This window comes from Macaca nemestrina, chromosome 17 (assembly GCF_043159975.1).
Source record: "Macaca nemestrina isolate mMacNem1 chromosome 17, mMacNem.hap1, whole genome shotgun sequence".
Lineage (NCBI taxonomy): Eukaryota > Metazoa > Chordata > Mammalia > Primates > Cercopithecidae > Macaca > Macaca nemestrina.
Genome location: NC_092141.1, coordinates 20,748,761 through 20,816,704, shown reverse-complemented (window position 1 = coordinate 20,816,704; position 67,944 = coordinate 20,748,761). Strand labels below are relative to the sequence as shown.

Below are 67,944 nucleotides of genomic sequence, written 5' to 3'. Positions count from 1 at the left end.
GGCCAAGTTTGGCCTTGACAGATGCTGTCCCTACTCCTGGGTTAGGAGGCAGCTACTCAGCTCCCCTCCCTGTCTTGCCTAGGGCTTTTGGGGTTACCTTCCATAGGCAGTTTAAGTTTATCATGAGACAATTATGACATTAACAGGAAGTAAGAAAATCAGAGAAACAACCCATCTCTGGCCCACTGTGTGGCAGAGCAGCAGGCACACTGGGAAGAACTGGTGTTGGGGATGTGACATTGTATGAACTTGGGCAGATTGTCTGATTTGCCTGGCCCAGATCTCCTCATCTGTAAAGTGGGGTTAATGACCGCCCCCCGTCCCATGGAATGCCGGATCTCACACGCCTGACGTGATGCCTGGCACACAGTGCTCGCTCAGTCCAGGCTGTTGTGGTGGTGAGGAGGATGCTGGTGTCCATAGGATCCCTTCCAGCCTGTGTCTGTGGACTTCTGCATCGTGTGGTGCATGTAACGATTGGGTCAAATGTATTAAGGGAGGGGACCACCCCTCATACTGTCTTATGCCCAATTTCTGCCTCCAAAGAAAGAAGAAGTAAAAACTAAAAGGCAGAAGTGAAATCCACAAGCAGACAGCCCAGCTCCGTGCCCTGGGCCTGGTAGTTAAAGATTGACTCCTGACCTAATTGGTTATTTGCATTAAAAAGCACTGTGAAAATCCCTGTCCTGTTCTGCTCCTTTCTAATTACTGGTGCATGCATCCCCCAGTCACATACCCCCTGCTCAATTGATCATGCCCCTCTCACACGCACCCCCTTAGAGTTGTGAGCCCTTAAAAGGGACAGGAGTTGCTCACTCCAGGAGCTCGGCTCTTGAGACAGGAGTCTTGCTGATGCTCCCAGCCAAATAAGCCCCTTCCTTCTTTAACTCAGTGTCTGAGGGGTTTTGTCTGCAGCTCTTCCTGCTATAGTATGATTCATGTTACCATGTGCCAGATTGCCCTAAATTCTGTTTTTTGTTTGTTTTTTGGAGGCAGAGTCCCACTTTGTGGCCTAGGCTGGAGTGCAGTGGTGTGATTTTGGGTCACTGCAACCTCTGCCTCCAGGTTCAAGCTGTTCTCCTGCCTCAGCCTCCCAAGTAGCTGGGACTACAGGGGCATGCCACCACACCTGGCTAATTTATTAATTTTTATTTTTATAGAGATGGATTTTGCCATCTTGCTCAGGCTGGTCTCAAACTCCTGGACTCAAGTGATCCACCGGCCTCAGTCTCCCAAAGTGCTGGGATTATAGGCGTGAGCCACCACACCTGGCCTACCCTAAATTCTTTACTGTTTGTAACTTATTTAATCTTTATAACAGCCCCATAATGTGCATATTGTCATTACCTCATGTTACAAATTAGGAAACTGAGGCAGCAACTTGCTCAAAGTCATATGCCTGTAAGCACTGCAGACAGAATTGGAACCTAGGCCGTCTGGTCCCAGACCCAGGCTCTTTTTTTTTTTTTTTTTTTTTTTTGAGACTAAGTCTTGCTCTATCACCCAGGCTGGGGTGCAGCGGTGCAATTTTGAGACTAAGTCTCACTCTGTTGCCCAGGCAGGAGTGCAGTGGTGCAGTCTTGGCTCACTGCAACCTCTGCTTCCTGGGTTTAAACTACTCTCGTGCCTCAGCCTCCTGAATAGCTGGGATTACAGATGTGCACCACCATGCTTGGCTAATTTTTGTATTTTTAGTAGAGATGGGGTTTCGCCATGTTGGCTGGGCTAGTCTCGAACTCCTGACCTTAAGTGATCCGCCCTCCTCAGCCTCCTGAAGGCATTAGCCTGTAATAATTACTACAGGGCCTGAAGCCATATCCAGCCACTTTCTGACTTTAATTGTAACACAGGGTGCTTTACTTTGCCCCCTTACAGGCATGTATTCCTAGCTATTTTAGAAATTATATCTTCCGTGCTTTCTTTTGTACGGAGGAGAATTCTAATAGTCAAACTATTTCAACACGCCCTCATGTGCTAGGGCCTTTCATGGAGTCAGTATGCAAGGTTCTCTCATTAAGTAAAGATGAATTAGGAGCAAAACAACCAAATGCTGAAGATGAATGAGACTGAGACAAGGACTGTGGCCAAAGCCACATTCCACTGACTTCAGGACGTGATCTCCTGCATTCTGTGGGGACAACACCCTCGGATGCTTGTATCCACTGTGACCTTGGGGAGGTGATCTGAGTTCCCAGAGGTTCCATTTACCTGTTCATAAGAATGGGATGAAAGCACACACCTCACAGGATTATGGCAAGGGTCACATGAGATCATTTGTGGAAAAGTCCTTTAAAACCTACAAAGAGGCAGCGTGGTGGGTCACACCTGTAATCCATACACTTTGGGAGGCCGAGGCAGGCGGATCACCTGAGGTCAGGAGTTCGAGACCAGCCTGACTAAAATGGGGAAACTCTGTCTCTACTGAAAATACAAAAATTAGCGGGGTGTAGTGGCGCACGCCTGTAGTTCCAACTACTTGGAAGGCTGAGGCAGGAGAATCGCCTGAACCTGGGAGGCAGAGGTTTCAGTGAGCTGAGATCGCGTCATTGCACTCCAGCCTGGGCAACAAGAGGGAAACTCAGTCTTGGAAAAAACAACAACAAGAAAAACCTACCAAGAGTCATGCGCATGGATGGTAATGCTATTTTTCTTCTCTACTCTTTTTTTCTTCTTCTTAGTGGAAAATATTACCCAACATGATATATGGCAATCTCTGCTTTGGCAATTTGGAGGAATTAATGCAAAATAAATAATCTATTAAGACATTTGTGGGCTGGGCGCAGTGGCTCACGCCTGTAATCTCAGCACTTTGGGAGGCCGAGGTGGGTGGATCACGAGGTCGAGTTCAAGACCATCCTGGCCAACATGGTGAAACCCTGTCTCTACTAAAAATACAAAAATTAGCCAGGTGTGGTGGTGCACACCTGTAATCCCAGCTACTCAGGAGGCTGAGGCAGGAGAATCGCTTGAACCCAGGAGGCAGAGCTTGCAGTGAGCGGAAATTGCACCACTGCACTCCAGCCTGGGTGACAGAGTGAGACTCCATTGCAAAAAAAAAAAAAAAAAAAAAAATTTGTGTCATCAGCACCACTGTTAAGAAAACTTATCCAAAGTTTGAAAATAAGGTAAACTGATTTTTAATGTCCTGCTAGACATTACAGCATTGAGGGATATGCCTCTGCCTAGCCTACCATTTACTCCTGATTAGAACCCAGACATTTACAACTCTCTTTTTTTTTTATTTTTTTTTGAGACGGAGTCTAGCTGTGTCGCCCAGGCTGGAGTGCAGTCGCTGGATCTCAGCTCACTGCAAGCTCCGCCTCCCAGGTTTATGCCATTCTCCTGCCTCAGCCTCTTGAGTAGCTGGGACTACAGGCGCCCGCCACCTCGCCCGGCTAGTTTTTTGTATTTTTAGTAGTGACGGGGTTTCACCCGTGTTAGCCAGGATGGTCTCGATCTCCTGACCTCGTGATCTGCCCATCTCGGCCTCCCAAAGTGCTGGGATTACAGGCTTGAGCCACCGCGCCCGGCCCCATACAACTCTCTAAACTTAAAGATTAATGAGCAGACAACCAATAAAGTGTGGTGATTTTCCTTTGTCACCAGCCGAAGAGCCTACTCCAGACCTTTTGGTTGCATTTCCCCGGAGAGTATGATTCTCAGAGTGTGGTGCTTCGCCAGCAGCAGCGCCTGGGAATGTGGATTCTCAGGCCCCGCTCTGGACCTACAAAATCACAAACTCAGGGTGCAGCCAGGCACCCCAAGCTTCTTCTGTTGTGTGCCCTAGTTTGAGAAGGATCGCGGTAGAGCATTAACATTTTCCAGCTGATGAGCAAATATTATCTCAGTATTCCCTCTCCCACCACTGACTATAAAATTCCCTTTTCCCCATATCATCTTTTGTCTTGTCTATGTCTTCCTGCTGGTTCCACCAATGAGTTAAACACAATTTTCACGTGTGCTCACTACTCTGAGAATTATGTTTTTAACATTTTGAAAATTAGACTCTGACACCAACACTAAGGGAAATGCACTGAGTTTCTGTTTCTGGTTGTGCTTCCTGGTGGGTGCCGACGGGGCCTCTGTCACACTCCTGTGGCTTCCCCGCACCTTGTGAGCAGCCACCCTGTGTTTGGGGAACGTTCCACATGAAGGGTCTCACATCTTCAGGATGGGAATGCCAGAAATTCACTTTCACAGACTCCATTTCCTCAAGGGTGCATCACATGCTCAGGATCCACCACACGGGCGTGCCTGGGAGGGACTGCAGGAGACAGTGCAAACATGCTTCCCAGGCCTGTTTTCCGGTGGAGGTAACTGGAGGGGTTCTCGCTCTCTGGCCTCTTAGAATTCTGGTGGTCTCGTTTTCTTTTCATTTATTTATTTTAGAGATGAGGTCTTTTTTTTTTTTTTTTTTTTTTGAGACGGAGTCTGGCTCTGTTGCCCAGGCTGGAGTGCAGTGGCCGGATCTCAGCTCACTGCAAGCTCCGCCTCCCGGGTTTACGCCATTCTCCTGCCTCAGCCTCCCGAGTAGCTGGGACTACAGGCGCCCGCCGCCTCGCCCGGCTAGTTTTTTGTATTTTTTTTAGTAGAGACGGGGTTTCACCGTGTTCGCCAGGATGGTCTCGATCTCCTGACCTCGTGATCCGCCCATCTCGGCCTCCCAAAGTGCTGGGATTACAGGCTTGAGCCACCGCGCCCGGCCGAGATGAGGTCTTGTTGTGTTGCCCAGGCTGGTCTCAAACTCCTGACCTCAAATGATCCTCCTGCCTCGGCCTCCCAAAGTGTCGTTGATGGCAGTGGGGGCCATCCGGCGTGGCCACTGCCATCATGCCAGCTGCAGCAGGGAGGTGCAGGCAGTGGTGGCAGGAGGCAGGAGTGGCTGCAGAAGCAGCAGTGGCAGTGGAGGGTCCTCTGTGCCCCATCTCAGAGGCAGCCCACAGCATCATCCCCACCCTTACATAGCCAGGCAGGACCCTCTCCCAGGCCCGGAGCCTCTGCTGTGGCTTCAACCTCACTCTCCACCACATCCCAGGAGCCCATGAGCACCGAGGTGAAGGCACAGCTGGGGCTTCCAGGGCCAGCCCACAGAGCATCAGGTTCATTTGTGCAGGGTTGGCCAGGGCCACCATGCCACCTGCACCTCACCTGCCACCGCTGCAGGGAAAACACAGAGAGGAGGTGGGCAGTCCCTGGAGCACCCCTCCGGCAGCCCTTCAGAGCCTGTCACCCTGGGAGCCGCCGTGATAGGGCCAGGTTGAGTTGCCTGCCAGTGGGGGAGCAGTGTGGTCAAGCATGGAGGGATGGGCAGAAAGGGGCTCCTAGGCAGAGTTGGACCGGGGGCAGTGCCATGATCCATGGAGCTGGCAGGAGCCAGAAGCAGGCAGGAGCCCCACCCTCCCAAGCACGGCTGCAGCAGCCCAAGTCACAGCTGGGGACCCTGGCCTCCCTGTACTCTTGGGGGCTGGAAGCAGGCAGGAGCCCTGCCCTTCTGGGGGCAGCTGCAGCTGCCCAAGCTGTGGCTGTGGACCCAGGCATCTCTGCACTCTTGTGGGCCATGATGGCCCCCGTTCCCCCCATAGGCTTGGAGTGTCTCCTCCCACTGTCTGGCCTCTCCCTGCTCCTGGCACCCACTACAATCTTGGAGCAAGGTTGGGGCTGAGCCTGGGCACTGTCGCAGACCAGCCAGGTGTGCGCACACTCAGTCCCCTGCCGCCTCAGCCCCTTCTGGACTTGGGCACTGATGAGCATGGGAAGGAGGCTGAGAGTGGGCTGAGGGCAGGCTGAGGGCAGCTTGGTGCTGGCCAGCAGGCACCCTCTAGCATGAACATCCTAGGCTTCATGAACAGCAGCAGGAGGCATATAGGCCCCAGGGCAGAAGGTGACGTGTCCCCAGTGAAGCCCCAACTTCAAGCCAGGGACTGGGCTGCCAGTGCTGTGGACTGGAGTGGGAACTTGTGGTGCTTTTTCTGGGCCCACCCATGGCTGCCCATGGAACAATTGGCATGCACTTCCTCCCTTCTGAGGCCCATAAAAACCCTGGACTCAGCCAGAGCAGAAGAGACATTGGAACTGCCAGCTGCAAAGAGGAGCTACCCACTCTAGGGTCTCCTCTCTGCTGAGAGCAGGGAGACGACAGGACGACCTTCTCTGCAGAGGAGCTACCCTCTCTGCTGACAGCTGAATACTCATTGGGACGACCTGCCTGGCAGAGAGGAGCTACCCTCTCCATTAAGGGCTGAACACTCGTTGGGACACCCTGGCTACGGAGAGGAGCTACTCACTGTGGCTCTCCTCTGAGCTGTTCCATTGCTCAAGAAAGCTCCTCTTCGTCTTGCTCAAACCCTTCACTTGTCTGAGTACTTCATTCTTCCTGGACACGGGACAAGAACTCAGGACCTGATAAATTGCAGGGTTAAGAGAGCTGTAACACAAACAGGGCTGAAACACACCCCTTGCTTGCCACGTTATGGTGACAAGGAGAAAAAAAGAGAGAAAGAGAGAAGAGCTGTGGCCCTTTGGGGAGCCCAGACCTAGGAGCTCCCTGAGCCAGGGTTGTGACACCCCCTTTAGGGCTCTGTGGTTCCTGGTGTCTCCAAGCTTCCAGGCATCACTATGTTCCTTAGTGTCAGCTGTGGAAGTTGCTTATGGTATTCCTGGTCTAGCCACAGCCTCGCAGGGAGCTGATGCCTGTGCAGGTGCCTGGAACTGCCTGCCCAGCTGCAGCTGGTGTGCCTGGCTGTGCACAGTGGCCAGGCCCCATGCTTGCTCACACACCCCTTGCCGCTCCTCACCTGGCTCACCCTTGGCAAGCATGAGACCTAAGCCAGTAACGCCAGCTGAGCACAGCCTGCCAGGTTGAGTGGGCAGAATGAGCCCAACAGGCCAGAGCAAAACTTGGACAAAGGTGCCACTGGCCACAGAGGTTTCTGGCTGGTGAAGTGACACTCCAAGGATCCTGTACTATTGGGATTACAGGCATGAGTCACTGCACCCAGCAGTGGTGTCCTTTTCTTCCTTTTCTGCTTAAATAAAAGCATATTTCTTTTTTTTTTTTTTTGAGATGAAGTTTCACTCTTGTTACCCAGGCTACAGTACAGTGGCACAATCTGGGCTCACTGAAACCTCCATCTCCTGGGTTCAAGTGATTCTCCCACCTCAGCCTCCTGAGTAGCTGGGATAATAGGGGCCCACCACCACACCCAGTTAATTTTTATTTTTATTTTTATTTTTATTTATTTATTTTTTGAGACGGAGTCTTGCTCTGTCGCCGGGCTGGAGTGCAGTGGCCGGACCTCAGCTCACTGCAAGCTCCGCCTCCCGGGTTCCCGCCATTCTCCTGCCTCAGCCTCCCGAGTAGCTGGGACCACAGGCGCCTGCCACCTCGCCCGGCTAGTTTTTTGTATTTTTAGTAGAGACGGGGTTTCACCGTGTCAGCCAGGATGGTCTCGATCTCCTGACCTCGTGATCCGCCCGCCTCGGCCTCCCAAAGTGCTGGGATTACAGGCTTGAGCCACCGCGCCCGGCCAGTTAATTTTTATTTTTTAAACGGAGTCTTGTTCTGTGGTCCAGGCTGGAGTGCAGTGGCATGATCTTGGCTCACTGCAACCTCCACCTCCCTGGTTCAAGTGATTTGCCTGGCTCAGCCTCCCAAGTAGCTGGGACTACAGGTGTGCGCCACCATGCTTAGCTAATTTTTGTATTTTTAGTAGAGACAGGGTTTCATCACATTGGCCAAGATGCTCTTGATCTCTTGACCTTGTGATCTGCCCGCTTTGGCCTCTGAAAGTGCTGGGATTACAGGCGTGAGCCACTCGGCCCAGCTTAATTTTTGCATTTTTAGTAGAGATGGGGTTTCACCACGTTGGCCAGGTTGGTCTCGAACTCCCAACCTTAGGTGATCCACCCGCCTCAGCCTCCCAAAGTGCTGGGATTACAGGCATGAGCCACCATGCTGGGCCGAAGAGCATATTTCTTACTATTTCTTACTGCAAACTTTGATACAAATCAAAAAGAGTCTATTTGATATGGCATTTTCCCGCATATCATTACAAAATTCAAGATAATTTATGTGGAAAGAGACAGTCAAACAATAAGGATTATATCACGTCTAAGCAATGTGTGCTTTAGTAGAAATGAGGTCTGGGGGCCACCTCTCTGCTGTGTTTGAATGGCATGTGGCTTAGGGTTTGCCTCTCGGTACTCTGGACCACCAGGTTCTTGGCAACTGCAGGGAACATGCATCTCCTCACTTTTTTCTCCCTCCCTGGCGGCCTGGAGAGCCCCATCCTGACAGCATGACTCACAGCTCCTTCAGCTTCCGTCTGCAGCTCCCCTTGTGGGAGAAAGAGAGCCAGAGGTATACAATTTTAAAACAAGAGCTTGTTGCTGCATTGCAAGAAGGAAGAAAGAGAATGCCACAGGGTGGTCTGGGACTCTGATCCCCCAAGTTCTTTAACACATCAAAATGACAAACTGTCTTTTACATCTGAATATACCCAAGATATCTACCAGAAATCACTTTGGGATTTGCAGGGAGGAGAGGGCCCTGTGCACCCAAAGTAAAGAAATTTCAGGCCAGGCACAATGGCTCATGCCTGTAATCCCAGCACTTTGGGAAGCCAAGGCAGGACGATCACTTGAGTTCCGGCGTTTGAATAGCATGGGCAACACAGCAAGATCTCGTCTCTCGAAAAAAAAAAAAAAAAAAAAAAAGCCAGGTGTGGTGACTGTGGTTTGTGGTTCAAGCTACTCAAGTGGCTGAGGCAAGAGGATCACTTGAGCCCGGGAGGTCAAGGCTGCAGTGAGCCATGATTGCACCACTGCACTCCAGCTTTGTTGAAAGAGTGAGATCCTGTCTTAAAAATAAATAGATAATAAAGAAATTACACAAGGCTTATGAAATGCATTGTATATAAGGCAATGTGTATAGTGGAATGTATTGTACTAAAGTTAAGTTTCCAGTATATGATAATTGTACCATGGTTTTGCAGAAAAAACTAGTTCTTCTAGTTTGTCTGCAAGTAACTCAAACTGTGTCTGTAAGTAACTCAAACACAAAATTTAAATTAAAAATATGTGTGGAGAGATAAGGCAAAGTGGTAACAAAACTGGATTAAAAACGTATCGCTAATTAGAGAATCTAGATGAAGTGTCTTTGGGTGCTCACTGCATAATTCTTTTTTTTTTTTTTTTTTTTTTTTTTTTTTTTTTTTTGAGACGGAGTCTCGCTTTGTCGCCCAGGCTGGAGTGCAGTGGCCGGATCTCGGCTCACTGCAAGCTCCGCCTCCCGGGTTTACGCCATTCTCCTGCCTCAGCCTCCCGAGTAGCTGGGACTACAGGCGCCCACCACCTCGCCCGGCTAGTTTTTTGTATTTTTAGTAGAGACGGGGTTTCACCATATTAGCCAGGATGGTCTCGATCTCCTGACCTCGTGATCCGCCCGTCTCGGCCTCCCAAAGTGCTGGGATTACAGGCTTGAGCCACCGCGCCCGGCCTGCATAATTCTTATGACTTTTCTTTAGGTTAGAAAATAGTCAAAAGTAAGGTAGAATTGGGGAGTTTGGGTCGAAGCTTATATGTGTAGGGTCTCCCAGTTTCTCCCACTTTCTTTCTGAGAAACAGAGAGCACCTTGGCCACTCTGTGATCTGGCTGGCTGCATGCTTCCCCTGTGGGCTGGAACCTGGGCTGGGGCCCTGAACATTCCCAGGCACTGATAAACTTGCTTACGTTGTTGTCCAAAACACTTCAAGGTCAAACATCTTGCTAAACATGTAGCAACTGACACCTTCCCCCCACCCCTCTGCATGGGCTCCTCTTCGGGGGGCACCCTCTCCATGGGCTCCTCTCGGGCGGGCACCTGTTTCCCTGAAGGCCACCTGAGGACTGTGGGAGCCCTATGTATGTAAACGCCCCAATGCATGCTTTGCACTGGTCATCCTGGCATTCAGGGTTTCTTCCTTTGGAATCCCATTCAGGAATGGTCTGGGGCAGTGCCTTGAGGGGACATCCTTGCCGCAACCCTAGCTGTGGGTTTGGCTGAGAGGATGCAATTTCTGACAAGACTGACATCCTTTCAGTTTTTGGTCATCCTTTCAGTTGGGTGGCTGGCGCTTATCTGAGGCTTCAGTGTAATATTCATTCTAACATTCCATAGAAAAGTTTTTTAAAGGCTGCACATCTGAAAACAGATCTAAATGCGCATTTTGATAATAAGGGAGCTCTCCTGCATCAGTTCAAAAGTTCAAAGGGGAGGGTGTTACTGAAGGTCTGTACAGGAGTCACAAGTTATTCACGGGAATAACATTAGGGAACATTTTTGAGGTGTTTTTTTGTTTGTTTGTTTTTCTGGAGACAGTGTCTCATTCTGTCACCCAGGCTGGAGTGCAGTGGCGCGATCTCGGCTCACTACAGCCTCCGCCTCCTGGGTTCAAGCAATTCTCCAGCCTCAGTCTCCCGAGTAGCTGGGATTACAAGCACATGCCTCCATGCCTGGCTAATTTTTTGTATTTTTAGTAGAGGCAGGGTTTCACCGTGTTGCCCAGGCTGGTCTCTAACTAATGAGCTTAGGCAATCCGCCTGCCTTGGTCTCCCAAAGTGCTAGGATTACAGGCGTGAGCCACCGCGCCTGGCCACATTTTTGAGTTTTAAACTTTTAGAATACATGATGTAAAGTTCTGTGATGACAGAGGGGCAGTTTTCCTCTTTGTTCTCTACTCTGTGGATGTAAAAATCCATTCCTATATATTTGTTAGGCTATAAATGTACCGTTTCCAGGATGGTAATACAACCTAACAGGAACAAACCTGTAGCCCCCAAAAAATGGATTTCTTAGCCTCCTTGCAGCAAAAGAGATCATTTACCGGAGGAACCTGGTGTCCTCCTCAAACAAAGATAGAGGCAGGGGCAGGGTTCTTACAGGATCTGGAGGAGGGTGGAGGTTAGGTCCAATATAAACAAAGCAGTGTTGTGGATAGGTGCGAAGCGAACAGGATTACATGTGTAAAGCTGTAAAGGAGTTAACATTAGAAGCCGACCCAGGGTTCTGTTCCCTTAGAAACTACAAAGTTAAAATAAATGTAGGATGTTGTGCTTTAAAATCTCCTTTCCTTTTTTTTTTTTTTTTTTTTTTGAGACAGAGTCTCTGTTGCCCAGGATGGAGTGCAGTGGCAGTGGCGCGATCTCAGCTCACTGCAAGCTCCACCTCCCGGGTTCACACCATTCTCCTGCCTCAGACTCCTGAGTAGCTGGGACTACAGGCACCCGCCACCACGCCCAGCTAATTTTTTGTGTTTTTAGTAGAGACGGGGTTTCACTGTGTTAGCCAGTACGGTCTTGATCTCCTGACCTTGTGATCCGCCCACCTCAGCCTCCCAAAGTTAAAAAGCTCCTTTCTAAAAAAAGAAAAGAAAAGAGAAAAATTCTGTTTCTGAAGCTCTGCATTTGGGCTGGAAATTGAGGCTGCTTCTTTGTGTCAAAGAATGTTCCCGTCTCACTAACACGGTTTCAAACAGCAAAGTTTCTGGCAGTCCGTGACTTTACAGAACAAGGTTCTCTACAATCCATAGTCGACAGTTTCCATAGGTTGACAATCACAGAGGAGGACTGTGGCTAAGAGACACTCCTGCAGGTGGTCACGGTAAGACGGGGAAGGAGGACTCCCAGGTGGACAGGACAGGACAAAGATGATTCTGAAGCTGTAAGTGGCACTGTGCCCAGGGCATTTTAGGATCCAGTTCTAGCTGTGGTCCTAGGGTCATCCTCACACCTCCCTTCACAGTGTGGCCCTCACTCTTTCAGTCTGGATGCCACCGGTACCCTGTTTACCCTTCAAAGCTCTCAAGCTTAAGTTGTGTCTGTGTCGGTAGACAAGCCAGGCTCTCCCGTGGCGGTGGCAGTCTTGGTGAGGTTGTGCGGGGTGTCCGTGCATGGGTGATTCTCATAATGAGCTGCACGAACCCACATACGGTGAGGTTGCACTGCATGGTGAAGGGGGTCCAGGGAGTTTCACAGCCGGCCTATGCGGTGGAAAGCAGTCAGTGTCCTCTGGATTTCCAACTGGAAAGGATGTGTTGCTATGGGATCCAGGGTTGGCCTGGCAGGCCCTTAGTAACGTGAAAAGAAATTGGACTAGAAGAGAGATTTTTGTTTCGTTTTGAGCTAGCGTCTCGCTCTGTTGCCCAGGCTGGAGTACAGTGGTGAGATCTCGGTTCACTGCAGCCTCTGCCTCCTGAGTTCAATGGATTCTCCCACCTCAGCCTCCCTAGTAGTTGGGACTACAGGCGCCTGCCACCACACCCAGCTACTTTTTGGTAGAGACAGGGTTTCACCAGGTTGGCCAGGTTGGTCTCGAACTCTTGACCTCAAGTGATCTACCCTCCTCGGCTTCCCAAAGTGCTGGGATTACGTGCATGAGCCACCACATCCAGCCAGAAGAGAGGTTTTGAAGGAACACCCAGAACCTGCATGGAAAGCCCCACAGCCTCCCTGCAAAGGACTGCCTGGGATCCAAAGCCAAAATCGGTGACTTTGCTTTACATCTTCATCTGACAACTAGAAGGACCCAGGCTGTTTGCAGCCTGTGTGGCTGTGGTTGATCCCAACTATGAACTGAGCTCTGCCTGGGTTCTGGTTTGAGAACCAGAGGGTCTAAGCTGACCACTAGCTATGGTTATTATGTCAGTGATCCCATAACTTGAAGCGGGCAGGGGTCACATGGCCTGGGTCTCTGGATTAGTCATGCGTATGACCTATCCCTTCTGTCCACCCACAGAATTCTGTAGCTCCCACCCAAGCTGACACACTCTTAAGACATGCAAATGTTTGGGGCCAGGCACAGTGACTCTCACGCCTGTAATCCCAGCACTTTGGGAGGACAAGGCGGGCGGATCACCTGAGGTTGGGAGTTTGAGACCAGCCTGACCAACATGGAGAAACCCTGTCTCTACTAAAAATACAAAATTAGCCGGGTGTGGTGACACATGCCTATAGTCCCAGCTACTCGGGAGGCTGAGGCATGAGAATCGCTTGAACCTGGGAGGCGGAGGTTGCCGTGAACCGAGATCACGCCACTGCACTCCAACCTGGGCAACAAGAGCGAAACTCCATCTCAAAAAAAAAAAAAAGATATGCACATCTGACATGTCCAATACACTAGTTGCTAGCCATACGTGGCTACTGAGCACTTCAAATCTGACTAGCATGACTGAGGAAATGAATGTTTAATTTTATTTAATTTTAATTAATTGAAATTGAAATTGAGAAACTGATTCTTGATTCGGTTTTGGAAAACCTGTATGTTTGGAATGCCTTGGCTACTTGGCTCTACTGACTCTCCTACAGAGACCGTAATTCCATGTAATCAGGTTGCTTGAAGTTGTCCTTCAGCTCCGTTCATTTTTGTTTGCTTTTTTATATCTACCATGTTTCTACTGAACATGTTCAATCTCTCCTCTAGCTTTTTGAACAGACGGAATATATTTGCAGTAGCCATTTTAGTGCCCTTGCCTGCTAAATCTGTGTCCTGCATTTCATTTTGAGGTCTCTTTCTGTGGCCTGAATTTTCTCTTCTTTATAGGTTGTGGATTTCTGCTTCTTTGCGTGCTTGGTAAGTTTTGATTGGATGCTAGACACTGACATTTTTACCTTGTTTGATGCTTCTCCTTCCCACCGCCTTCTTTCTCTTTAAAAAATATTTTGGGCCGGGCGCGGTGGCTCAAGCCTGTAATCCCAGCACTTTGGGAGGCCGAGGCGGGTGGATCACGAGGTCAGGAGATCGAGACTATCCTGGCTAACATGGTGAAACCCCGTCTCTACTAAAAATACAAAAAACTAGCCGGGCGTGGTGGTGGGCGCCTGTAGTCTCAGCTACTTGGGAGGCTGAGGCGGGAGAATGGCGTGAACCCGGGAGGCGGAGCTTGCAGTGAGCCGAGATCACGCCACTGCACTTCAGCCTGGGAGACACAGCGAGACTCCGTCTCAAAAAAAAAAAAAAAAAAAAAAAAAAATTTTGGTTCTGTATTCCTTAATCGTTTCAGAGGCTTTGTTCTGGATCACAGGTAAGTTACTGGAAGCAGTTTGTTCCTTTTAAGCTTTTATGCTTTATAAGAAATGACCAGGTAGATTAGCCTTATTCTAGGGCTACTTTGCCCCCACTACTAAGGCAATACTCTCCTGAGCTCCCTTCCCGATGACCTATGTATTACCAGGTGTCTCCACTCTGGCTGTTGGGAATGTGAACTGTTTCCAGCCCTGTGAGCTCCAGGAATTGTTCCATCTGCTTTTTTTCTGACAGTTATTTCCCCTGCCTCGTGTAATTTCAGTAAAAACTTAACTTGTAGCCTCCACGACAGGTCAACCTACAACGGCCTGTAAGCAAAAAGCCTTGAGGGGATCAGTGGCAGATTTCTGAAATGCTGCCTCTGTCCAGCTCTCTTTGGTCATCTGTCCCGTGAATCCCAGCCACTGTTACCTCCCTACATTCTCAACTGATGGAACGTGTTGGTCTCTGTCTGGGAAAGTGGCCAATCTTCCCAGTTTAACCAGGACTGAGGAGTTCCCAGGACCAGGACTCTTGGCGTCAAAGCTGGGGAATCTCAGGTGTCCTGCACTGGGCTGCCTGGCCTCATACTGTAGCCTGTAAGCTCTGTCCAGGCAGCAGCTGGAGAGCTGCAGGGCTGGAATCACCGTTCTGCACTTCCTGTTTTCCAGTGTTTGGAAACCAATGTTTCTTATAGTTTGTCTGGGTTTTCATTGTTGTTGTTTAAAGCAGGAAGTAAAATCTGTCCTGACACTCCATTGCAGCTGGAAGTGCAAGACATTTAGTCTAGTACATCTAGTGGAATTACTGATAACGTTTGTAGTTACATCTGCTATTTCATTACTCGATTTTTGTTTGTTCTCTGTGATTTCGTTCCTCTTTTTCTTCCTTTCCTGCCTTATTTTGGGTTATTTGAATATTGTTATAATTCTATTTTCTGGTCGGGCATGGTGGCTCACGCCTGTAACCCCAGCACTTTGGGAGGCCAAAGTGGGTGGATCATCTAAGTTCAGGAGTTTGAGACCAGCCTGAGCAACATGGAGAGATCCTGTCTCCACGAAAAATACAAAAAAATTAGCTGGGGTGGTGGCACGTGGCTGTAGTCCCACCTACTCAGGAGGCTGAGGTGGGAGGATCACTTGAGCCTGGGAGACAGAGGTTATAGTGAGCCAAGATCCTGCCACTGCACTCCAGCCTAGGTAACAGAGTGAAATCCTGTCTCAAAAAAAAAAAAATTTTCAGTTACACCTAAAAGTGGCTGTTGTAGGGATTATAACATCAACCTTTGTCTTTTCATAATCTATTTAAATTTAATATTGTAGCTCTTCACATAAAATATGAAAATCTTAGAACCTTATAAGTCCATTTACTTCCTGTCCCTTGTGTAATAGCTATCATATGCATTGTATCTATGCATATATTATAAATCCTTGGAAACAATGTTATGATTTTTGCTTTAAATAATCATATGTATTCTGATGCTCTTCATTTTATGCCTTGAATATCTAAGTCTCCATCTGGTACTTTTCCCCTTTGGCCCATAGAACTTCCTTCTCTTTTTTTTTTTTTTTTTTCTCTGAGACGGAGTCTCGCTCTGTCATCCAGGCTGGAATGCAGTGGCGTGATCTCGGCTCATTGCAACCTCCATCTCCCAGGTTCAAGTGATTCTTCCATCTCAGCCTCTTGAGCAGTTGGGATGACAGGTACAAGACACCATGCCCAGCTAATTTTTGTATTTTTTGTTGGGTAGGGTTTTTGCTATGTTGCTTAGGCTGGTCTCAAACTCCGGAGTTCAAGTCATCTGCCCACTTCGGCCTCCCAAAATGCTGGGATTACAGGTATGAGCCACTGCACCCAGCCCTCATTTCTTGTAGTACAGATTTGCTGGAGAAAAATTCTCTTAAATTTATTTTATGTGAAATTTATTTATCTTTATCACTGATGGATATTTTCATTACATATAGAAATAGGTGTTGACAATTTTTGTCTTTCAACACTTTCAAAATACTGTTCCACTGCCATGTGGCACCCACTATTCTCTTATTTTCTTTCATTTCAATAGATTTTTGGGGAACAGGTGGTGTTTGGTTACATGAATAAGTTGAACAAGTTCTTTAGTGGTGATTTCTGAGATTTTGGTGCAACTCTTCCTCTTTTTTTTTTTTTTTTTTTGAGATGCAGTCTCGCTCTGTCACCCAGGCTGGATGGAATGCAGTGGCGTGATCTCGGCTCACTGCAACCTCCGCCTCGTGGGTTCAAGCTATCTCCTGCCTTAGCCTCCCAAGTAGCTGGGATTACAGGCACATGCCACCATGCCTGGCTAATTTTTTTTTGTATTTTTTAGTAGAGACAGGGTTTCACCATGTTGACCAGGCTGGTCTTGAATTCCTGACCTCAGGCAATCCACCCGCCTCAGGCTCCTAAAGTGCTGGGATTGCAGGCTTGAATCACTGTGCCCAGCCCTCTTATTTTCTTGATAAGAAAAAAGCCATTGTTCCCTTTAAATAATCTCTTATTTTCCTGTGGCTTCTGTCAAAATTTGCTCTTTACTATTTGTCTTCAGCAGTTAAACTATAATGGGCTTATATGCATTTTCTTCTCATTGATCCTACTTGGAATTCAATGGCATTTTTGAATCTGTAAATTTGCATCTTTCAGCAAACTTGGGAAAATGTCTGCCAGTATCCCTTCAGATATTTTTTTCTCTCTCATTCTTCCACCTTTCCCTCCAGGACTTGAATTACACATATGCTTGGCCTTTGATATTGCCCTACAGTTTCTGAGACTGTGTTCTTTTTTTCTTACCAACTATTTTTTTTGCTTTGTTCTTATGTCATTTCCATTCTGCCTTTAAGCACATTTGGTGACTTTTTTATTGCAGATATTGATATTTCAGTTCCAGGATTTCTATTTGGTTCTTTTGTATAGTTTTCAGTTTTCATTTCACTGCTATATTCTTTTTTTTTTTTTTTTTTTTTGAGACAGGGTCTGGCTCTGTTGCCCAGGCTGGAACGCAGTGGTGTAATCATGGCTCACTGCAGCCTCCAACTCCTGGGCTCCAGTGATCCTCCCACCTCAGCTACCCAAGTAGCCGGGATTACAGGTGTGTGCCACCACATGCAGCTCAATTTTTTTTTTTTTTTTTTTTTTTTTGTAGAGACAGAGTTTCATGATGTTATCCAGGTTGGAATTTGTTTTTTGTAGAGACAGAGTCTCACTCTGTTGCCTAGGCTGGTCTTGAACTCCTGGCCTCAAGCTATCCTGCTGTCTCAGCCTCCCCAAGTGCTGGGATTACAGGTGTGAACTACTGCACCTGGCCTTCATTGCTATTTTCCATCTTTTCATTCATTTCAGACATACTTTCCTTTACCTCATTGTGCACAGTTACCATAGCTGCTTTGAATTCCTCATATACTAATTTCAATATCTGACAAACCTTATGGTTGGTCATTTTTGCTGTTTTATTTCTTTTTTTTTTTTTTTTTTGAGACGGAGTCTCGCTCTGTAGCCCAGGCTGGAGTGCAGTGGCCGGATCTCAGCTCACTGCAAGCTCCGCCTCCCGGGTTCATGCCATTCTCTGGCCTCAGCCTCCCGAGTAGCTGGGACTACAGGCGCTGCCACCTCGCCCGGCTATTTTTTGTATTTCTTAGTAGAGACGGGGTTTCACCGTGTTAGCCAGGATGGTCTCAATCTCCTGACCTCGTGATCCGCCCATCTCGGCCTCCCAAAGTGCTGGGATTACAGGCTTGAGCCACCGCGCCCGGCCTGCTGTTTTATTTCTTAGAAAAGGGCACATTTTCCTGTTTCTTCATATGTCAAATAATTTTGGGCTGGGCGCAGCGGCTCATGCCTGTAACCAGCACTTTGGGAGGCTGAGGTGGGTGGATCACCTGAGGTTGGGAGTTCGATACCAGCCTGACCAACATGGAGAAACCCCGTCTCTACTAAAAAATACAAAATTGGCCAGATGTGGTGGAGCATGCCTGTAGTCCCAGCTACTCGGGAGGCTGGGGCAGGAGAATTACTTGAACCTCGGAGGTGGAGGTTGCAGTGAGCCAAGATCGCGCCACTGCGCTCCAGACTAGGCAACAGGAGCGAAACACCATCTCAAAATAATAATAATAATAATTTTGGATCATATCCTGGACATTACTACTGTTATGTTGTTGAAAATATGAATTTTGTTATATACCTCCAAAGACAGTTAATATTTTTGTTTCAGCAGGCAATTACTAGTATTTTAGTGGTTTTTTGACTAGTAGCTTACATCTCTGCTCACTTCTTTTTGTTCTGGTTTGGCTGCTTGGAATTTACCCCATAGGAGTGGTTTGGTGGTCAAGCGGACCCCTGGATGTAGCTTATGCATAGATTCTGGGGCTTCCTGTCTCTGAATCTATTCTCACTTTTCAATGAGACTACTACAGGGCTTCACCAGGTAATTTTGAGTACCTGCACGTAGCCAATACAGTTCTGGGAACCTGCGGCTGTAGTAGTAAATAAAACATAAAAATATCATTACCCTCTTGGAGGCCGGGCGCCGTGGCTCACGCCTGTAATCTCAGCACTTTGGGAAGCTGAGGTCAGAAGTTCAAGACCAGCCTGGAAAAATCCCGTCTCTAGTGAAAGTTCCAGACCAACATGGTGAAAGCCCCTCTCTACTAAAAATGCAAAAATTAGCCGGGTGTGGTGGCAGGCACCTGTAATGCCAGCTACTGGGGAAGCTGAGGCAGGAGAATCGCTTGAATCTGGGAGGCAGAGGTTTCAGTGAGCTGAGATTGCACCACTGTACTCCAGCCTTGGGCAACAGAGCGAGACTCTGTCTCAAAAAAAAAGAAAAAAATCATTACCTTCTTGGAATTTTTCATGCTATTAAGGGAAGAAACAATAAAAAAAAAAGTAAATATTCATTACGCCAGATAGTGATAAATTCTTTGGAGAAAAACAAAGCAGGGTAAGGGAATGGAGAATTTTGAGGGGCTTGCAATTTTCATTAGGGTGGCAGTGGAAGTCCTCACGGAAAAGGAGGTGTGTGATAAAGCTGGAAGGAGGTGAGCGATCAGCCATGGAATATAAGGATGCGGGGCGGGGGGGGATTAGGGGGTGGGGAAAACGTTTTAGGCAGAGGGTACTACAAGCACAAAGGCCATGAGGCAAAAACCTGTGCTAGGCAATTTATCTTGGCCACAAAAACTTTATTCCAGTCGTCAGCCCATTAAACCCTGTAGCTTTGTGTTGTGAGATCACAATCTTTATTTTTTAACTTGTGATGGCTCTGGACGGCAATTGCTGTTTCTTGCAATCTGTGGATGAATGAGCAAAGCAGTTAGCAGTGGGAGGAGTACCAGGGAGCAGCACCACGCCTCACACCTCATCCAAGTTCCCCCAGATTCTTGGCGCCCTGGCTCTCCCAGAACATTGTTTGCATTCGTCTTTAAAGGTCTTTTCAGTTTGCCTTGGGTCAGTTATTTGTATACCGATTAGACCTGTGCAGCCCATGGCGGTAGCAGCTAGTAGGAATTGGATGTGCTGTTGTGTAAATACCAGATTTCGAAGATTGCAAAAACTGTAAAATACTCCACTAACGATTTCTGCAATACTGCGTACATGTTGAAATATTTTGACCCTATTGGGTTAAGATATTTTACTATATTTAACTTTCTTTTCATTAGAAAAACGTAGCCACCAGCAAATGAGAAGTGTCAGGCGTGTGGCGTGCATCTTCTTTCAACTGGATGGCGCCGGGTTGGCCCTCGCTATCCGCGGGCTACCTACAGGAGGTGCCGCAGCTTGAGGCAGGGAGCGGCGCGGAGCAGGAAGTTGGCAGTTCCAGCCCCGAGCCACGGCACTGCAGGGCCCGACCCAGGTTACGGCAACCGGGGGCCCTGCAGACAGCGCCCGAACAGGGGATGCTGTTGGGTGGGAAAGTGCAGGCCCTGGATGGAGGCCCGACCTGCAGGGCTCCAGCTCGTCGCCCCGCCTCTTTGCGGCAGAGCTCAGGCCGGCGCAAACCGGTTCAGTGCTAAGACGGACGCCTCGCGCCGCCCAACCGCAGCACGCCCCCGCCTCCCTAGTCCGATGGAAGAGACAGGGAACGTCTAGTCGCCAGACGGACTGTACTGAGAGCCTATGAAAATGGCCGAAGATGCTAGGGGGGGTGGCCGGCGACCAGTAGAGGAAGGGAAGGGGCGGGCTCTCATTAGCTTCCCCTCGCCCCACCACGCTTCCTTGGGCTCCGGTCTACCCACAGCCTACGGGCGCGCGAGAGGGGGGAAGGGCCTGGCGCGGGCCAGAGACTGCGCAGTGCGGTGCCGGCCAGGGGGTGACGTAATCTCCGTCCGCGGCCGCGGCGCCCCGCCCCGCGACGCCCTCCGCGAACCGGGAGAGCGCAGCGCGGGCGGCCAGCAGCAGCCGCAGCTCGGGGGCGGTGCCTGCCCCGCAGCCTCCCCTCAGCGATCGCGCAGCCCCATCTTTGTCTGGCCTCCGCGCTTTGTTCTCGGCGCCCGTGCCTTGGCCGGCCAGGCCCGCCGCCGAGCAGCCCCTACGCCGCGCTGGCGTCGTCCTCGCCCCCCTCGCCGCCGCCCCCCGCGCGCGGCCGGGCCTTGCCCCCCATGGTGTCCCGGCCAGAGCCCGAGGGCGAGGCCATGGACGCCGAGCTGGCTGTAGCGCCGCCGGGCTGCTCGCACTTGGGCAGCTTCAAAGTGGACAACTGGAAGCAGAACCTGCGGGCCATCTACCAGTGCTTCGTGTGGAGCGGCACGGCTGAGGCCCGCAAGCGCAAGGTGCGCCCGGCAGCCCACCCCGGGGCGGGCTCGCGGCCTCCTGCCTCTCCTGAGGCCGGCCGGGGGAGGGGCCCTTTTCCTTCCCCCTTCCCTTTCCCCCTTGCCTTTCCCTGTCCTTCCTCCTCTTCCCCTCTCTTTCTGCTCTCTCTCCTCTTTACCCCTTCCCCCTCCTTTTCGTCCCCCCCTTTCCCCTTTCAACTCCCTCCCTTCCCCCACCTCCTCATCCTCCTCGCATCCTTCGCCTCTGTCCCCTTCCTCCGTCCTTCCTTACCCTCCCCCTCCATTCTTTTCCCTCCCCCTCCTCTCTCCCCTCCCCCACCTCTCTCTCCGCCTTCCCCCTCCCTTATCCTTCTGGGCCCGGGAGGGGCGAGTGCTTCCGGGCGGGGGGCGGTGTTCTCCTGCCCGGCTGCCTGGGGAGCCTGGGACTTCAGTGGGCGGTCCCGGTCGTTCGTGCGAGAGGTCCCTGCGGGGAACTCTCCTGGTTCCAGAGGGTTCGGGGCTGGATGGGGGTGCAGAGAAAGAAATATTTCAAAAAAAATGAGTAAAGGGTGGGGGATGCCGTCGGGGTCTGGGCGTTGGTCTGCAGCGATCACCCGCCGCCGGGAGCGACCTTGGACGCGAGCTGGGGCAGGGGGCGGGTTGGGGGACGCTGGACGGCAGCTTTGCGGCTGCCTTGGGGCCCGCGGGGAACTGGAGGTGGAGAGCGGCGGGTGCTGGGGCTGGAGCGAGCCTGTGGGTGCGGAGCCGCCGCCCGGGTTTGCGTTGCGGCCGAGACGTGGACTTGGAAGCGCGCTGTGTGTTGTGGGAAGCCTTAGCCAGGGACGAGTCCCCTTCGGGAGCCCGGTCTTGGCGTCCAGCAGTTAGGCCTGCTAAGGATTTGGAAATCAGAACGTAACATGATTCTTCTATGTGAGTGAACTTTATTTTTACAGTTTCACGCGCTTTTGTAGATTACAGTCCGAGATTGGGAGTTGTGAGGGCAGTTTCTACCTTGAGTGGCATTTTTTTTTATGGGAATACCAACAGGCCTGCTGAGATTTTAGGGTATATTAAGCAGCAACTCAAAAAAAAAATTTTTTTTTTTGAGACGAAGTCTCGCTCTTGTTCCCCAGGCTGGAGTGCAGTGGCGCGATCTCAGCTCACTGCAACCTCCGCCTCCGGGGTTGAAGCGATTCTCCTGCCTCAGCCTCCAGAGTAGCTGGGATTACAGCCTCCTGCCACCATGCCCGGCTAATTTTGGTATTTTTACTAGAGACGGGGTTTCACCATGTTGGCCAGGCTGGTCTCGAACTCCTGACCTCAGGTGATCCACCCGCCTCGGCCTCCCAAAGTATTGGGATTACAGGCGTAAACCACCGCGCCCGGACTCAAAAATTTTTTTATCTGTAAAGATATCGGGAAGCACTATGTCTAGATGAACTAAAATCAGAGATAAAACGTTTCTGTTAGGATCGGAGTTAGAGTCTTGCTAGTAGAATTGTGTGTTTTGAAGAAAAGATGGCCTGGCATGGTGCGGTGGCCTCACACCTGTAATCCCAGCACTTGGGGAGGCTGAGGCAGGCAGATCACGAGGTCAGGAGTTCGAGACCAGCCTGGCCAACATGGCGAAACCTTGTCTCTACTAGAAATACAAAAATTAGCTGGGTGTGGTGACGGGCGCCTGTAATCCCAGCTACTCGAGAGGGTGAGGCAGGAGAATCACTTGAACGCGGGAGGCGGAGGTTACAGTGAGTGGTGATCGGGCCACTGCACTCCAGCTTGGGTGACAGAACAAGACCCTGTCTGGAAAAAAAAAAAAGATGACCTGGTTGAAGCCGGCCTTCTGGTGTCTGGATTGGGACGTGACGTGCCCAAGATTCGTTTGTACTTTGGATGAAGTGGGGAATGCCCCCACTCTTCCTCTCCCTCCTCCTTTTCTTTTTCCCTTCCATCCCTCTCTCTCCCTTTCTTCCCCCCCTCTGGTATTTTTAACAAAGCTGAAGGAGTCAAGTTTAAACCATTATTAACTAACTTTGCCTAATTTCCTAATGGAAAGAATTACTTTTTTTTTTTTTTTTTGCGTTACTTATGGCTCTGATTAATCTTTTCAGATGTCAGTTGCTTAGTTTCAAAACTGTTGAGCCACATGTATGTTATTTACCAGTTAGAAGTTGAGCTGTAGGCCGGGCGCGGTGGCTCAAGCCTGTAATCCCAGCACTTTGGGAGGCCGAGACGGGCGGATCACTAGGTCAGGAGATCGAGACCATCCTGGCGAACACGGTGAAACCCCGTCTCTACTAAAAAATACAAAAAACTAGCCGGGCGAGGCGGCGGGCGCCTGTAGTCCCAGCTACTCGGGAGGCTGAGGCAGGAGAATGGCGTAAACCCGGGGGGCGGAGCTTGCAGTGAGCTGAGATCCGGCCACTGCACTCCAGCCCGGGCGACAGAGCCAGACTCAGTCTCAAAAAAAAAAAAAAAAAAAAAAAAAAAGAAGTTGAGCTGTAGACGGATAGTGAAAAAAAGTTTTCAAAATTCAGGTGGGGGCTGCTGCAGTGCTAGTTGACAGTGTGCCAGCAAGGAGCCCCTTAAGCCCTCCATGCTTTTAACTGACTCGGGACTGACTTACCTGTATCACTTCATGTGCGGTGTACTGCGTTTCTAGCACTCTCTAGTGGCCCAGTTAGGCAAGAGTTGGTTTGAGAAATAGTTTAACAAACCTGGTGGTTAACAGTTGGACAACCTGCATAGGATTCCCATCAGATCTGTAAGCTTAGGACAGTTTTGTTTTTTAAATTTTATTTTATTAAAAATCATTTTTTTGTAGAGGCAGAGCCTTGCTCTGTGACCCAGGCTGGAGTGCAGTGGTCTGATCAGTGATCACTGCAGCCTCAGGCTACTGGACTCCAGCCTCTCCTGAGTAGCTGGGACTACAGGCGTGTGTTACCATGCCCGGCTAATGTTTTTTTTACTTTTTGTAGAGACAGTGTCTCACTATATTGCACAGGCTGGTCTTGAACTCCTGGACTCAAGCCATCCTCCTGTCTCCCAAGGTGTTGGGATTACAGGCCAGAGCCACTGAGCCCAGCCATATTTTTGGTTTTAATGATGTGAACTTGACTGTAAAAGTACTTTAAGCTGATGATTGTGCCACTGTACTCCAGCCTAGGCAACAAAACCTATCTCAAAACAAACTTCAACTTGAATTATAATCTTTGTAAACAAACAAAGGTACATTTTGAGATTGACATCTCAGGTACAGTTTAACTACAGAAATGAATCCCTGAATGAATAGGAATTACGAGTTTTGTTATCTAAGGACAGGTGGGTTATGGAATTTGTACCCAAACTTTGATTTTTTTGTTTTTTTTTTTTTTTTTTGAGACGGAGTCTCGCTCTGTCACCCAGGCTGGAGTGCAGTGGCCGGATCTCAGCTCACTGCAAGCTCCGCCTCCCGGGTTTACGCCATTCTCCTGCCTCAGCCTCCCGAGTAGCTGGGACTACAGGCGCCCGCCACCTTGCCCGGCTAGTTTTTTTTTGTATTTTTTAGTAGAGACAGGGTTTCACCGTGTTAGCCAGGATGGTCTCGATCTCCTGACCTCGTGATCCGCCCGTCTCGGCCTCCCAAAGTGCTGGGATTACAGGTGTGAGCCACCGCGCCCGGCTTGATTTTTCTTTTAATAGGCAGAACATGACAAACACATGACCAGGCTTGATAAGTTTCTGTCCAAAAGAAGCTTGAATTGGAGTAAAACTCTTTTTTTTTGAGACGGAGTTTTGCTGTTTTTTCCCAGGCTGTAGTGCAATGGTGCGATCTTGGCTCCCCGCAGCCTCTGCCTCCTGGGTTCAAGTGATTATCCTGCCTCAGCCTCCCAAGTAGCTGGGATTACAGGCATACGCCACCACGCCCAGCTAATTTTGTATTTTTAGTAGAGACGGGGTTTCTCCATGTTGGTCAAGCTGGTCTCAAACTCCCGACCTCAGGTGATCTGTCCATCTTGGCCTCCCAAAGTGCTGGGGTTACAGGCATGAGCCACTGCACCTGGCCAGAGTTGCAGTAAAACTCTTGTATTGCTGACTATAAAAATATTTCTGCTGGGTGTGGTGGCTCATGCCTGTAATCCCAGCACTTTGGGAGGCCGAGGCAGGCGAATCACAAGGTCAGGCGATCGAGACCATCCCGGCTAACAAGGTGAAACCCTGTGTCTACTAAAAATATAAAAAATTAGCTGGGCATGGTGGCACGCGCCTGTAATCTTAGCTACTCGCGAGGCTGAGGCAGGAGAATCGCTTGAACCCGGGAGGCAGAGGTTGCAATGAGCTGATACCACGCCACTACACTCCAACCTGGGCGACAGAGCAAGACTCTGTCTCCAAAAAAAAAAAGATATATATATATTTCCATGATTTAGGACTGGCACGACCACAGTGGCCTCTCCTTTGTGTTTTTGGTGTGTGTTAAATATAACAAAATTCTTACCATTTCAGGGTTTGTCTGTAAAGATAGGAACTGGCAGAAAGTGATTATGATATAACATTCTACGTTATATTTTGAATATAGACACTTTGGAGAACAGGTAAGTTTTGTTGTTGTTGTTGTTGTTTTTTGAGACGGAGTCTGGCTCTGTCGCCCAGGCTGGAGTGCAGTGGCGCAATCTCGGCTCTCTGCAAGCTCCTCCTCCCGGATTTACGCCATTCTCCTGCCTCAGCCTCCTGAGGAGCTGGGACCACAGGTGCCCGTCAATACGCCCGGCTAATTTTTTGTATTTTTAGTAGAGACGGGGTTTCACTGTGTTAGCGAGGATGATCTCTTCGTGATCCGCCTGTCTCGGCCTCCCAAAGTGCTGGGATTACAGGCATGAGCCACCATGCCTGGCCAGAGAACAGGTAATATACTTAAGATCATTTCTCTCTTTGAATCTAAAATTTTATAGCACTGTGTTCTCAAAACACATTTTTTTATTTTTTTATTTTTTATGTATTTACTCTTTTTTGAGACACGGTCTGTCTTTCAGGCTAGAGTGTAGTGGTATGATCATGGCTCAATGCAGCCTCGACTTCCTGGGCTCCAGTGATCCTCCTGCCTCAGCCTCCCAAGTAGCTGGGACTACAGGCATGCACCACTGCACCTGGCTAATTTTTGTATTTTTGGTAGTAATGAGTTTTGCCATGTTGCCCAGGCTGGTCTTGAACTTCTGAGCTAAGTGATCCTCTTGCCTTGGCCTCCCAAAGTGCTGGGATTACAGGCATGAGCCATCCCTCCCAGCCATCCAACAATGCCTCAGTTAGTCTTTACTGGCTCAGCCAGGTGCTGGGATGGTGGTGAGCACATTGTAGACAGCTCTCATTACTTGTTTTTAATAGTTTAGCTCATTTTCCTGAGACGTGCTATTGTATTTTATTATTTATTTATTTATTTAAAAAAATAAAGACTGGGTCTCCCTATGTTGCCCAGGCTGGTCTTGAACTCCTGGCCTTAGGAGGTTCACCTTGGCCTCCTACAGTGCTGGGATGATATGTGCTATTTTAAAAGTAGACTTTTAAACTTCGTTTATTTGAGGAGTGTACTTTTTACTTTATAGTGAACTGGCTCTTTCAAATCATCACAACAAAACATTACACCGTTCATACTAAGTGGGGTCTAAGTAAAAGATCTAAAATGTAAACATTTTTCTGTTTAAGGTTTTAATTTTGAGTTCATTATAGATTGACATACTGGTGTAAGACAATAGAGTAATCCTGTGTATCTTTCCCCATTCCCCTAAGGGTGACTTCTTGCAGAAATGGAGTGCGATTACCACCAGGATGTTGACATTGGTACAGTCTATCTTTGATAAAATCCCCCGCTTTTACTTCTCCTCATTTGTGTTTGTGTATTTAGTTCATTCACTACACTGCGTACTTTATTTGGAACTCATTGGTTTTCATCTGATGGCCTTATTCTGTCTCAGAATCCCACATTACTTTGAGTCTTCATGTCCCCTTGGGCTCTTCTAGGCAGTGACAGTTTCTCGGGCTGTCTTTTTTGGTGACCTTGAGAGTTTTGAGGAGTCCCGGTCATGTAGTTTGTAGAATGTCCCTCAGTTTTGGTTTTCTGATGTTTTTCTCGTGATTCAGCTGTGGTTATGGGTTTTGGGAAGGAAGACCACAGAGGTGAAGTGCTCTTCTCATTCCCGTATATTAAGGATGATGCTGTCAAGATGTATTGGGTTGCTGGGCCTGACTGAATGTCCAAGGTCATGTTTGCCAGGTTTCTCCACTGCAGAGTGACTGTTTCCCTCCTTTATGTACTGTTTATTTTGGAAGAGAGTTACTCTGCATAGGTACTCTACTGGGATGGGGAGTTCTGTTCCTCCTCCTTGAGGGTGGAGTAGCTATTTAAATTATTTGGAACATTTCTGTGTGGAAGATTTGCTCATCCTCACTCGTGTGTTTACTCACTTGTGTATATCAACATGGACTTGTGGATATTGAATGTATGCCTTGGGTTATCATCCAGTGCTGTGTGGTTTGTTTTGTTGCTCCCATCATCTGGCTGTATCCACTGGGAGCTCTTTCAGCTGGCTCCGGTGTCCCTTTCACATAGCCACATGATCTTTTGTTTGTTGTTTTTGAGCACTTCCTTACTTCCTGGAAGGACACTATGTTCTGGGATCATCTTATGTGTTTTCTGCCCCAGCCTTAGACTCCAGCATTTTCCAAGGATCCCTAGTTCCTTTTTTGGGAGAATGGAATTAGAAACCAAGATCTGGGCACTGGTGTGCTCATTACTACTGGGATATCCTGGCTTCTTGGCCCCCTCAAGGGACAGAGCTGGGAAACAGGTGTGTATATACAAATGCGTGTATATACAGGTCTGTAATTATTTTGATATATATCCATCAGCATCCACATGAAGCTCTACATGAGTTCATGTTGGTATCTCCAGCTCTCATCCATATCTATAGGGATTATTCTAGCCTTCCCCTCCAGCTTATCTGTAACTTTTCTGTCCAGCAGAGAAAATCCTGGCTCCCACTGACCACAATCTGTTTACTTACCTCTTCTGCTTTGGTATACCTGAATAGAGGTTTCAGAATTGTTGTCCTGTACTCCCTTGCGAAACGACCCCTTGAAGTACTGTGCTCAGTTACAGTTCCTTTTGCTTTTAGTTGTACACTCTCCCCTCATTTCCACGTTATGTAGGTGCTTCCCTCCCCACCCCTCTTGGCGGAGTTGTGTCCTATGTGTGTAATACAATCTGTTTCTTCTGCCTCAGCCTGCATTCCGTAGGGCCTCATCAATGATTTAAAAAATCATTTACATTAAGGTTTGCTCTTTGTGCTTTCAAGCTCAGTGGATTTTGACAGAGGCATCCACAACTACAGCACTGTACAGAATAGCTGCACTACCCGAAGAAATCCCCGTGCTTCACCTACTGACTCTCCACAACCACTGATCTCTTCTCCGTCTCGGAGGTTTTTTCCTTTCCAGAATGTTATATCATTGGGTTCATACAGTCTGCAACCTTTTCATACTGGCTTCTTTCGTCTAGCAATATCCATTGAGTGGATTGAAAGTTCATTCCTTTTTTTTTTTTTTTGTGAGATGGAATCTTGCTCTGTCGCCCAGACTGGGGTGCAGTGGCGTGATCTTGGCTCACTGCAAGCTCCGCCTCCCGGGTTCACGCCATTCTCCTGCCTAGTAGAGACAGGGTTTCACTGTGTTAACCAGGATGGTCTCAATCTCCTGACCTCATGATCCACCCATCTCGGCCTCCCAAAGTGCTGGGATTACAGGCGTGAGCCACTGCGCCCCGGCTGAGGTGAACTCAATTTAAAGGAAGGCTAGCCTAAGCTGGTCAGTACCAGGAGGATTTTGCCCCGGCTTGCTTCTGCCCAAGTGTGTGTCCCTCGGCAGCTCCCAGCATCTCTTGGACTTCCTCATTTCCCATTTATGATAATCCAGTACTCACCCCCATCCTTGAGGGATACATTCCAAGATCCCCGATAGATGCCTGAAACCACAGATAATACTGAATCCCTTATGTATTATGTGCAAACTTTTTTCCTTCATAATTTCATGGATAGATTTGTTCTTACTGTAGATCTTAGCAAACTCATCATTTAATACTGTTTTCTTTCCTTATTAAGAATTTTCACCTTTTCATGTAAAAGAAGCTCTTTACAACTTTTCTTGGCATATCCAAATTGCAGCATCAGTACTCTCAAGCTTTGGGGCCATATTAAGCTAAATAAAAGTGGCTTGAACACAAACGACGGCAACAGTTGATGTGATCGGCAAGATAGCTACCAAGTGACTAGCGGGCAGGTGGCTTAGACGGCATGGAGAAGCTGGACAAAGGGATGGTCATGGGACAGAGCGGGATGTCACTCAGTTTCATCCTGCTTCTCAGAGCGGCAGGCAGTTTTAAGCTTCTGAATTGTTTATTTCTGGCATTTCCATGTTACTATTTTCAGACTGAGGTTGACTGTGGGTAACTGAAACCACAGCAAGTGAAACTGTAGGTAAGGGAGGACTGCTGCAATATTTTATATTTCATACATAATTTCATTCTGGTTTTGGTACTTGGGATACACTTTTTAGGTAGGCCTGGCAAGTAAGTCTCCTGACCTGTCCAAGGACATCACCAGTAACTGCTGGGTCCCAGCCTTAAATGAGGTCAGTCTGAGGTCTTGCCCTTGCTGAATGAAATTACCCCTTTTATAGATTGAAAGGTCTGTAGTCGCTGTACCCTTAGATTGATTTTGGCTCTGAGATTGAGGGGCCTGAGTCTGTACGCTGAGGTTTCTGAGGTTGGAGAACTTAATTTGAGAAGATTATCTAATTTTGGTGAAGTCTTTAGCTTTTTAGTGCCATATTTTTTTCCGATAAAAGATAGAATATTTAGGCCAGGCGTGCTGGCTCACGCCTGTAATCCCAACACTTTGGGAGCCCGAGGCGGGCAGATCACCTGAGGTCAGTAGTTCAAGACCATCCTGGCCAACATGGTGAAACCCTGTCTCTACTAAAATACAAAAAAATTAGCCGGCCATGGTGGCACGCGCCTGTAGTCCCAGATACTCGGGAGGCTGAGGCAGGGAAATCACTTGAACCCAGGAGGCGGAGCTTACAGTGAGCTGAGATTGTGTCACTGCACTCCAGCCTGGTGACAGAGCAAGACCCCATCTCAAAAAAAAATTTTTTTTTGATTTTATACTTGTCCCTTCACTTATGTTGGTATTTGAGTCCTTGAAAAAGTCGCTGAGGAGAAAGCACAAGAATTAAACTTACCTTCCTAAGATGCTCAGGTTTTAGACCAGTAGGAAGTCATGGGTAGTGTGTGAAAAGTGTACTACCTCTTAAGGTGGTGTGTCATGTTTGCACACTTTTAAAAACTGGACTCAGTTCAATGTACTGTTGAGTCATCCCATAGGGTAAGCCCACATCTGGTTGACTACAAGGCCTCCGAACCTCTTGCTCCTCCCCATCCTTCTTGGTTGGGGTGGGAGGTAGTATGAGTAAGGAGGTAAGAGAATAGGATATTCAGAGGAATATTCTTAATATTGGGACCGAATTAATGAATTTGGCAGGTGTTTCTGCACTGCGTAAGATGAGCAACAATTAAATTGCTGATTCTTCTCCTAATTCCTGTCATATACAAATCCTCGTGATGTTTCGGGATTTACTTGCAGTCTACTGAATCTAGTTGAATTAATTTATAGGAGAAAGGGATTTAATTCAGAAATCATTGCAAGGGCTATGGGAGTAGTAGATTCTAGGTTGAGTTTCTAGGAAAACCCGCCAGCCTGGGGAATCCTGCCTCTGCAGGAGCCACCACACCAGGAAGTGGTGTACTGGGCTGCTTAAACAGAGCCACCCCTCCGGGGTCCATTTTAGCATGTGGGTGCCCCCACTGGGCTTCTCTCCTTGGCTTACTCACCAGCCCCACTGTCTGCAAATGTGTCCTAAGATATGTTTGGAACATGAGCCGCACGGTTGCCTGGGGAATGAATTTTTTTTTTTTTTTGAGATGGAGTCTGGGTCAGTCACCCAGGTTGGAGTGCAGTGGCGCGATCTAGTCTCACAGCAAGCTCCGCCTCCCTGGTACACGCCATTCTCCTGCCTCAGCCTCCCAAGTAGCTGGGACCACAGGTACCCAGTACCATGCCTGGCTAATTTTTTTGTGTATTTTTAGTAGATATGGGGTTTCACCGTGTTAGCCAGGATGGTCTCGATCTCCTGACCTCATGATCTACCTGCTTTGGCCTCCCAAAGTGCTGGGATTACAGGCGTGAACCACCACGCCCGGCCGGGGAATGCATTTTCAACTTTTCTTTTTTTTTGAGACAGGATCTGGTTCTGTTGCTCAGGCTAAAGGGCAGTGGTGTGATCTTGGCTCACTGCAGCCTTGACCTCCCGGGCTCAAACCATCCTGAGTAGGTGGGACTACAGGTGTGCGCCACCACGCCCAGCTAATTTTTGCATTTTTTGTAGAGATGAGGTTTCACCATTTGGCCCAGGCTGGTTTTGAACTCCTGGCCTCAAGCTGTCCGCCCACCTCGGCCTCCCAAAATGCTGTATTCCTGGTGTGAGCCAACGCGCCTGACTGTGTTTTATACTTTACAGTGCTGTGAAGGGAGATAGAATAAAAATGAATGTGAATCCCACGTGAGTGACCCGGGCCTGCTGTAACAAACCACCACAAACCAAGTAACTAAGCACCACAGAAATTTCATCTCAAATTCTGAGACTAGTAGTCCGAAATAAAGTGTTTGCAGGGTAGCCGCTTCAGAGGCTATTCTTGGCCTCCTCCAGACACCGGAAGACGCGTGCTACCTCACTCATGCGTCTGCCTCTATTACATTTAAATCTGATACAGTATTATCAATGGAAGTGCTGTTCCACAGTGTAGATTGGGGAAAAATAATAATACAGTTTTGGCATTGTTTAAATACATTCTGAGAAATGCATTGTTAGGCAATTTTGTCTTTGTGTGAACGTCATAGAGTGACTTAACACAAAGCTAGATGGTACAGCCTGCTGCACACCCAGGCTGTGTGATGGAGCCTGTTGCTCCTAGGCTGCAAACCTGTACAGCATGTACTGTACTGAACACTGTAGGCAATTGAAACACGATTGTAAGCATTTGTGTATCTATAGCTAAACATAGAGAAGGTTACAGTAAAAATATGATACTAGAATCTTCCAGGACCACAACTGTACCTGCAACCTGTCATTCACTGAAACATTGCTATGTGGTGCGTGACTATACCAGACATTAAGGTTTTATCGGTATGTCAGAGACAGCTGTTTATTGTATTTAGCGCCAATTGTCTTGTTGGTTGGCTGCTTGAATAATGTGAGAGAAGCTGTCTCTTAGCTATGTTGGCTCCATAAGGCCTGTAAATTGTGTCTTCCCTGGTGATTGGTAAACCCGTGCAGAAGAGCATCCTAGGTTGTGTAGTAGAGATAGAATATAATGGAGTGTGTAGCACAGCAGGAGCTTATTGTGTTTAGCTGTTTTGTTGAGTGTTACATTTCTGAGATTCATCCACGCTGTTGAGTATATCATAGGTTCCTTTTCATTGCTGTCTACTGAATTAACTGTACTGTAGTTTATTCTTTTTACTAGTAATGAACATTTTTGTTTATTTTCAGTGTTGGAGTGTTGCAAGTAATAATGCCACAAAAGTCCTTGTACGTGTCTTTGGTTGTATATAAACCCATGAGTTGAATGGTTAGGCTGTAGGGTACATATGTTCAGTTTAATAGTTTTTGAAAATAAGAAACCTACAACCATTAGCAAGAATGCTAAAATGAATATTGTATACATTTATATGGATTCATTAGTTGTTAGCTTCTTGCTAACTGGTTTTATTTCCGTATCTTTTTCTGAATCACCTGAGGGCTGATTGTAGACATCATGATAGTTTACCTCCTAAGAACTGGGATAGTCTCCTACATAAGCACAATACAGTTATCACACTCAGAGTTTAACTTTTCAAATAGTATTATCTAACATATATTGTCCAACTTTAAATGCCTGAATTGTTCCAATATCCTTTATGCCTTTAAAAATTTGCATATCGGATTCAATCCAAGATCATGGATTGCATTTGTTTTCATATGTCTTTAGATTTGGGTCATCTAGAAATTCCTAGCCTGTTTTTCTTTCATTACATGAATATTTTTGAAAGAGCTCAGGTCAGTCATTTTGCAGAAGTCTTTCAATTTGGACACGCCTCCCTACTTCTCAGGAGCAGATTCCAGATGGATCATGTTGGTCTGAGCACCCCACAGGCGCTGCCACGTTGTCCTCTGCACCTGCGTGCTCCGCGGCAGGGATAAGTTTGGTTAGGGTGGCGTTGGCCAGAGTTCTCTATTGTAGAGGTAATCTTTTCCTGTTTAATTGACTGAAGTAGTCTGGAGTGATACTCTGAAACTGTAGGTATCTATTGCCTTAATACACAAGTACACGTGTACATGCATACGTACGTACATACATACGTACATACATACATACATACACAAGCGGTCTGAATTCCATCTCTGTGGGTTCAATCACAAATCAAAGATATTTGGGGGAAGAAAGGGATAGGTGCATCAGTAATGAACATGTACAGACTTTTTCTTATCTCATTGTTCCTGAAACAATACACTGTAACTGCTAGCATAGCATCTACTTTGTATTAGGTATTGTAAGTAATCTAGAGATGATTGAAAGTTTATGGGAGGATATGCATAGGTTCTTTGCAAGTACATTTTATATCAGGGACTTGAATATCCATGGATTTTGGTACCTGAGGGGATCCTGGAATCAATTCCTAGATACTGAGGGACAGTTGTATATGTAACTTAATGTATTTTTCTATCCAGGTGACATTCACATAATACAATTAACCTTTTCAGAGGAATTGTTCAGCAACATTTTGTGATTCACACTACTGTGCAGTCACTGCCCTACCTCTATCAAAATTGAAAACATTTTAATTTGTTCCTTGTTCTACCTGTTCCCAGCCCCGGCAACGTCCCATCTGAGTTGTGTTGGTGGATTTACCTATCCTGAGTATTTCATATAAACAGACTCATAGGATATGTGATCCTTTGTTTCTGGCTTCCTTCACTTAGCATGATGTTTTCAAGGCTAGTCTGCACTGTAGTGTGTGTCAGTACTTTACTCCTTTCTGTGGTGTAGTAATTAATATTCCATTGTGTATATGCTACAGTTTGTTCATCCACTCATCTGTTGATGAATATATGGGCCATTTCTACTATTTTGACAGTTGTGAATGACACAAATTTTTTTTTTTTTTTTTTTTTTTTGAGACAGAGTCTCGCTCTGTCGCCCAGGCTGGAGTGCAGTGTCCGGATCTCAGCTCACTGCAAGCTCCGCCTCCCGGGTTTATGCCATTCTCCTGCCTCAGCCTCCCAAGTAGCTGGGACTACAGGCACCCGCCACCATGCCTGGCTAGTTTATTATTATTTTTTTTTTAGTAGAGATGGGGTTTCACCGTGTTAGCCAGGATGGTCTCGATCTGACCTCGTGATCCGCCCGTCTCGGCCTTCCAAAGTGCTGGGATTACAGGCTTGAGCCACCGCGCCCAGCCAACACAGTATTTTTTACCCAGTGGTTCTAGCATCCACTGATGATTCTTGCCTGAATCGGTTATTACTATGATAAATATAAAATGAAGATCTTGTATTTTTGTCTTTCTACGATATTTATTAGATGGAATTCTGTGAAGAAGACTTTGTGTTTGTATAGTATTTCTTTTTTAAAAAATCTGAGGGGTACATAGTAGGTGTATATGTTTTATCAATCTGGACTTAGGGATTCTTTTAAAACTCAGTATAAATAAGTCTTCTTACTCATTTCTGTGCTCGAATCATGCAAATATTGGCAGTGGTGGCTGTCCCTTTTCACACATCCGGTTAGTATTGTGAGTCAGTGGCGCTCCTGGGTGGTTGGGGGTGTAAGGATTGGTTAGTACTGTGCTCATCATTGCCGTGATTAACATTTCAGGTTTCTGAGGTCTGTTTCTTGATAGTGCCCTGCTCCTTTTTCTTTCTTCTGTACTTTGCTTTGATTCATGTCTCCCTCCCTTTTTCTTATTGCTTCTAAATTTGCTGTGGTCCTGGAACCTGGATTCGCAAACCTGAAATGACGTCTGGGTTAAGGGTGACTAGGTGTGAGTTGCTGGCCTGCAGTGGGGATGGGAGCTGGGCTTGGGGTGCCCGTCAGGATCAGGAGGAGGAGGTGTGTGAACATCCCCGTAGCTTACAGGGTTTTGGCAGTTGTGGTTGTGGGCTGAGTTTTCTTATGGGGAGCTAGTTTTCAACTCAGTGAAGTCCCGTTTGGGAGAATTGAAAGGATTAAACTGATCCTCTAGAGTGATAAGCCTTGGAGATGGAATTCAGTTCCCTTGTCCCTTCCTCCAGTAGCTGTCTTGGGGGAATGCTTTGCTTGACTGTTTCCTCAGAGCACCCCTGTCCTATCACACAGTGCTCACCCTTCCTCTTCTCTGAATTTCAGGCCAAGTCCTGCATCTGCCATGTCTGTGGCGTCCACCTCAACAGGCTGCATTCCTGCCTCTACTGCGTCTTCTTCGGCTGTTTCACAAAGAAGCATATTCACGAGCATGCGAAGTCAAAGCGGCACAACCTGGGTGAGGCGAGCTTCTGGGATGGGTGGATAGTTGTGGCCCCTAAATTGCTACTGTTCAATTTTTAATTTGCAGTTCCACTCTTCCAAAAGTCCACTTTGTCATTTATCTCAAATAACGCGTGCCCCTCACTGGTGACACTTGGCAAGGGAAGTGAAAGGGACAAGCCGAGCTCAGCTGAATTGCGCCCCCAGTTTGTCTTAGCATCACAGGGTTCTGAGTGAATGGCCTGCTGTGTCCAGCTGACTTCCTGTGAAAAGTTACACTGTCCCTGCTAATGAAACATCAGACCCTTTGAAACACATAGTTAGGAATCACCTTAGGCAAACATTTATAAGGAAAGAGCTCCATGCAATGTGAGGTCCCTGAGGCCAGCGAGGGGTTGCATGTGCATTTTATGACATTCAGCAATGGCCTTCAGCAATGGGTTTCATTGTTTCCAGTCACACAGTTCTTGAAAAGGCTCCCTTAGCACTGTGTGTGGCCTCAAGATTAATTTACCTTTCACAGCCTTACAAAATCAAACTCATTCTATATTCTAGAAGTTACATAAAACTCAGTTTTGCTCTTGACTTTTTCTTTTTTTTTTTTTTTTTGAGATGGATTCTTGCTCTGTCACCCAGGGTGGAGTGCAGTGGTTTGATCTTGGCTCACTGCAGCCTCTGCCTCCTGGGCTCAAGCAGTTCTCCTACCTCAGCCTCCCAAGTAACAGATTACAGATGCCTGCTACCACGCCTGGCTAATTTTTGTAATTTTAGTAGAGACGGGGTTTCACCCTGTTGGCCAGGTTGGTCTCAAAACTCCTGACCTCACATGATCCTCCTGCCTCGGCCTCCCAAAGTGCAAGGATTACAGGCATGAGTCACCGCACCTGGCTGGCTTTGTTTTCTGACTTTGTGCATTAAATGTTTTTTCTTTTTCTTTTTTTTTTTTTTTGAGACGGAGTCTTGCTCTGTCACCCAGGCTGGAGTGCAGTGGCCGGATCTTAGCTCACTGCAAGCTCCGCCTCCCGGGTTTACGCCGTTCTCCTGCCTCAGCCTCCCGAGTAGCTGGGACTACAGGCGCCCGCCACCTCGCCCGGCTAGTTTTTTTGTATTTTTTAGTAGAGACGGGGTTTCACCGTGTTAGCCGGGATCGTCTCTTGATCTCCTGGCCTCGTGATCCGCCCGTCTCGGCCTCCCAAAGTGCTGGGATTACAGGCTTGAGCCACCGCGCCCGGCCAAATGTTTTTTCTTCTACACGGTAGTGTTTTCCTTGGAATGCTGATGGAGTTGGCAGGATAGCCTTCAGAATAGCGTTTTCAATGGGTCCAAGCCAGAGACCTGTTTTAGCTAATAGTTCATGTGAGCTTAGCAATTCCAGGTAAAGATATTTTTAGGCCTTTCCACCTCGAAGTTCTGTAATTTGATGCTCTCTTAAAAGCGTTAGCCTAGAAAGACCTATTGGAAACAACGTGTGAGTCCATTAGGTTACTGCACCCACGTCCCGTACAGCTCTCTACAAGGAGTACTCATAGTAAAGGAGAAGACCCACGGATTTAACTGAGGCTGACACGAAAAGTGTGTCTGAATTTTTTTTTTTTTTTTGGAGACAGGGTCTTGCTTTGTCTGGAGTCCAGGCTAGAGTGCAGTGGTGCAGTCCTGGCTCCCTGCGGCCTTGACCTCCTGGGCTCAAGAGATCCTTCTACCTCAGCCTCTCATTAGGACCACAGGCACACACCGCCACACCTGGAATCCCAGCACTTTGGGAGGCCGAGTGACTTCCTATGTTTAAAAATTTTTTGTTGGCCGGGTGCGGTGGCTCACGCCTGTAATCCCAGCACTTTGGGAGGCCAAGGCAGGCAGATTATGAGGTCAGGAGATTGAGACCATCCCAGCCAACATGGTGAAACCCCGTCTCTACTAAAAATAACAAAAAAAATTAGGTGGGTGCAGTGGCGGGTGCCTGTAGTCCCAGCTACTTGGGAGGCTGAGGCAGGAGACTTGCTTGAACCCAGGAGGCAGAGGTTGCGGTGAGCTGAGATCGGGCCATTGTACTCCATCCTGGGCGACAGAGCGAGAATATGTCTCAAAAAAAAAAAAAATTGTAGAGGCAGGGTCTCACTGTGTTGCCTAGGCTAGTCTTGAACTCCTGGGCTCAAGCAATCCTTCGGCTGTGGCCTCCCAAAGTGCTGGGATTACAGGCCTGAGCGACCATGCCTGGCCACAGTGTGTCTGATTTTGTTCCTAGTAATTTTTTTTCTGTTGTGTTTTAAAGAAGTGAGACGAGGGAGGAGCGGTGTGGCTTGCACCTGTAATCCCAGCACTTTGGGAGGCTGAGGTGGGCAAATTACCTGAACTCAGGAGCTCAAGACCAGTCTGGGCAACATGGTAAAATCCTGTCTGTACAAAAAAATTTAAAAATTAGCAGGGCATGGTGGTGTGTGCCTGTGGTCCCAGCTACTCACTCAGGAGGCTGAGGTGGGAGGATCACTTGAGCCTAGGAGGTCAAGGCTGGGGTGAGCTGTGATCAAGCCACTGCACTCGAACCTGGATGATAGAGCAAGACTCAAAAAAAATAAAAAAGAAGTGAGATGATTTTAAGGCAAAATATACCTTTGTCTTCTATGATGTGTTTATGATCCAGTTGTTTTCTTATGGACATCTGGAAGCTGACACCTCAGTATCACACTGTGTAATGGCGCCGTCTCAGCTCACTGCAACCTCTGCCTCCCAGGTTCAAACGATTCCCCTGCCTTAGCCACCCGAGTAGCTGGGATTATAGATGCACACCAACATGCCCAGCTAATTTTTGTATTTTTGTAGAGATGGGGTTTCACCATGTTGGCCAGGCTGGTCTTGAACTCCTGACCTCAGGTGATCCATCTGCCTCAGCCTCCCAAAGTGCTGGGATTACAGGCTTGAGCCACCACGCCTGGCCCAGTTAACCATTTTTAAGTCTACAACTCGGTGACATTTAGCACATTTACAGTGTTGTGTGTCCTCCTCCTCTCTAGTTCAAAACTTTTTTGCACCGTAGAGGAATGCGCTATTAACAGATCACCGCCTGTCGCTCTCTCCTGTCCCTTGGTGACTGGAATCTGCTTTCCGTCTCTGTGGGTTTGCCTATCCTGGATATTTCATATGTGTGGAATCATATAACATGTGGCCCTTTGTGTCTGGCTTCTTTCTGCTAGCATGCATTTGTGATTCATCCGAGTTGTGTTATGGATTAGTATTTCATTCCTTCCTATGGCTCAGTCACGCTCCATTGTGTATGTAGACCACATTTTTCATCCGTTCATCTGCTGATGGACGTTTGGGTTGTTCCCACCTTCTTGGCTCTTAGGAATAGTGCCACTATGGACATCATGTGTAATTCTAGGGGGACATGTTTTCATTTCTCTTGGATGTACACCTAGAAGTGAGCTGGCAGGGTCATCAAATCACTCTGCTTAACTTACGTGAAGCACCATCTTTTCTTTTGTGGCTGCACCATTTTAATTCCCACCGGTGATGGACAAGCTTTCCAGTTTGTGCACATCCTTGCCAACATTTATTTTTTAATACCCCTCATAGTGAGTGTGAAATGGTATCTCATTGTGGCTTTTGTTTTCATTTTCCTAATGACCAATAATGTTTAATATTTTTTCATGTGCCTTTTGGGCCATTTGTATGTTTGGAGAAATACCAGTTCACATCCATTGCGTTTTTTAAATCGGACTGTTCGGTGGTGGTTGCTCTTTGTGTGTACACATGCACGTTATACAGTGTGTGCGTGTGTTGCAGTGCGTGGGTATATTCTGGATGCTGGACTCTGCGCAGATGTATGATTTGCAAATGTTTTCTCCCTTTCCGTAGGTTCTTTTTAGTTTCTTGATAGTGTCCTTTGAAGCACAAGATCAGATGTTTTTAATGGTGATGAAGTCCAGTTTCTTTTTTCTTTTCTTTCTTTTTTTGAGACACTATCTCACTCTGTCACCCAGGCTGGAGTGCAGTGGCACAGCCACAGGTCACTACAGCCTCAGCCTCCCAAGCTGAAGTTGTCCTCCCACCTCAGCCTCCTAAGTGGCTGGGACCACAGGTACGCACCCCCATGCCTGGCTAATTTTTTGTATTTTGTGTAGAGATGGGGTTTCACCATGTTTCCAAGGTGATCTTGAACTCTGGGCTCAAGTGATCCTCCCGCCTCCGCCTCCCAAAGTGCTGGCATTCCAGGTGTGAGCTGCCGCCATCCAGCCAAGTTTATTCTTTTTGTTGCTGGTGGTTTTGGTGTCAGATCTAAGAATTGCTTACCAAATCCGAGGTCGCGAAGACTTGCCCCTGTGTTTTCTTCTACGAGTTTTATACTTTTGGTTCTACTATTTAGGTCTGTGATCCATTCGAGTTAATTTTTGTATACGGTATGAGGTAAGGATTTGTATGTGAATATACAGTTGTCCCAGCAGCATTTGTTAAAGAGATATCCTCTCCCCTCGAATGGTCCTGACGCCTTGTGGATGTCAGTTGGTTTTAGGCAGTGGGAGTGTTGCAGTGTGAAGGCGTCTTAAAGAAGGCCTAAATCTAGAAGGATTTACATAGTAGGCCCTGGAATGGTGATCTGTCTTCCCAGGGTAGAGTTTTTGTTGTCAGCTATATGTGTGGGCTGTTTTTCACGGAATGTCTCGGCCTTACTGTAAATTCTCATCACCCTTACTGTAAACTTGTCTCTGTCAGGATTTCTCTGTGATGTCCATGTGCTGGGGCTGTACTGCTGATGAACAGGAAATGGCAAAGGGTTGATGGCTGAGCTCTGCGACAGCTCCCACCGGGACTTTAACATCGTTGTTGGCATTTTGTGAATTTTTTGAGTAGGGCAGAAGGTAGCCTTGGGAATCTTAAACTGCTATTTTGAGTTTCAACAGATCTGCTTTGGAAGACTTCAAAGAGCTACCACAGTCTAAGTCATAGTAGCTTAAGACATGAAATAGAATAAAACTGATGTTCCAAGACTTCCCTGTTTATCTGGGGATGCACTTAAATTATATACTAACCTAACCATCACACAGCCCTGGGAAGCACTAGTGCAGTTGCTATCAGCATCTTACCGCAGAGGAAACTGAGGCCCAGAGGCGTGGAGTAACTGATGAAGGGTACACAGTTGGCAGGTGGCATAGTGAGGGCTGGTGCCAGTTACTCTCAGTCCATGCTCTTTCCTCTGTGCCTTGCTGCTTCCCAGGTGTCTGACATTGCGTGGATTTAAGCCCCACTCTTCCCCCCACTTTTTTGTTTTTGGGAGACAGAGTCTGCCACTCTTGCCCAGGCTGGAGTGCAGTGGTGCAATCTTGGCTCACTTCAGTCAAGCCATCCTTCCACCTAAGCCTCCTGAGTAGCTGGGACCATAGACATGCACCACCACACCCGGCTAATTTTTGTAGAGATGGGGGTTCACCATGTTGCCTAGTCTGGTCTTGAACTCCTGAGCTCAAGTGATCCACTCACCTCAGCTTCCCAAAGCGCTGAGATGACAGGTGTGAGCCACCATGCTGAGTTTCTCTTCCAGTTTCACACCTTTCTCCTTCTCAGCCTCCCAAGTAGATGGGAGTACGGGCACGTGCCACCATGCCCGGCTAATTTTTTGTACTTTTAGTAGAGACAGGGTTTTACCGTGTTAGCCAGGATGGTCTCCATCTCCTGACCCTCATGATCCACCCGCCTCGGCCTCCCAAAGTGCTAGGATTACAGGCGTGAGCCACCGCGCCTGGCCAACCCCGGTTGTTTTTAAATTGTTAAATGGAGACAGTACCTTTTTTCAGGCACTCAGAGGACTTTATCTCACTTGCTTTTATAAATAAAATAATTAAGAGCCCAAGCTATTAGTCCTATTTTATTTTATTTTATTTTATTTTATTTTTTTTGACTTTTTACAAATTATTCCTTTTAACAAAGAAAGCAAAAGTGGATATTTCCATAAAATAAAGGTTTATGTTGACAATTAAAAACTGGACACGCACACGATTAGAAAGTTCAAATGACACGAAAAGGTATACTTCTCCTCGAAGGAAACGACTATGAACAGTTTCTTGTGACTGTTTTAGAAAATTGAAATTTATACATACATATTGTATCTCTTCTTGTTTGTAAAAAGAATATACTAGTATTACTATAATTTTTTTATTTTTATTTTTTGAGACAGAGTCTCATTCTGTTGCCCAGGCTGGAGTGCAGTGGCAAGATCTTGGCATACTGCAACCTCCCCTTTCCAGCTTTCAGCTATTCTCATGCCTCAGCCTCCCAAGTTGCTGGGGTTACAGGCGTGTGCCACCATGCCTGGCTAATTTTTGTACTTTAGTAGAGATGGGGTTTCACCGTGTTGACCAGGCTGGTCTTGAACTTCTGGCCTCAAATGATCTGCCCACATCGGCTTCCCAAAGTGCTGGGATAACAGGCATGAGCCACAGCTCCCAGCCTATTAGTCCCGTTTTATAGAAGATGCAGTTGAGAAACTGTGGTGGAAGACCCACCTTCAGGTAACTCTGGGTCAAGATGTCAATGAAGGTCATCTGATAAGAAACTATTTTCCCCCTGTCCTTAAGGTAAGAGTAGCAAATGCCGCCAATCACAAAAGTCACAGCAAGTTGCTGTCACATTCTTTATGGTGATGGTGTCAGGAATCTAGATGGAGGGAAGCATAGTCACTCCGTGTCAGGTGGCCAGGACTGAAAATATCCAATGCAGTTGTACCAGTTTTAAATACCACGCAGAGAAGGTGGCAGAGGTCCCGATCCTGGAGTATTGGCTGCTTTGAAAAGTATGTGTGGGTTGCCTCTGTTTTTTAGACACCTCAGCCCCTGGGTGTGAGCTGCCAAACACAGTGCATGCCCCTCACCTGCTCAGGATAGGAGACCCCACTGGACTGGCTTCCCCACTTGTGCATAGGAAGGTGCTATGGACAGTCAGTGTCTACAGAACCTCACTGTGTTTAACTCTGCCTTGCAGCCTTACCCTGTGGTTTTTAATTCAATCGGTTTCTCCTCCCTCCTTTCTCTCCTCAGCCATTGATCTGATGTACGGAGGCATCTACTGCTTTCTGTGCCAGGACTACATCTACGACAAAGACATGGAAATAATCGCCAAGGAGGAGCAGCGGAAGGCTTGGAAAATGCAAGGTTTGGTTCCGCCTCAATTTACCTGCTTGATCCTGCAGTTCCCTCATGTCCATCAAGGGCAGACCCAGTAGGAGAAAGAGAAGTAGCTAGGTGGGAAGTGGTGGGCTGGTGGGAACAGGCCCCCTACCTTCCCCTAGGGCCCACAGTGGAGTCAGCTGAAGCTGTGCACGGCAGGGGAGGGGGCTAGCGTTGAGGCATGCATAGCTGCCTGTTTGCCTGGGACTGCTTCCAAGGTGTTCCCTTGCAGGTCCCCCAGGGCCCGCAGCTGGGTCAGGGGAACAACTCCAGCAGTACTTAAGCTCTCCCACAGCTCACCTGCAGATGTGGGGCTGAACCAGTGTGGCGAGGTCACACCTCTCGGGGACAGGCGACTCCGTATCTGGACGTCCCTGAGTGCTTTGCCCTCAGCTCTGTTGAATTCTAGCAAGCGATCTCTTTTAAACATACCTCCTTCCTCCCAGGAGAGCAGACTATTTTCTGATCAGTTGTCGTAGAATCTGTTTTAAAACTCTGGACTGTTTGGGTGATGTTAAATCCATGTCAACAGCGTGAACCCACCACATGGAAACAGAGTTTCCCAGCAGCTCCACTGCACAGTCAGATCCTTGCAATCCTGTGAGCTGCCCTCGTGGCTCTTGCACCAGCGTGGGTTTCGCACTTGCTGTTGCCTCTCTGTGGCCACACGCTCTGGTTATTGGCTGCACGGAGGGAGAGGGGCAAACATTTGCTTTATCATTTATTTCGTCTTGGCTTCCCTGAGTTTGTTTGTGTTTTTTTTTTGGTTTTTAATTCTGACAGATGCTCGTAGTGGTTGACAGTGATAGCGACATAGTGGCAGGTGTGGTTTGCCCCAGTTGACAGGTGAGCATCTGATCTCTCCAGTAGCAAAGCCATCGCTGTTGGCAAAGGAAACATATGAACCTGACACCTGTTTTACGTTCTTGCCTCGATTACTCTGCATTGAACACACCGCAGTGTTTTGAGAAGGGAGGAATAGCAACAAGGGCTCTTTCAGTGAGCAGAGTTACTTGTGTTTAACAAGTCTTTTCTGGAGCAGTCTTTGACTTGTGTTCCCTCTTCTCAGGGAACACTCTCAGAAATGTAATAACATTGTGACTAAGTGTGGGTGTATTGTTTTGTGCAGAGCATTTAAAGCACAGGCCTAAGAAATGTATGTCCAGGATTAAAATGGTATTCTTCTAGAATCATTTTATAATTCCATCTATCCAACATGACGTGTCTCTTAAAGTATTTTGAAGTATTCATAAATGTTGGCTGGCATGGAACAAGTACCTCTGAGTGCATAGGGTATGCGTTGAATGGAATACGATGCCGATTAGCATTTATACCACTCTCTTTAAATATTTTGTGGCACACACATTTTTAACTGTTGGATCTATTTTGGTTTGGTAACTCTACGCTGTGTTTATGCTATTTCAGTTTGCTGAAAAGTGCATTGCCCTCTCCTTCAATTTCACTTGTTTGCAGGAGAATCCTTCATGTAAGTTCCCGTTGGTGCTGATGCTGCCATCTGTGTGCTGAAGGATGGAAGACATTTGAAAAACAACTGTTTCGGCATTGGCTTTGGGGTAGTTTTGACTGGAGGTGCTGCTTTTCTTCTTGCAGGAAACGTAGCTCACATGCTCATGCCCTCTGTGAGAAGCTCCTTTAAGTGTTGTGTGTAGCCCGTGTCAGCACAGTCGAGTGTGAGAAAGCCGTGGTGCTGTGGATGTCGCCCACTGAAATATGCACCCTGACAGACAGCACAGCGCCACAGCTTTTATGCGTAAGCACACTTGATGTGAAAATGTAGCTAATAGCACTTGGAACTATCCTTCATCTGCTTGCTTTAGGCGCTGGAGAGAAGTTTTCAACTTGGGAACCAACCAAACGGGAGCTTGAACTGCTGAAGCACAACCCAAAAAGGAGAAAGATCACCTCGAACTGCACCATAGGTGGGTGGAGGGCGTCATCACTCAGCTGGGTTTCTTTCCGGGCTTTAAAAGTAAATACAGAATTGTGAGTTTCGTAAATCCACATGATTCTGTTGAAGCCCTACATAACTGTCACTCATCGATGTGCTCAGCGACCAGCTCTTGAGCACCTGTTTTCTGCAGGGACCTGCAGTGGGCGTGGGGTGCAGAGTGATGTGTGGCAATGGCCCTGCCCTCACAGCCTTCGGTGTCTGTGTGGGTAAAGGGACTCAAGTTGATTCTGGCCAGGGTGAGGCTGGGCACAGTAATCTTCAGGGAGAGAAATGTGTGTGAGTGTAAGTGTTCGCTGAATTTTCTACAAATTGAGGGAATACCCTTTAGAACTTTTTTTTTTTTTGAGACAGAGTCTTGCTCTGTCGCCCAGGCTGGAGCGCAATTCACTGCAGCCTCCGAGCAGTGATCCTGGGCCCAAGTGATCCTTCCATCTCAGCCTCCTAAGTAGCTGGCATTGCAGGTGCACACCACCATGCTTGGTTAATTTTTGTGTTTTGCGTAGAGACGTTTCACCATGTTTCCCAGGCTGGTGTCGAACTCCTGGGCTCCAGTGATCCTCATGCCTTGGCTTCCCAAAGTGCTGGGATTACAAGTATGAGCCCCTGCACCTGGCCCTAGAACATTTTTTTAAAAAAATTATTATACTTTAAGTTCTAGGGTACTTGTGCACAACGTGCAGATTTGTTCCATATGTATACATGTGCCGTGTTTGGTGTGGTGCACCCATTAACTCGTCATTTACATTAGGTATATCTCCTAATGCTATCCCTCTCCCCACCCCACAACAGGCCCCGGTGTGTGATGTTCCCCTTCGTGTGTCCAAGTATCCTAGAACATTTTTAAAAAGCTGTTTTGTTTGTTTGTTAGGCTCCACTCTGACCTGGCCTGTTGCCGTAGAAACTGTATTTGTGTAATTCTGTCAAAGCATACAATGGCCGAAGTGGGAGGGGGCGATGGTGGTGGACATTCTTCAATACCGTTCATGTAGAAGTGGCGTAAAAACTAGCAAAATGCGATACCTCATCGTTTTCTGGCTTCTTGAATGAATGAATGAAAGAAAATGAGTACGTAGAGGTAGAGGAAGCCGCTGGGATCCAGCGGCACCTGTGGCTCAGCACATGGGTAACCCCGGCTCTCCGGCGACTTGTGTCCAGGTCTGCGCGGGCTCATCAACCTTGGGAACACGTGCTTCATGAACTGCATCGTGCAGGCGCTGACCCACACGCCACTTCTGCGGGACTTCTTCCTGTCTGACAGGCACCGCTGTGAGATGCAGAGCCCCAGCTCCTGTCTGGTCTGTGAGATGTCCTCACTGTTTCAGGAGGTGAGCACCATTGACTAATGCAGGGGAGCATTTCTGTTACTTTGTTTCCACTTTAAAAAAAAAAAAATTCAATAGGGTGGACCGTGATAAAGAGAGATACATTTAGAACCTTTTGTAGTAAGTTACTGTTTAATATACATGTCTATTATGGAAAACACAGTTTTCCAAAAAGGGAAGACCTGACATGATTTGGGGGGACGGGCTGCTGACTCAGAACGAGGAAGAGCTCTTTGAGAGGCGTGTGGCAGAGAGTTCCCTGGCGGGTGACATTTGTCTCTAAAGGCGGGTGATTCTCCCCATTCCTCTTCCTCCATGGTCTACCTTCCTGGCTCAGAAAGGCATGCATGTGCCACCCTCCTGCGCCCTGGTATGTGGGTCTCCTCCGCTGCCAGGCCTCTCTAAGCATGCCCAGTCAGAGCCTCTGTCCTCATGAGCTACGTGCTACACGTTGGCAGTTCTTGTGGGTTGCATGTGTAGCATTCCTGTCCACGTCTGTCCCTGGCGTCAGAGCATGGCAGTGCTCAGGGCAAGGCGTATCACGGCTGCCGCCTCAGCCCCCACCGGCTCCGTGACTCAGACATGCTTCTCAGAGCTGAAGCAGCTCAGTTACCTCAACTAATAACCAGGCTGGTGCCTGTTCTTCAGGTGCCTTGCACAGCAGCCAGCCAACAGCCCTGGCCTGTTTCTGTTGGTAACCTCTGAGAGATGCAGCCATGCCAGCTCACTCGTGTATGTCTGGTCATTGGTCACTTTTGTGGAGTTGCAGAGTTGAGCTCTGCAACACAGCTGCAGAGTTGAGCGTTTGGACAGAGGCTATTCAACCTGGAAAGCTGAAATTATTTACTGCCTGGGCCTTTCAAAAACAGATTGCCAGCCTCTGGTTGTGCCTAAGCCATTTCCTCAAAGTACCTGCAATGTGCCATAACTGCTGGGGGCACGGCCCAAATAGGAGAGAGGAGGGGGCAGCTGGGAAGTTGGTGGGTGGTTGTGTCACTGACTTTAGTGATAAGCTCCTTGTGTTAGATTGTTTTTATTTTTTATTTTTTTTAATTTTATTTTATTTTATTTTATTTTTTTTTTGAGACGGAGGCTCGCTCTGTCACCCAGGCTGGAGTGCAGTGGCCGGATCTCAGCTCACTGCAAGCTCCGCCTCCCGGGTTCACGCCATTCTCCTGCCTCAGCCTCCGGAGTAGCTGGGACTACAGGCGCCTGCCACCTCGCCCGGCTAAGTTTTTGTATTTTTAGTAGAGACGGGGTTTCACTGTGTTAGCCAGGATGGTCTCGATCTCCTGACCTCGTGATCCGCCCGTCTCGGCCTCCCAAAGTGCTGGGATTACAGGCTTGAGCCACCGCGCCCCGCTAGATTGTTTTTAGACTCAGGTTTGTTAAGGTGTAAATTACAGTCACATCCACCTTTTAGTGTATAGATAGATGGGTTTTGATGAATGCATAGTTTTGTAACTGCTGCTACTCAAGATGAAGAGCCGTCACCTCCCCAAACTCCCTCATGCCCCTCTGAAGTCAACCCCTCGTCCCCAGATCCCGGCAGCCGCCGATCTGTCTTCGGTCCCTTGAGTGTCCTTTACCAGCACATCATACGGATGGATGCATGCAGGAAGTAGCCTTTCAGAATCTGGCTGTCCCTACTTCACATAATACTGGGTGGATTCACCCGTGTCTTGCGCGCATCCATGACGTGTGCTTTCGATGGCTGAGTTGGGTTCCATTATGTAGATGGACTATGGTTGTCTGTTTCCCAATTCAGACACATTTGGGTGGTCTATGGTTTTGGGGTTTTTTGATGAGGAATAAAACTGTCATGAATTCTGTATTTGCACAGGCAAGACCCTTCTGTGGGTCTGACCTGGTGAGGAAGCCGTGGGATAGAAGGTGTGCTGCTGGGTCTGGGTCCTGAATGGAGCTGGTGGAGAGGATTGATTGGCTGGCAAGCCCTGAGCTCATTCCTATTAGCCTCAGAGCCAGAGAGTCCTGTGGCTGATGCTGGTGAATTCTGCATCATCACAGTGATGTGCTTCCCTTTGTGGCGGTGCTGGTGTCCATGGGCCAGAGTGGTTTGGCTGGTGCTTTGAGGAAACTAGTATTGGGCAAATCGAGTCACTTTTATTTGCATGTGATCTCATAGTAGCAAGTCATAATTCATCTTTTAGGCTTATATGTGGAAAACTAGATGGTGGCAAGGTAAAAATTCATATGAGGACTCAAAAAGTCCAATGAGCCCAGATAAAAATAGACTTTGCAAAAAGTAGAAAAGTAAAATTGAACCATTTGTGTCAAATGAACCACAGCCAATGGTAGGCATCTGATAAAGGTTTTGACTGTGTGTACTCTGTGTTCAGAGTCTACATTTATTCCTGACAAGGTTTCCTTTCCCCACCCTCTGGCAGTTTTACTCCGGACACCGGTCCCCTCACATCCCTTATAAGTTGCTGCACCTGGTGTGGACCCACGCGAGGCACCTGGCAGGCTACGAGCAGCAGGATGCCCACGAGTTCCTCATCGCGGCCCTGGACGTGCTCCACCGACACTGCAAAGGTGGGCGCTGGGCTCTGTGCCCTCCACCAGCGCAGGATGTTTTCCTCGAAGGGGAAGGAAGCAAAGCGAGCGTGTGCGCTCGTGCAGAAAGGGGCACAGGTGACACGTTCCATTGTTTTGTAGCCTTTGTTGTCATTTGTTTCTGAGGTCACCGTAACTAATGACCTCAGAGAGGCTCCTCCTGGTTTGTTTTTAAGAGGCGAGGAAATAGTTCCAGCAGTATGGCAGGTCCTCAGTGACCCATCACAGTGAACAGCAAGTTCTTGGAGCCCTCTTGGGCCTGTGCTTTGAGGCCCCTGCCTGCCTTGGCATTTCTGGGATCCTGTGGGTTATCAGGCCTGAGGCTTCTGGACATCCCCCAAACACATTCAGCCAGCCGTCTCCTTCCCCTTGGGGACTCTCCAGAAGGACTAGTGGTTGCTCTGAAATAGCCGGAGAGCTGGGACACAGGACGAGCAAAGCTTCTCTTGGGGTCTCATTGGGCCTGGGCCATCTCCCACAACATCGTCCCACAGCCTGGCCCCAGGGTGGGGCCCTCACGAGGTTCTCAGAGGTGTGTGCTGTTGATAGTTGGCGGGGGCAGCTCTTAGGGCTGGAGGTGGGAGGCTAGGACTGAATGACTTCAGCCAAGATTGGCTCCTCAGCACTCCTCACGGTGGAGATCCCAGTGTGAGAGACCTGCAGCTGAAGTCTGTCTCTACAGGCAGAGAGACTGAGGGGTGATTCTCACACAGTGGGCTGGTCACTTGCAGGTCTTCCTAAAGCCCGTGCTGGCGTTTCTGATTCAGCAGGTCTCCGGGGGGCGAGGGCTGCTTCACTCCTACTTGGTTGCCAGCCGATGCTGATGCTGCTGGTTCAGATGCCACGCTCTGAGAAGCCATGCCCTCAGCTAACAGGGCACCTGGTTGCTTGTGAGTTACCTGTGGCTTCTGGGCTGGCACAGCTAGTTGTAGGCGATATCCTACCGGTTAATTTTAACTTGGAGTCTTTTAGAGAACAGAGTCCTGTTCTGACAGTTCACCGAGTTGAACAGCCTGGTGGGTTGGCCTTCCCATTGCTTCTCGCCAGTCTCAGGGCTGTGCAGCCGGGGCTAGGCGCTGACGCACACCCTATGGGTTCTGAGATCACAGCCCAGAAACAACCCACAGTTGAGCTAAAATGGCTGGTTTTGGTCAAATGTGACTGGATTCTGTTTTCTTCTGGTGCTTTTTTTTTTCCTTCTGAAAAACTGCGTGATCCTTTTAATTCTTACCCTAGAAATCAAATGAAAGTTACTTAGTGTTTAGTAGCTTAGGTAGAGTTTTATTTCCTAGTATGATTTATGAGAGGAAAGAGCACTGTGGAAGTCGACTACGCTGTTATCTCAAGCACCTAGTCAGAATAACGAAGAGCCTTCTGCAAGCAGCAGAAAGATGTTCTAAAAATCACTTGTTCAAAAATGCGTCGCTGTTAAAATAGTCATATGACCAAAAATGTGACCAAACCACTGACGTGCTTCTGACAGAATTCCCTTGGAAATGTCTGATGTCGGGTTCTTCTGTTTAGAAACGTGGTTGCCAGAGCCATTTAGCAAGGTGGCCTGGCCATGTGCCCTTGGTTACGTGCAGTTGTTTATCCTTTTGGCCTCCACGGCATCTTTATCGACTTTTGTTTTGTTTTCTTTTGTTTTTGAGTCAGAGTCTCACTGTCTCGCCGTCTCGCCAGGCTGGAGTGCAGTGGTGCGATCTCAGCTCACTGCAACCTCTGCCTCCTGGGTTCAAGTGATTCTCCTGCCTCAACTTCCTGAGTAGCTGGGACTACAGGCGTGTGCCACCACACCCAGCTAGTTTTTTGTATTTTTAGTAAAGATGGGGTTTCACTGTGTTAGCCAGGATGGTCTTGATCTCCTGACCTCGTGATCCGCCCGCCTCAGCCTCCCAAAGTGCTGGAATTACAGGCGTGAGCCATCGCGCCCGGCCATTCTGTTCATCATTCTTTGCGTCTTCCTGTATGGATATTCTTGTCCCCTAACATTTTGTCCCATGAATTTGAGATCCCTCTCAGAAGACTCAATGGCCACTCTCTATTCCTCTGTCATGATTCAGTGTCTTTGAACTGTGACATATATACAGGTGGCCTCGTGCCCTGTCCCCACTGTCTAGTGAAGTTATTTAGAATATGTATTCCACGTATGAATTAAGTCCTGCTACTTAAGTTTCTTCTTTGCAGATCCGCACACATGAATATGAATGAAGCGTGTATTGAATAGAGAGGATGGGAGTGGCACTTCCAGATGCAACTGACTGGAAGACACCCTGTCCCCCGGGGGCTCCAACTGATGAGGACAGCCTGAGAGTGTCCTGCGGTGTCACTTTCTGAACTCGGGGCACCATGCTACCTAGTCAGGGAGCGGGGTTGTATGGGGCTTCCCCAGGTGTACCTGGCCCACCGTATGTTCAGCTGTCTCACCGGAACAATATTGATTCAGTCATTCTTTGTATGAAAATGGGAATCAATTACCCTGCTCAGTCATTGGGCTTTAGGTGGGTTTTCTTGGCGAGATTGAAGCTGTGGGGCTCTTAGGGAATGAGAAAAAGGAACATTGAAAATCCAAGTGCTGTAATTTCTCATCACATTAAAATAACAAGGAGACCCTCTGCTAAAATGAGGCATGTCCTCATGTGGCCTTTTAAAGCACCGGCCCTGGCTTCCCCAGGCCTCTGCAGGGTGAACTGCTCTTTCCTTAGAGACTCCCCATCTTTGGGGCGCGCAGATGCTAATCACAGAGCCGTGGTCTGTCCCCAGGTGATGACAACGGGAAGAAGGCCAACAACCCCAACCACTGCAACTGCATCATAGACCAGATCTTCACAGGCGGGCTGCAGTCAGACGTCACCTGCCAAGTTTGCCAGTAAGTGAGAGGCTGCGTGCTTGGCAGTGTCAAACCCTCTGGGGCCGTACTGACATCCTCCCAGTCTCCAGAGCTGTGTGTTCTCTGAGAGGTCTTTAAGGAGGCTGCAAGAAAAATGATTAACAGCTGCCCTGAGAGTGAAGGCTGTGGGGTGGGGGTGCTTCCTCTTGGCGGAGGTGTCCCCTTGGGATGCGAGCCCTTTGTGTTGAGGTCTTGGCTGTTGTCCACAGCCAGCAGTGTGTTCTTGGAAGCTTCCCCCATTTCTCATCTTACAGCCCTTGACCCAGGGACCAAGTAAAATAGCCCTCTTCAAGAAGGCGTGGCTCATGCATGATGGATTGTTTGCATACGTGCTTCAGAGTGTGTTGGTTTTCATTATTTTATGGTTTCTGGTTCCATTTTCTCTGCTGTAGTGGCCCTGATTCTTCTCGGGTGTGGTCTCTGCTTAGAGCCCCAAGCGTTGAGTGCAGGGAGAATCCACTGCTTTGTTAGGTCAGAGGGACCCTCTCATCCAACCTCAGTGCATGCTGCTGGTATTTTTTTTTTTTTTTTTTTTTAAGGCATGGGGTCTTTTTTATTTTGCCCAGGCTGGCCTTGAACCCATGGGCTCAAGCGATCCTCCCTCCTTAGCCTCCCAAGTAACTGGGGCTACAGGCGTGGGCCTCTGTGCCTGGCTCTGTTCTTTACTCTAGTTGAAGTTTTAAAAACCCTGGACGTGATGCGCCGAAATTTTTCAGAACCCGGAATGGATCGTCACTTCTAAACTGTTTAAGACCAGCAAATATCGGGAAAGGCCAGTGCTGCCTGTGTCACGGGGCTGTTTTCTGTAAGGAGCGTAGACCGTTAGGGGCCTTGGCTCTGAGCATTAGAAACCGAGTTTGCTCTGAGCAATTTGGACCTTCTCACTGTCCCTTAACTGCTGAATTCCATTAGCAGGAGATTGTCTCAAGATTTAGATCCTGTGTAAATATCAAGAGTAAATTTCCCAGTCTGCGAGTGTTCATTTTTTGTATTGTTAAATAAATTTCTAGCAAGGAACTGGCCTTGTGAAATGCAGCATTGAATAGCCACACTCCATGAAGAAGTGTGCGGAGGTCTCCAGTGTCACCTAGGGTCACAGGCCCCAAGTTCTAGATGCAGCTGAGATAGACCTGCAGATTCAATTCAGAGCCTCTGACGGGACCCATGAGTTTATCCTCCTCCTAAGTCCCTCGGTGACTGTGATGGTCTCCAGACTGGGAAGCCCTTGTTTGAGGAGCGCCCCTCGCCTTCCGAGTTCACACATGCCCCTCCCCGGGGCCACCTTGGGAACTAGGACACGTTGGGTGTGAGCACGGCTGCTCTCGCTCCTGCCCCATCCCACCTGAGTGTCACTGCAACAAAGGGCACAGCGAGGAAGGGATGTGGGAATGGCCTCCCCCGCAGGCTGCCTCAAGCTGGGCTGGTGTCAGTCCTCACAGCCATTGTTTTTCCTCTGCTTCCAGTGGAGTCTCCACCACCATCGACCCCTTCTGGGACATCAGCTTGGATCTCCCCGGCTCTTCCACCCCGTTCTGGCCCCTGAGCCCAGGGAGCGAGGGCAACGTGGTAAACGGGGAAAGCCACGTGTCGGGAACCACCACGCTCACGGACTGCCTGCGACGGTGAGAGGCCTGCACCCACACGGCCAGGGCGAGTCTTCTGGCGGGAAGGCTGTGCTCCATCAGGACCAAAGCAGGCTCTTTCACATGCCCAGGACAGAGCCTGGGCAAAGATGCGGCATTGCCTGGGTTGGCTGCAGTCTCTGGTGCTAGTTCGTCCTTTGTTTTGACCAGATGACTCGATATTTCCGTCCCCCAGCTTTGCACAGCACCAGGTGTCGGTGTCAGCATCTGCTATTCCAACCTCCGCATGTAAATGAACCCAGAGCCAAACTGGATGCTCCCTTAGCCCTTGTTCTAATCACCTACCCCGGAGTGTGAGCTGAGACGCGCCTGGCCCTCTCCCCATGGTCCACAGCCTTCTCTGCACATGATTGAAACTTAGTTGTGATGTTCTGTACTCTTAGGGCTGTTTTTGAAATTGTGCATGTACTGCTTCATTTGGGATAAGTAGTAATATTTACAAAGTGATTTTTTTGTTCGTTTGTTTTTGGAGACAGAGTCGTGCTCTGTCGCCCAGGCTGGAATGCAGTGGTGTGATTTCTGCTCACTGCAGCCTCTGCCTTCCAGGTTAAGGTGATTCTCCTGAGTAACTGGGACTACAGGTGTGCACCACCATGCCTGGCTGATTTTTGTATTTTTAGTAGAGCGGGGGTTTTACCATGTTGGCCAGGCTAGTCTCGAACTCGTGATCTCAGGTGATCCACCCGTCTTGGCCTCCCAGAGTGCTCACAGGCGTGAGCCACCACAACTGTGAGTGATTTTTTTAAAAAAATGTATTTAAGTAGCTGTAGCATACAATTATAAAGACAGCGGAAAACCTTCCTAAACTTTATTGTTTTATAGTCTTGTATTTGCATCAATTAAACATAATGCAGAAGAGTCCTTGTTGAATGGAAGTATCCCTTAGAAGAGGTATGAGCCTTTGGTTTCTGTCTGGCTGCATAGTCAGCAGGACCAAAGTTGCATGTTTATTTTATTTTTTGAGATAGGGTCTTGCTCTGTCATGCAGGCTGGAGTGCAGTGGTGTCATCATAGCTCACTGCAACCTCGATCTCCTGGGCTCAGCCTTGGTCTCCTGCCTCGGCCTCCTGAGTAGTTGGGACTACAGATGCGTGCCACCATGCCTAGCTGATTTTGTGATTTATTTATTTATTTATTTATTTATTTATTTATTTTTGAGACGGAGTCTTGCTCTGTGTAGAGTGCAGGCTAGAGTGCAGTGGTGTGATTTCGGCTCACTGCAAGCTCCACCTCCCAGGTTCAAGCAATTCTCCTGCCTCAGCCTCCCAAGTAGCTGGGACTACAGGTGCCCGCTACCATGTCTGGCTAACTTTTGTATTTTTAGTAGAGACGGGGTTTCGCCACATTGGCCAGGGGGTCCCAAACTCCTGACCTTAGGTGATCCACCTGCCTTGGCCTCCCGAAGTGCTCGAAATAGAGGTGTGAGCCACACCGCGCCAGGCCTTTTTTCTTTTTTTGTAGAGACAGAGTCTTGCCACATTACTCAGGCTGGTCTTGAACTCCTGAGCTCAAGCGATCCCCCCACCTCAGCCTCCCAAAATGCTGGTATTACAGACATGAGCCACTGTGCCCTCCTGAAAGTTTGCATGTTTCGAATTTTGAAAGCATCAACTTTGTTACCTTGTTAAGGCCACATAATAGAGTATCATATTTTTTAATTTGGAAAACTACCTCAGATAAACAATGAAAACCAAAACCTTTTTATTTATTTATTTTTTTCTTTTTGAGATGGAGTCTTGCTCTGTCGCCAGGCTGGAGTGCAGTGGCGCAACCTCGGCTCACTGCAACCTCTACCTACCAGGTTCAAGCGATTCTCCTGCCTCAGCCTCCCAAGTAGCTGGGATTACAGCGCCCACCAGCACGCCCAGTTAATTTTTGTATTTTTAGTAGAGGCGGGGTTTCACCATGTTGGCCAGGATGGTCTTGATCTCTTGACCTCGTGATCCGCCCGCCTTGGGGTCCCAAAGTGCTGGGATTACAGGTGTGAGCCACCACGCCCAGCCAACCAAAACCTTTTTAAAGAAAGTCTTTGCAGCTAAATTAAATTTAATTATAAATTCCAGTAAAATGAAAGCTTTGCCAAAACAGCAGGCCATGAGGGAGAAACCACACTTCCCAAACTACAATGTGTAGAAAGCCTGTGTTGTTAGGAGAGACGTGACGTGGTGCTGGCTCCCGGGAAGGCGGAGGAGAGGTAGAGTGCGCCCTTCCCCACTGTGTATTGCAAGCAAAGGCTCCTTTCCAAGTCCTTTGGAGAGCAGATCACAAAGCTAGCAACGAAACACGTGCAGCTTTGCCTAGAGGCCCCCTCGTCTTGCCCTAGGTAAGATGGCAGAATTTCCAGAGCATAAACAAGGGCTTTCCAAATACCTGGTTGTGAATAGATTGAATTTTTTACTGGTGTTTCAGCTTCAAAATTTGGCGTGCGCTTTGTTGAATCATCTGTTGCATGTGTTTTGTCAGGGGCAGCTGACACCTGTGCCAGACACGCTTCTGATGCAGCCCTCCTACCTCCTGCCTCTGCACCGTCAGGAAATTACCTTTGCCAGACTTCTCGCCTCTCTTTTTTTTTTTTTTTGAGATGGACTCTTGCTCTTGTTGCCCAGGCTGGAGTGCATGGAGTAATGTGATCTTGGCTTCACTGCAGCTTCCGCCTCCCGGGTTCAAGTGATTCTCCTGCCTCAACCTCCTGAGTAACTGGGATTACAGGCATGCACCACCTTGCCTGACTAATTCTGTATTTTTTGTAGAGGCGGGGTTTCTCCATGTCGGTCAGGCCGGTCTTGAACTCCCAACCTCAGGTGATCCGCCCGCCTTGGCCTCCCAAAGTGCTGGGATTACAGGCGTGAGCCGCCGCACCTGGCCAGCCTCTACATTAAACTGCTTGTGTTGAGATCACATACAGTTGTAAGAAGCCATTAGGTACCCTTTACTCTGGTCCCCCAATGGTGACCTCCTCAGCCCTGTGGTGCGATGCCCCAGCCAGGATTCAGACATTCATACAGAAAGTACCCAGCATCTCCATTGCCTCCCTGCCCACCACCCGCTCGGTAACCCCAGTCACCCCGTACTTCTCCATTTCCATACACCTGATAATTCCAGAATGTCATGTCAACCGAATCATGTAACAGGGAACCCTTTGAGATTGGCTTTTCTTGTGCATCCTAATTCTCTGGGGATGCATCCAGGGTGCAGCTTGGGATCAGTAGTCCTTTCCTTTTTTGCTGCTGACTCATATTCCATGGTACAGTGTTCCACAGTTTCTTTAATTATTCACCCATGGGAAGACGCGAGGTGTTTCCAGTTTTGTGACTCTTACGAGTAACACTCTGGTACACATTTGTGGACGGTTTTTGTGTGAACGTTAGTTTTCATTTTTCTGGCTTAAATTCAACTGCTGGGCCATGTGGTAGTTAGAAAATTATTACCATTCCCCCAGGCCTATCCTGGAAATAAAATATTTAAGATAAATGTTCTTTAAAGAGACAGGCAGCGAAGGTGGACAACATTTTCTCTTTTTTTCATTGTTTCATTTTTAGTTGTATGTGTATGTATTTGGTAGGGAAATGAACCCATTGAAAGAGATAAAATACCTCTTTCCTCCCATTTTTCTGTCTCTTACATCTCCCTTACTGCTTCTGTCTTCTTTAAACGCCTGTAGATTCACCAGACCAGAGCACTTGGGCAGCAGCGCCAAGATCAAATGCAGCGGTTGCCATAGCTACCAGGAGTCCACGAAGCAGCTCACTATGAAGAAACTGCCCATCGTAGCCTGTTTTCATCTCAAAGTAAGTTTTCCAGAAAGCCAACTCTAATGGCAGACTTAGTTTTTAGTCCACAGTACGGCCCTCAGCCTTTTGGTTTGCTGTGCCGTTGCATTTTTCATAACTGCAGCAAGCAGGAAGAACACCGAGGAAGGGTGGATGTGAGTGAATTGTCCTCCTGTCTGTGAATTGTCCTTTTGTCTGTGCTGCGGTAAACAAAATCAGTGGCTTCACAGTGAAAGTAGGATGAGAGTTACTTTTCTTGGGAAGCGGAGTGGTTGTGACTTTTTTTTACTTCTGCCATTCCTCCAGCTACCCCTCCTCTGGTTTTCTGTTTTCTTTTAAGACAAAGACCCTCTGGCTGGGCGCGGTGGCTCAAGCCTGTAATCCCAGCACTTTGGGAGGCCGAGGCGGGCGGATCACGAGGTCAGGAGATCGAGACCATCCTGGCTAACACAATGAAACCCCGTCTCCACTAAAAATACAAAAAAATTAGCCGGGCGTGGTGGCGGCGCCTGTAGTCCCAGCTACTCGGGAGGCTGAGGCAGGAGAATGGCGTGAACCCGGGAGGCGGAGCTTGCAGTGAGCCGAGATCGCGCCACTGCACTCCAGCCTGGGCGACAGAGCGAGACTCCGCCTCAAAAAAAAAAAAAAAAAAAAAAAAAAAGACAAAGGCCCTCAGCATTCAGATCTGGTCCAGGAGTCGTCAAGCTCTTTCTCTGAAGGCCCGGATAGTAAAGATGTCAGGCTCCACAGGCTGCGTGCGATCCTACGATTCTCTGTTGCATGTTCTTTGTTTCATTTTACCACCCTTTAAACATGGAAAGCACCCATTCCTAGCTTGCTGGCTGGAATGGGTGACTCCTGATCTAGGCAAAGGAATGTCTTCTGTCTGGTGAAAGGAACAATTTGCTTGTTTTTGCTGCCACGAGCCATGGATCTTTGTTTTGTTTTCTGTGCTTTGCTGGGTTTGCTGTGAGATTACTTCTTGTACCCTTGGTGTTACCACTGAACAGTCCCATCATTTGAAGACTTGACTTGAACCCTGTACGTGAGGACTTGGGTGGATTACCATTATGTTTTTGAATCTGTAATTCTAGCTGTAGCTACAAGGCAATTCAATAAAATACAAAGAGATACACAGACACCTGTCATTGGAAGAAGCCCCTGAAGCTTCCAGTGACATTTCTGGTTTTCTTTCCTCTTCCCTCTGCCCCTTTCCTATTTCTGCAGCGATTTGAACACTCAGCCAAGCTGCGGCGGAAGATCACCACGTATGTGTCCTTCCCCCTGGAGCTGGATATGACCCCTTTCATGGCCTCCAGGTAGGTGGGGGTGTAGGCCCGTTCTGTGTCCGGAGGGGCTGTGATCTTATCAGGACAGGAATGCAGCTCGGATCTCCTATGGTAAGATGACTGTTGGCCGGTGCGGTGGCTCCCGCCTGTAATCCCAGCACTTCAGGAGGCCGAGGAGGGCAGATCACAAGGTCAAGAGATTGAGACCATCATGGCCAACATGGTGAAACCCCGTCTCCACTGAAAATAGAAAAATTAGCTGGATGTGGTGGCAGGCGCCTATAGTCCCAGCTACTTGGGAGGCCAAGGCAGGAGAAACGCTTAAACCTGGGAGGTGGAGGTTGCAGTGAGCCAAGATCGCGCCACTGTACTCCAGCCTGGTGACAGAATGAGACTCCATCTCAAAAAAAAAAAAAAGATGACTGTTGATATTAATATAAACCCCACCTTCCCAAAATTTATTTATCCTGATCTTAAGATATGGCACATGTTAATGAGTGGTTTTTCATCAGATACTCTGTTTTTGTTTTGAATGTTTCTCTTAACAATTCTCAATCCACTTTCAAACCGGCAAAGTCCTCGAGGTAGGATCACAGCGAGAAGGCAGCACTTCAATTCATGGAACAGATGTTGAAGTACAGGCAGACATAGCCGGTGTTGCAGTTGTAGCTTGCATTTTCCTTTCCACATCTGCCTACTATGGGGCACTTGGCATTGAGCTGCTTACCAATGCATGAGACAAATAGGAGTTTCCTGTGGCTCTGTGACAAATGACCAAAAACTTGGTGGCTTAAAATTAAATTTCCTCACAGTTCTAGAGGTCGGAAATCTGAAATCAAGGTGTTGTCAGGGCCCCATGGTCCTACAGGGGTCTGGGGGATTCCATTCCTCAGCGCCTCCAGCTGCCAGTGGTTCCACGTGTTCCTTCTGTGGCTGCGCCACTCCCCTCATTTCTGGGTCACGTGGCCAGGTCCCCTGAGTCTGTGTCCAGTTCCCTCTGCTTCTCTGTCATGACAGTGGTCACTGGCTTTAGGGCCCAGGCAGATCATCCAGGAGGATCTTATCTCAACATCTTTACTTCGAGTCTCTGCAAAGACTGGTTTTACAAATAAGGTCCCAGTCTCAGGTTCTGAGGGTCGAGACATGGGTATTGTTATTTGCAGGGTGTTATTTTTTGGCGGCCACAGTCCCGGCCCCAGCACCGTGGAAAGCATGTTGCCTTTTGGTAGTTACTGGCCTGTCCCACCGCTGTGGCACACAGCTGACCTCCTGAATAAAACAAGACCACCAGAGTCAGAGCTCCATGCCATCAGCCTGACCACGATGGTCACGTACTGAGGGAGGTGACGGTACTGTTCTAAGGTCAGGGTCTCAAAGATCTTAGTGTTTCCTGCCAAACACAGCCGTGGGAAAATGCAGTAAACAATGCTCATGGCTTCCTGTTCCCAGCACTGCCTCTCCCCTGTCTCACTAGGAGAGGTGCTGGTCATGAAACAATGAGCAGCAATCTTTGTCCCTTTTGAGGAGGCACCTGCCTAGGTTGTGAAATGGATTCAGCTTACCCTTTCACGCTAACCCTTTACATGTGGGAGGAAGGGCGCCTTCACCATCTACTTTGTCACAAACCAAACTCAGATTCCTCCAGATCCAGCTCCCATCACCAGCCCTATTCAGGACCCATCTTGGAAGAACCAGGGGCCACACCAGGTGGCCCCAGGACCCAGGTGTGCTCTGAGGCAGAGGCCTCCACAGCTCGAGTGTCAGTGTCCTCACGAAACCTGGGGAGATTTCTACCTGAAGCATAAAGCGCAGCCCGGTGCAGTGTCTGCATGGCCAAGCCTGGATAAGTGTCAGTTTCAGGAGAGGCTTGTATCTCTGGGCCTGATGATTTTAACGATGCTGAATACTGCTGTTGTCTGTTACAGCAAAGAGAGCAGGATGAATGGACAGTACCAGCAGCCCACGGACAGTCTCAACAATGACAACAAGTAAGTGGTGCTCAGCGGTGTGGGTGTCTGAGGCCTCGGGCCAAGAGCTGGGGTGGGTTCCTGTCTGCCCTGTAGGGCACCCCGCAGGTCCCCCACCACTGACCTGCTTCCTGCTTGGCTGCCCGCAGCTCCACTAGGAAAGGCCACTCCACGCGGCGCCACAAATGCTGCCTCCTGTTGGAGGAGCCCAGTCCCACTCCTGGCCTCTGGCAGGAGGGAGGTTCCATCTGGAAAGCTCGATGTCCATTCTTCTTGCCTTGGGGTGGTAGAAAGAATGAAAGGCTGGGGTGTTCCAGGATCCCCACTGCTGACTGCAGTCATCACTCCCACGAGATGCTGTTCCAGGAAGCGCCTGGACCCAGGCTAGAGCCAGGGAGTGTGACCAGGCTCCCTTAGTTCCTGCAGCCTCCTGTGCATCAGCCGGAGGCCCTGGGGGTTGACAGCCAGGCCCACAGGCCTCCCACTCCTTCCCTGGGCTGCCTGGTTTCTGATGGTGATGGCCTCGAGTGGCGGCGTTGAGCCACCTGCGCCCTCCCTCTCCTTTCCTCCCGCACTAGGTATTCCCTGTTTGCTGTTGTTAACCATCAAGGGACCTTGGAGAGTGGCCATTACACCAGCTTTATCCGGCAGCACAAAGACCAGTGGTTCAAGTGTGACGATGCCATCATCACCAAGGCCAGCATCAAGGACGTGCTGGACAGTGAAGGGTGCGTCCTGTCGGGTGGGAGGAAGGCCCTGTAGTGGCCACGGTGCTCTCCCCTCTGGTATAGCTGAGACCAGCCCACGTCTGAGCCTAGGACCACTCAAAGGTGTTGACCTTCATTTACCAAAGTAATGAGGCCTGTTCTGGATAGGATGCCAGCCTTGATGGTGGCAGAAGAGGTGCCTGTGCAAAGGCCCTCTCTGGAGGCATTTCCTTAGCACAGAGAACATCAAAGCAGTTGTTTTTTAACCGCGTGAACTGAACACATCAGTTCTTCTTTTTTTTTTTTTTGAGACGGAGTTTCGCTCTTGTGGCCCAGGCTGGACTGCAATGGTGCGATCTTGGCTCACTGCAACTTCTGCCTCCTGGGTTCAAGTCAGTCTCCTGCCTCAGCCTCCCAAGTAGCTGGGATTATAGGCACCTGCCACCACGCCCGCCTAATTTTGTATTTTAGTAGAGATGGAGTTTCTCCATGTTGACCAAACTGATTTCAAACCCCTGACCTCAGGCAATCCTCCTGCCTCGGCCTCCCAAAGCATGGGGATTACAGGCGTGAGCCACCGGGCTTGGCCCACATCAGTTCTTTATCAGCTCCTCTCTTCTCTCCAGTTTCGTTCCTTCATGGCATAGAAACCTGTTGACCCTCCAGGGGTCGGGGGACCCCAGCTGCCATGAGCTCCCTGAGGGTTTTGCACTTCACATTCTGAGCAACATGGAAGCCCTCTTGAGAGGTTTTATTTGGAAGAATCTGGGATTAAGGACAGCCTTCAGGGCGATGAGGTGGATCTGGACTGGACCCACTTGAAAACTCCTCCCTGTCTCTGCCTCCACAGGTACTTGCTGTTCTATCACAAACAGTTCCTGGAATATGAGTAGCCTTATCTGTAGCTGGTCAGAAAAACAAAGGCAACGCAAGCCTCACAAAGTGATCCTCCCTGCCTCTCCCGCCTCCCGCCGCCTCCCCGGCCTGGTGACACCACCTCCCATGCAGATGTGGCCCGTCTGCACCTGGGACCCATGGGGTCGGGATGGACCACCCGGACGGGGAGGCTCCCGGAGCTGCATTGAAGATGGATGAGATGAGGGGTGTGCTCTGAGTGGGAGGAGCAGCGTACACCCGTCACCAGAACATCTCCTGTATCCTCATGATATGGGGGTGCAACCGGGGCCTCACAGCACGGAGTGGCCGCCGCCTGGCATTCCCCAGCACTCAGTGTGGAAAGGCCCCTGCCTGCCGTAAGATTATGGGTCCATTGAAGCAGTAAGCTGAAGACACAGCAGCGTAGTATGTGGGACAGAGGGCCTTGCAGATGCCTTTCTGTTCATGTTTTAGTGTTAAAATACGGAGAGTATGGAATTCTTCACCTCCGTTTTCTCAGCGGCTGTGAAGCAGCCTCCAGAGCTTCGGAAGTAAGGATACTACGTCGCGTTTTCAAGCGTGTCTGTTCCGCAGGTAACTTAGCATCAAGCTGCACGTGGAAGCATCTCGCAGTTTTCTAAAGACAGGCATTTTCTTATCCCTCTCCCTCTCCTTTTTCCACAAAGGTGAATTTCATAAATGTAATACTAGTAACGTGAATGAATTACTGAGTTTATACTGAAATTTAGATAACTTCTCCTTTAGTCTTGAGTGCGAGTCTTGCTTTTTAATCGGTGCCGTTTATGTTGCTGCCCGCCCTGTGTGCCTGGCTCCTCTGGGTGCCTTGGTGTCTGCTGGGGGCTGGCAGTAAGCGCAGTGGAGGAGAGTCGTGCTGCAGCTCATCCTGTGTCTCTGGTATCTCAGGCTGGAGTAAATGCAGCCTCTGCCGGTGTCTGATAGGTTCCCTCCCGCATATTTTCTTTGTCTGCCTTCTGTCCCATTGCCTGGCTACCACTGCCTGGCAGCCAAGTGTGTTGGTCGCAAATCTGGAGTGGCCTCTGGTGGAGCCTGCATCTTGTCTCGTCTGCCTCTGCTTCACGTTTGGTGTACTTTCGGGCATGGTGGCGGTAAAATGACATCGTGATTGAGCTTGTCAGCAGAACTGAAAGAGAAAGTAGAAGGATATGCATTGTTCCTTGTAAGATATTTTGCATGTATCTGTGTATTCAGAGATGGTTTGTCCATTTGTCCACTGAGAAATTATAAACTAGGGGCAAGAGGGAGGCAAAGTACTTAAACATAGTTTATGAAGCAACTGTGTCTCAGGCTGGCTTGTCCCAGGAGCCCCAGCTGCATTTGAACTGAGGCTTCTTCAGTCCTGCAGGAACAGGATCATCTGTCTCGGGGGTGGGCGGATGTTTTTATAGACAGCCAGGGAGTCAACACTGTCGGCTCTGTGGGCTATGTGGTCTCTGCCATAAATAGTGCAGAAGTGTGGCTATGTCCAGTACAACTTTTAGACACAGAAATCTGAATTGCATATAATGTTCCGTGTCAAGAAAGTTAGATTTTTTTTTTTTTAAACTATATAAAAACATGAAACGTATTCTTAGCTCACAGGCCATGGAGAAGCTGGTGGGGATCAGACCCAGCTCCTTAGCTGGCTGGGCTGGGGAGGGGGCGGTGACAGTGGCAGCTGAGTAGCTACTCACTGCTCAATGTAGAAAATACGAGAACACAGGACTTGGCGATCACAGCCCGCAGAACCGTCATGGGCGGCAGAAGCCTTAGGGATGCAGTTTCTTGCCCACGTGCTCAGTTCATTTTCTGTTGTCTTTCTGCATTTAATTCACGTGGAAGCATGCTTTATAAAATGAATTATCAGAGAAACAGATGGACTGAGATTTTCAGAAATGGCCCCTTGTGACCAAGTTTTGCTGTTTCGATGACAGTGCTTTGAAGATCTCTTTTGAGGATGAGCAGTCTTTTTTTTTTTTTTTTTTGAGATGGAGTTTTGCTCTTCTTGCCCAGGCTGGAGTGCAGTGGCGCAGTCTCGGCTCACTGCAACCTCCACCTCCTGGGTTCAAGCAATTCTTGTGCCTCGGCCTCCCACGTAGCTGGGACTACAGGCATACACCGCCACGTCGGGCTAATTTTTGTATTTTTAGTAGAGATGGGGTTTCACCATGTTGGCCAGGCTGGTCTCGAACTCCTGACCTCAGGCAATCCACCCACCTCAGCCTCCCAAAGTGCTGGGATTACAAGCATGAGCCACTGCGCCTGGCCTGTGAGCAGTCTTTTAGTCAGGAACAAATCTAATAGAGTTGACTGAAGTTGGCCCACAGGATTCTGAGCTGGGCAGTGCCTCCCTGAAGGCTTGCTACCTTGGGACGCCCTGGTTTACTGCGGTGTCTTGCGGAAATGCAGAAGGCAGTGTGTGGGCCTTGGGCCTTTCTGGCAGCTGCCCGGGTTTGGCCAGGCCCTGCCTCCCCTCCCCACTGGCAACCCCTGGTCCCCTTCCTCTTTCCACTTGCATTCGGGGGTGTCTGCTGTTCTGAGAATATTAGAACTGGGAAGAGAGGTGGAGTCACATGCATTCTTGGTGGGCATTATTCTAAACTTTTGTATCCAAGTTCATCCCCCTTCTTCCACGGTGGCATTGCCGTTCTAAGCAGTTCCCCCATGCGTGCTGCTGAAGAGCTGCTCACCGGAGGCAGGCAGCGGCCCCGGCACTGCCCCTTGCATTAGGTCTTGTGTTTGATGTGCTCTTGTGAATTTACTTTGTCGGAACAAAATATTTACATGTTGGGTTCAGGAATCTCTCCTTTTAGCTCCCCATCTGGCTATGAAATTCAGGAAACCTGTTCTCCCGTTGCCTAGTAATCGCCCCATGTAGGTGTAAATTGTGACAAAGTGCATCTGACCACTAAGGGGCCCCCTCGGTGACCCCAACACATTCACAGCAGTGTTAAAAATGGCCTGTGTTTCGGAGATGCTGGCTGGCCTTTCAGTGCTTCCCAGGAAGCCACATGGCCTTTCCCTCTTCAGATGCCTGAAGGGAGTGCTTTGAGACAGGGGATGTGCTGGGAATGTGGCCTCCCTCCGGCCCCGGGGCCCTCTGTGGACCTGGGCTCCCTGGTGAGCACTGCAACCTCCCTGGGCGTTCCCTCCGGCGCCAGCGCCACTGCAACATAGAGACCCGAGTGCTATTGTATTTTGGCTTGGTGTGTATGCTTTTCATTGTGTAAAATTGCTGTTCTTTTGCCAATTTAAGTGATTGTTTTGTTTACTGTAAGTTTGAAAATAAAAATTAAGAAAAAAATTCCAATTGACTGTGCTGTGGTTGGAGACTTTATTTACCAAGATGTTTACTCTTTCCTTTCCCCTCCCATTTTGAGGAGCTCTGTGACTCCTCCTCTTCCCCTAATGCTTTGTAGTCTCTTTTCTGTCATAATAAAGCTACATTTTCTCTGAAAACTGGCCGGTTTTCGTTTTATTGACACAAGCAGCCGAGGAGAGGGTGGCAGGAGGGAGAAGAGCAGCCAGGGCAGACCGGCCTGCATGGGGGCGTCGCTGGTCTGAGTCAGTGGCCAGAGCTACAGCCTGGCTTTGTGCCTAAAGACTTGTCTGGGTGTCAGGAAGGCCATGCACTCAACGTTTCGTCCCTTTCTGTGAGTGGCCTGTTGCTGCTTGAGCCTCGTCCCTCCTTTTTTGGGCAGGAGGGTGACATCCTGGATTCAGGACAGCCATGGACCTTCAGACCTGAAGCCCTTGACGTGCTGAATCCTTGCCAGGCTTGGATTACAAGACCCAGGCTGTGGTTATGTGCATTTTGTAGCAAGCTCCCTGCATGGAGAGTAGCAAATGGATAGAAATACTGTCATCAGTGGAGAGAAGATGTGAACAGCTATTCAAGTGCATGGTTCTGTGACAGGTCACGAGGCCATGGTGGACCTCGATGACATCCTCTCCCAGCCGCCCCCACATACTTCCCCTGCCCTCAGCGGGTCAGGAGTCTCCTGCTCAACCTCATCTTCAATTCTGAAGCCTCTGAGATCTGAACAGTTCTGCCCCCTCCTTTTTCAGATGCTTCTGTGGCCAACCTTTATGGCAAGTTATTTGACTTCCTTTACATGGAAACACCAAGAGCACCAGAGAACACTCCGGGTTTCAGACTTAGTTCTGTCTCCTCATATTAAATAGAACCATTGTTATGTCGTCTGGGGGAAGCTTCACTCTGCCTGGGTCCTCAGACCTTCCAACCAGCAAAGCTCCATTTCTCCGGAACAGGCGTAGGAAAACTTCGAGACATTTGGGTACAATACTCAACATCGTCCACTTTCGCACCTTCACTCTCACAACTACACCTGGTTGTGGGCAAGTCAGCACCATATACTGGTTTCCAGTGGAAAGCATAACATTCATCTCGTAAGACAACCTCACCACTTAAGCATAACCCGCGATCGTAAGCCCAGTTGCTTCCAGGTGGCGGCTGACATAGTGAGAAGTTAGTTCCCTGGTCAGGGCCCGCGGCTGCATATCCCTCACTGTGAATAGGGTACCCTGGTCGCAAGCAATGCCCTGTGGGCTGCTGTGATGGCAACAGGCAGGGCCGGCGAGTCTGTGTCCAGGTAGGGGCTCCCTGCAGTGAAGGCCGATCTCAGCCCTCTCCACAGTGTGGGCAGCCTGCCCATAGGTGGCCAACCGGTCCTCCTGGGAAACAGTCGTCGACACCAAGTCTCTCATCAGCAGATGGGGCACTCGGCAGTGGTGTCGGCCTGGTCAACCTGGTCAGGGCACGAGCAGGATGCTGAGCCTCTTCCCTCCCATGTCTGTCTGATGGCCACTTTGTCCACGGGTCCATCCAGCAATCGTGGTGGCTGGGGAAAGGAGCTGACTCCATCCACCTGGCGTGCCGTTTTCCCCACCTCAGGATCAAGAGCATCCTCTGCAGCAATTCTCTTTGGTGGGAACATGGGAATGTAGATGAAACTATCTTCACAGTGTGAGCTGCTGAGGTGATGATTGCAGGGCACCCCTGCCCTCTGGGAAGCCCGGCTGGAAGGCGCTTGGCAGTGGTCCCTGCTGTGGCTGCGGCAGGGGCTAGGCTGCAGGACAAGGCTTCCAGGAGGGGGGTGATGTGGCAGGCAGGGCCTCAAAGCCTCCAGGTGCCATGTTGGCATAGCAAGCTGGGGCACTCGGGGCACCGGTGGGCCAGTCTCCGGGGTGCAGACAGCCTGCACAGCAGCAATAAGGCCGGGAAGAGGCTGCAGTGTTCACAACTGTTGACCCCCTTGAGCCAGCCCCCCACATCCTCATCACTGCACGGGCTCAGCGTCTCTGGCCTGGCTTGCCCAGGTTCTCCAATGTGAATCCTTACAGCATCAGGGCTCACAGTGCCCTGGTCCCCTACGTGGTCACCTGGGGGCCCGCGGTGCCCCTGTCCTCCTAGGACTGGAGTTGAAGCCAGGCCCCTTGGCCTGGGACTCAGGACCTGGGGGATGGGCTCTGACCCACAGGCCTGGGCCTCTGGAGTCCTAGGGGTCCCCGTGTGGCCCCCTGGCCTGAGGCTGGCTGGCTGGGGCTGCAGGACCCCCATGCTCAGCCTTCCCTCCAGAGGCCTTGATGGGACCAAGTTCCCCACTAAATGGGATTTCCCAAGGCCCAAAGGCCAAACAATAAAATAGCAATAAAAACCAAGGTCCAGCAGCCATCTGGGGCTGTAAGGCAGCTGGGCGGGTACCGTCTGGGCTCCTTCCATTCCAAGTTGTTCTTCTACCGAGGGGAGTTTGCAGGCAGGCGCCACCTTGCTGCTGGGGGGTCTCTCGACCTGCGTCCTCTCTGTCATAAGCCCAGGCAGGGCCTGGTGTCAGGGTCCCAGGGGGTTTGCTGGACCAGGCCTGGCCTGTGGTTCCAGAGCTGCCCAGGTAAGATGTTGGGAGTGACAGGGGCACAGTAGCCCTGTTCAAAATTGTAGCTGGGGAACCATGGGCTCCCAACGTCCAGGTCTGTCGGGCGCTGTGGCATAGAGTTCCAGCACTTTCATATACAAGCATTTTCATATACAAGGCCTGACCTCACTGGGTGACAGGCTGGCCTCATCTTGAGCCTCTGGGCCCCTCACAGAGTGGCTTGCTGCCCTGGGTTCTGGTGAAGCCGCCTTGTGCTGCTGGGCCTCGGCCTCAGCCTTGAGGATAGCCCAGTCAGGCCAAGCTGGGGGAGGACAAGGCTTTTGTCCTGCAGGGACTGATGGCATGAGTCCCTGGAGCTGAGCTGGTGGGGTGGGGAGAGCCAGTCTGTCCCCCTCACATAGGGGCCCAATGCCAGGGGACGCCCTTGAGGACGCTCACT

General features: G+C 48.9%; 1 protein-coding gene across 2 annotated transcripts; it reads left to right on the top strand.

Moving 5' to 3' along the window:
* Positions 1-20,472: 20,472 nt before the first annotated feature.
* Positions 20,473-64,921, top strand: LOC105493317 (ubiquitin specific peptidase 22). Of its 2 annotated transcripts, none has more exons than XM_011760880.2 (13): positions 20,473-20,818; positions 35,310-35,442; positions 42,452-42,565; positions 44,419-44,520; positions 45,708-45,877; positions 48,283-48,430; positions 51,215-51,320; positions 52,805-52,963; positions 56,646-56,772; positions 57,982-58,073; positions 59,969-60,031; positions 60,589-60,738; positions 61,568-64,921. In XM_011760880.2, the coding sequence occupies exons 1-13, from the start codon at positions 20,648-20,650 to the stop codon at positions 61,608-61,610; spliced, it is 1,578 nt and encodes a 525-aa protein (XP_011759182.1). In that variant the 5' UTR covers positions 20,473-20,647; the 3' UTR covers positions 61,611-64,921. The 2 variants fall into 2 exon arrangements, with proteins under 2 accessions (XP_011759182.1, XP_024652184.1); XM_024796416.2 differs by lacking the exon at positions 20,473-20,818 and adding an exon at positions 26,585-26,611.
* Positions 64,922-67,944: the final 3,023 nt, after the last annotated feature.

Bases quoted from the DNA above. Each gene is read 5' to 3' on its own strand.
- LOC105493317 (XM_011760880.2), top strand. From the start codon at position 20,648: ATGGTGTCCCGGCCAGAGCCCGAGGGCGAGGCCATGGACGCCGAGCTG. The intron at 42,566-44,418 runs GTTTGGTTCCGC...TGCTTGCTTTAG, and splicing joins GAAGGCTTGGAAAATGCAAG to GCGCTGGAGAGAAGTTTTCA. The intron at 51,321-52,804 runs GTAAGTGAGAGG...CTCTGCTTCCAG, and splicing joins GTCACCTGCCAAGTTTGCCA to TGGAGTCTCCACCACCATCG.